The sequence below is a fragment of the Marmota monax genome, unplaced genomic scaffold, assembly GCF_021218885.2.
Source record: "Marmota monax isolate L192 unplaced genomic scaffold, Marmota_monax_Labrador192_F-V1.1 WCK01_AAM20220418_F8-fsc00181, whole genome shotgun sequence".
Classification (NCBI taxonomy): domain Eukaryota; kingdom Metazoa; phylum Chordata; class Mammalia; order Rodentia; family Sciuridae; genus Marmota; species Marmota monax.
In genome coordinates this window covers 1457052-1525366 of record NW_026694276.1, presented here as the reverse complement: position 1 = coordinate 1525366, position 68315 = coordinate 1457052, and the positions used below count along the sequence as shown (strand labels likewise).

The 68315-nt window shown below is 46.3% G+C and overlaps 6 protein-coding genes and 1 long non-coding RNA gene across 10 annotated transcripts in view; 4 read left to right on the top strand and 3 right to left on the bottom strand.

Annotated features, from left to right (window-relative positions):
- Nucleotides 1–4962, bottom strand: part of LOC124108722 (uncharacterized) — a 6566-nt gene extending 1604 nt beyond the window's left edge. The window contains exons 1-2 of the long non-coding RNA XR_006856753.2: nt 4335–4962; nt 2839–3021 (exon numbers count right to left, since the gene is read on the bottom strand). This is a non-coding gene — a long non-coding RNA (uncharacterized LOC124108722). The remainder of the gene's footprint in view (nt 1–2838; nt 3022–4334) is intronic.
- Nucleotides 4961–10244, top strand: LOC124108721 (glutathione S-transferase Mu 2). Its single transcript, XM_046467263.2, has 8 exons — nt 4961–5099; nt 5406–5481; nt 5938–6002; nt 6289–6370; nt 6470–6570; nt 7466–7561; nt 7641–7751; nt 9745–10244. Exons 1-8 carry the CDS (start codon nt 5064–5066, stop codon nt 9832–9834), a joined length of 657 nt encoding a protein of 218 aa, XP_046323219.1. The 5' UTR covers nt 4961–5063; the 3' UTR covers nt 9835–10244.
- A 6765-nt stretch (nt 10245–17009) lies between these two features.
- LOC124108704 (glutathione S-transferase Mu 2) lies at nt 17010–22727 on the top strand. The gene is made up of 8 exons (XM_046467209.2): nt 17010–17236; nt 17524–17599; nt 18046–18110; nt 18446–18527; nt 18626–18726; nt 19639–19734; nt 19814–19924; nt 22247–22727. Exons 1-8 carry the CDS (start codon nt 17201–17203, stop codon nt 22334–22336), a joined length of 657 nt encoding a protein of 218 aa, XP_046323165.1. The 5' UTR covers nt 17010–17200; the 3' UTR covers nt 22337–22727.
- A 12048-nt stretch (nt 22728–34775) lies between these two features.
- Nucleotides 34776–39334, top strand: LOC124108706 (glutathione S-transferase Mu 2). The gene is made up of 8 exons (XM_046467210.2): nt 34776–34916; nt 35197–35272; nt 35701–35765; nt 36040–36121; nt 36221–36321; nt 36670–36765; nt 36852–36962; nt 38858–39334. The coding sequence occupies exons 1-8, from the start codon at nt 34881–34883 to the stop codon at nt 38945–38947; spliced, it is 657 nt and encodes a 218-aa protein (XP_046323166.1). The 5' UTR covers nt 34776–34880; the 3' UTR covers nt 38948–39334.
- Nucleotides 39335–43422: 4088 nt separating this feature from the next.
- Nucleotides 43423–49363, top strand: LOC124108703 (glutathione S-transferase Mu 1). Of its 2 annotated transcripts, none has more exons than XM_046467206.2 (9): nt 43423–43560; nt 43834–43909; nt 44021–44119; nt 44340–44404; nt 44696–44777; nt 44877–44977; nt 45908–46003; nt 46082–46192; nt 48143–49363. In XM_046467206.2, the coding sequence occupies exons 1-9, from the start codon at nt 43525–43527 to the stop codon at nt 48230–48232; spliced, it is 756 nt and encodes a 251-aa protein (XP_046323162.1). In that variant the 5' UTR covers nt 43423–43524; the 3' UTR covers nt 48233–49363. The 2 variants fall into 2 exon arrangements, with proteins under 2 accessions (XP_046323162.1, XP_046323164.1); XM_046467208.2 differs by having other exon boundaries at nt 43484–43571.
- A 2085-nt stretch (nt 49364–51448) lies between these two features.
- Gstm3 (glutathione S-transferase mu 3) lies at nt 51449–63179 on the bottom strand. Of its 3 annotated transcripts, XR_009228851.1 has the most exons (9): nt 63070–63179; nt 62650–62725; nt 62228–62292; nt 61496–61577; nt 61310–61410; nt 60901–60996; nt 60699–60809; nt 57358–59583; nt 51449–52169 (listed from the first exon to the last, which is right to left on the bottom strand). XR_009228851.1 is itself a non-coding variant. In XM_046467203.2 (8 exons), exons 1-8 carry the CDS (start codon nt 63115–63117, stop codon nt 59425–59427), a joined length of 738 nt encoding a protein of 245 aa, XP_046323159.1. In that variant the 5' UTR covers nt 63118–63179; the 3' UTR covers nt 51449–59424. The 3 variants fall into 3 exon arrangements, 2 of the variants coding, with proteins under 2 accessions (XP_046323159.1, XP_046323161.1); XM_046467203.2 differs by having other exon boundaries at nt 51449–59583; XM_046467205.2 differs by lacking the exons at nt 51449–52169; nt 57358–59583 and adding an exon at nt 59851–60413.
- A 4674-nt stretch (nt 63180–67853) lies between these two features.
- The window catches only part of Eps8l3 (EPS8 like 3), an 8649-nt gene continuing 8187 nt past the window's right edge, over nt 67854–68315 (bottom strand). Inside the window, exon 16 of the mRNA XM_046467201.2 lies at nt 67854–68142. Within this exon, the coding sequence (XP_046323157.1) occupies nt 68131–68142 (12 nt within the window). The 3' untranslated portion in view covers nt 67854–68130. The remainder of the gene's footprint in view (nt 68143–68315) is intronic.

Genomic DNA, 68315 nt, shown 5'->3' with positions numbered 1-68315 from the left:
CACTTTGCCTGGCCTCCCAGACCTTCCTTTGAAATCTTGGTGGAAGCCTCTATGAACCCCTAACTCCAGCATCCTGCAGTCTGCAGAACCAGTCCATGTGGTTGAAGCCAAGGTCTGCCACCATCTTGAGCAGGATAGATATAGTACAATGCTAATTTCTAATACTTATATTGATGCTAATTAAACAAAAGGGGTAACTGTAAAATTACAGACATTAAGGTTAAGACCCATTACTCCCACTTAAAGACTGACGAGACTGGCCTCCTGGATGTTTTAAAACCAAAATTTGAAACCCAAATGCAAGAAAGTTTAAAAGACTCAGGAAAAAATGGCCAATATTTTGGTCCTTGCCTCTTAGGTTAGCCAAAACACATGGAAAAATGGGTCCCCACTAAGGGCTTTGCCATGCCAGTGAGTCACCTGATCTCCTGATTGGGGGATTGATAGGATACTAGAGGACAGGAAGCCAACCAGTGCACATTGTGAAAAGGGAAGGGTCCTTGAAGAGGGAAATGTCCCTGATGCTTCCAAAGAAACCACAGGTGGTCAGGTCAGCAAGACTCTCACCTATCCTGGCAGATGGTATGACTGATAAAGGAAGGGAGACAAGAGGCTGCTCACAAGGTCCCAAGAGTGACCCTTGACAAATGTCAGCTGATTATTAACAGTAGATAGGAACAGGTCATTTTTTTTTTTTTTTTACCAACTTGGTGCTGAACACCTGGCAGGAGAGTACAACCAAAACACAGTCATATGTGGACATATATAAGAAGAGACAATGATATATATATATAAAATTTGAGATGCACACTTGTGTCCATTCTCTCAAAAGTAAATAAAGGGAGAGTTCTTATACAGGAGTGCCTGATAACTATCCCAAAAGGCTCCGCCAGAGTCCACAGTTTGTTCCAAGTCAATTTGAGACCTATACATCTTCCTAACCTCCTATAAATATATAGCTAAGCTTGATCATTTTTCACTGGTACGATTATTTAGCCCCAATATTTATACTTCTAAAAGATATGTGACACATGTAAGCCCTAAATAACTTTTATGTGAGAGTTCTGCATGATATAGCTAAAGGGGATCCTTCTGCCAAATGGAGGTAACACTAATGAAAAAGCTGAGAACTCAGATGGCATTAGCTACCTTAACTACAGCTCAAGAAGATGCCTAAGCCATTATAAAAACTTAAAGTCCTGTATATGTTTCTAACAATTCTGAATGGTCTGCCACTCACAAATCAGTGGCATGTTAGACCCCACTCTCAAGTTTAATGAGTCTCTGTCTTTGCAGTTTTCAGGGAATGGCTGATAGTACTGATTGCTTTTCTGCTGATTGTTTACAAAAAAATCATGCTTTGCTGTCTTGTATATTATTTGTCTTATCATGATCCCTGCCCTATGTAGGCCTTATCCAACTGCCACCAGAGACCTCTGGACTGCCCTGATGTGTGAGGTGCCCAAGCTATAAATGACCTTATAGATAAAATCCAAAAACAAGCTCCCCTTCTACTGAGCATTCATATATAGGCCTCTGTAGCAGGACCTGACTGCTGTTCTACTTTGAACATCCCTTTTCAGTCTAAAGTACCAGAATGGTCATTGCCCTTTTTTCCTAAGGGCAGCTAGGGCGGGGAATGCATAAGATAGGATAATGTGTCCTGATTGAAGGATTTTTTTTTTTAATGTAAAGTCTACTCTATGAGGTTAACCTGTAGAAACACTCTAAACATTCCAGCCAACTCATTTGTCCCAGGATGATGGAAATAGGGAGGCAGGACAGGACAGACCTGAGTAAAAGCAACAGACTCAAGGGCAACCAAGAGAATTCATATTTTCCCAATACCAGTGCACCATGATTTTTTTTTTTATAATTGCTCCTACCAATTTAAAAAACAAGCCAATCTGTCTTTTCTGTCAACCCAAAGAAGCTCTGTTCTAAATCCCCTCGCTTCCTGAAGGCCATCTTCTTACAATAACTGTCTATAAAACATCTTCACTCCCCTCCCTGTGCACATGCCCAGAGGCACTCGCCCCAGGGGAAATTTCCCATCACAAGGGAACAAAGGGAGGTGGGGACAACTAAAAGGCATTTCTTTAAATAACCCAATAGGAAATAGTACAGTGGGCCCTACCAATGAGTAATGATTAAGTACCCTCTTTCCTCAATAGCTATTCATGCCAAAGATTGTGAGGTCAGCTCCAGCAGTGGGCAACAACCCAGTGCCTGTGTCAGTGATAAATGCTGAACAGATTGCCTGCTCAGTGTGACTGCTTTTGGCTTTGGTGGCTGTGCACCCCTTCTGCCCATGGAAGTAAAATTCTTACCCTATCCACAGAGCTGATTAGTCTCTGAGTGTTTATTCTGACCCCCCAAATTGCCATATAAACCCCTGGGCTAATATATCTAAGTGGAAAAACTGTTGTCAGGCCCCCTGTCACCTTGCCAGAGATCTGTCTCTTCTATTTAAATGAATCCTATTTCTTTCACTCTTGCCCTCTGTTGTTGCCCACGGATTCATTCTTTGAAGTTGGAAGATAAGAACACAGAAAGAAATTGGTGGTGAGCTTCCTGGGTCTGCCATTAAGAGCTGGAGCATCCCCCTCCATAGTAGTGGAGAATCTGGCTTTGCCTGCTGAGACCCTTGGAGCTAAGGCCAGCAGGCATACCTTGCTGTGATTAGCTGCTAAGGCTAAAATGGGGTTTCTTGGCTGGGGTAGCTTGCAACTTACGCAGACCCCACCCATCAGCAAAAGCAGAGAATTAAGTTTTGTCTCAAACTCTATATTTACCATGTTATCCCTTGGTATGCTCCTCCTAGCCCCTGGGACCCACCTTGCAGAGCCTGCTGGACTCTTTCTTCTTCTCCTTCTGCAGAGAGGTCCTACTCCGAAGGGTTCCTGTGCTCTGGCTCCGTCTTCCCGGCTCAGAGTCTTTGTCCTGGGCAGCAAGGCCTCCTTGTATGTTCAACCTCTCTTCCTCTCCACTCAGTGTTTTTTTTTTCATTATACAAAATACCTGTATGAAGATGTGAATTTGGTGTCAACATACCTTATATACAAACAGAGATATGATAAATTGTGGAATAAAGGTGTATTAAGAATTGTAATGCAAAAAAAAAAAAAAGAGAGCTCATGTATAATGGCATAATTTGGCATGAACATACTTTATATACAGAGTTACGAAAAATTGTGCTGTGAGTGGATAATTATGAATGTAAAGCATTCCACTATTGTCATGTATGTAAGAAATAAATAAAAAATAAAAACACTACATAAGTCTCATATTTCCAAAATCTCTCCCTTGTAGCTCCCACCTGACTTCCAGTTCTTAATAGTCAAACTGTAGTCAAGTTTATAGACAGTCTTAGTCATGGGGTATCTGTGTTAGCATATGCACAAGTGTATTTTCAAAAAGGAAGGGATCATAGGGCTGGGGCTGTGGCTCAGTGGTTGAGCACTTGCCTCACGTGCGTGAGGCACTGGGTTCGATCCTCGGCACCACATACAAAAAATAAATAAATAAAACAAAGATACTGTATTCATCTACAACTAAAAAAAAAAATAATAATAATAAAAAAGGAAGGGACCAGATAGATGAACACCAACATACAATATCCATCCTATGCCTTTCAGAATTATGATTCTATTTAATGTTAGCATATAAAAATGATTTTTTCCTGTAATTTCTGTAGAATTTTATCTGAAGATAAAATTTTAGCTCAAGATGTAAAAAACTGAGAATGACAAATCTTTAAAGTGACATGAGAACAATAGCAGATCCCAGGGGAGGTATTTTGCACGCACGTGTTTGTTTGTGTGCACGTGTGCCTGGTGAGACGGTCTTGCTCTGGACAAACCTGTAGGGCAATTCACATGGAGGCCTAAGGCTGTAACCTAAGTCTGAACAAGGTCCAGGAATCTGAGCTGTGTGCATGAACCCTATCTGAACCCTATCTGAACTTGGAGGCAGCATTTGCAACAGGGAATGCATTCTGCAAGCCCAAGTGGTGTGGCCTCAGAGCTCCCCATATTCATAGTGACTTGCAGAATATGTGACTTCTCTGACTTGATAGGGATGAGGTGACCTCTGCCTGTGCTGCTCCACCCCCACCCATATCTTGTCCCAGTGGTGGGAAACCTTTATGGACATGCTGGGTTCACACCCTGCAGTCCCAACAAAGTCTTAGCTAATTTCCAAACTTTACTTCCTGCAGAGCAACAATCTTGCCCTTTAACATGTAAACCCATTTCATTTTATTTTCATATTTCCATCATGTCTTTTAAGATCCTTTATACAGGTACAATCAACAACGATACAATTTATCTCACCTCTCTTTGTTTTGAAATGGTCCCCTGCTTCTCAGGAAAAAAGTTGGCAATATATTTGGGTAGGATGTTATCCTGATGAGGGATGCAGGATGCAGATCCCAGAGTGGCCTCAAAAGCCATTTGAGTCACCCTCTGATACCAAGAGTACACATGGGTCAGGAGTCAGGGTCAGGCTAAAATACAGGGACCTGGACAGTTGAGGATTGGCCCTGGCCCAGCTCGGTCCTTTTTGATGTCCTCTAGGGTCCTCCCTGAACCTCCTCCTGTCTCCCTTCTAACAGGGGAGGTGCCAATGGCAGCATGAGCCGTCTGAACCCCAGGGAACTGGGCTGAGCGATGGGAGGATGTTGGGAAGAGAGAAAACCCTTGCTCCTGTCACCATATGTCTGGTCTCCAAGTGCACTGCCAGCTCCTGGTGGACCCCGTGGGGGTTTATTGGGGGGTGGAAAGCTGCTGGAAGACAGAGCCTTGCCTTCGGCTTCAGGGCCCACAGATTTTCTCCTTGCCCTATGGGGCTGAGGCTGGATAGGATCTTAATCCTGTCTCCCCTTAGGGACGCATGGTCCTAGGCTTCAGGTTTCCGGGAAGTCTCTCAGGGGAGGGCGGTGCATAAGAGGGGCAGGGCGGGACTGACCACCCGGTCCCGCCCCTGCTTTCTCTGTTCGCTGTGATAAAGCCCCGGCGCAGTCCCACCGAGGAGAGTCGGCTCTGTTCGCGAGCGCCAGCACCATGCCTATGATACTGGGTTACTGGAACATCCGCGGGGTGAGCGAGGGTTTTTCCTGGCGGCTGGAAGGGGAGGCGAGGCGGGGACCAGTGGAGCAGATGGGGTGCAGTTGCACGGGGTGGATCCAGTTCTGGATTTGCTGGATTAGCCGGCAGGGAGTCTCAGCGCTCAGCTCTCAAACTTCTGAGAACGTGTACGTGTTTACGCATTAGCTTGCTTGCACGTGAGTGTGCGTGCTTGGGAATTGGTGGTCACAGGGGCGGGGGGTGGTCACCCGGAGGAGATGAAGTCATACAGCAGGGGTCTCTAAATCTCTGACCTGCACCTTGGGCTCTCTCTCCCAGCTGGCTCACCCCATCCGCCTGCTCCTGGAATACACAGACTCAAGCTATGAGGAGAAGAAATACACCATGGGGGACGGTAATGGCACCCCTCGGGTTCAGGTCCCTTCCGGGCTTCTGTTGATTGGTGCCCAGCAACTCGAGCTCGGCTATTCTGACTACACAGAACTGGTGTTGAGTTCTCCGGAACTCCTCCTGCTGGACTCTTTCCCAAAACGACTGGGGAGGGTGCAACGTGATCTTGTAACACAGGATTTGGGGAGTGGAGTTTCTGGTTATCCCTCTGTTTATGTTTGGTTTGGGTTCCCTATTAAGGCTTGCCAAAACCATGTGAAAGCCTTAGTCATGTAGGTCCAGGACCCCTACTTCAGATTTCTCCTCCACCCTCCTCCTCCCAAACCTTGGGATCTAAGATAGTGGCTCAGATTCCAGATCCACCATCTCCAGGGTCTTGTCCCTGACCCGTTGGGAGCATCCTGGGAAAGGGAGGTTGGACTCAGGAGAGGTTTGTTTTCACATCATCTTTTCTTCACAGCTCCCGACTATGACAGAAGCCAGTGGCTGAATGAGAAATTCAAGCTGGGCCTGGACTTTCCCAATGTAGGTGTGGGGGACGGGATGGTTGGGGCAAGTGATTGAATCCCTTCCTTATCTACATGCCCTGCTTAGAGTTTCTGGGCTCAGTGCATCTGCTACTCTCATTCCTGGCTCCATACTGTGTTTCTGGGATGATCTGTGTCCCAGGTCATTCATTCATTGAACAGTGTATTTACATAGGGATTCCTAAGGACAGTTACAGTGAGTGCCAAATATCTTATATCCCTAAATTAGGGAGAGGGGACTGAGACCTGGTGTCTCTCTTGATTTTCCTTGATTGTCCATCCAGCTGCCCTACTTGATCGATGGGCCTCACAAGATCACCCAGAGCAACGCCATCCTGCGCTACCTTGCCCGCAAGCACAACCTGTGTGAGTGGGGCTGGCTGCAGGGTGTGGGGGATGGTTGCTGTGTCCCTGACTTGGCTGGGGTGGGAGGCTGAGGGTGCACCTCTGTTGCATGGACTACAGGTGGGGAGACAGAAGAGGAGAAGATTCGTGTGGACATTTTGGAGAACCAGATTATGGACGTCCGCATGCATTTCATCATGCTCTGCTACAACCCTGACTTTGTGAGTCTCCCACTGTGTGGACCAGACATGGTTAGAGAGTTGAAGTTTTCCATTTGCATCTTCAGTGGACCGATATGCTATTTGCATTAAGTAGTAGTAGGGATTCTCCATGCTTTCCTGTTCTACCAACAGAGTGACATTCATAAAACAGCATCTTGACAAACAGACTTGAAACAATCCCCACCATTCTTAAGATAGGGTTCAGACTCCCCAGCTTAAACAGTCTCTTCATAGACATTCATGTGTACTTTAAAACCCCTTGCATTCCTGTCCCTGACCTCTTCCATGGCCCTTCACATCATTTGCCTCCTGCTGGAGCACAGAGACTCAACCCATGACAAAGGGAAGTACAGGTTAGGGGAGTGGAATGTGGCCTGGTCTTCAGATGTCTGCACAGTGGCGTCCCTGACTCCAGCATGAATGAGGACTTTTCCTAAGGGGCAGCTCAGAGTCCTCCAGAAAAGCTCTGTCCTTTCCCTTCCTCCTTTCAATATCAAACACATCTCAGCTTTATGCACACTATTCAAATGTCTATTCGGAACTTCTGCCACCCCACTAGGTAGAACGTTGTCTATTTTCCTGGGTACCTGCCAGATACTGAGACACTCCTGAGTCTGACTCCCAGGAGGTGGTTTGGACCCATGAATGATGAGAGACAGTTTCAGGGATCATGTTGTGTTCCTGTCTGACTTCGCAACACTTTGAGAGATGGGAGATGCTACCAGATAGGAGTCTAAGCAGTGGTGTTGCAGGGAATGAAAACCTCACCCTGACACAGGCTGAGGGAAGTTGGCGGCCGAGCCCTGGCAGGTGGGCCATGCACACCACTGCTGATGCCAGCCCCTCAGGCAGGGAGCTCCTGTCAGAGGGTGGTGACAGCTGATTTCTGCCTCAGGAGAAAAAGAAGCCTGAGTACTTGGAGGCCATGCCTGAGATGATAAAGCTGTTCTCACAGTTCCTGGGGAAGCGGCCCTGGTTTGCAGGGGACAAGGTAAAAGGGGAGGAGTCTGGAGGTGTCACTCTTTCCAGGGTAGAGATTTTCATGCCCACTCATCCTCAGCTTTCTGCAGATCACCTACGTGGATTTCATCACTTATGATGTCCTGGACCAGCACCGTGTATTTGAACCCAAGTGCCTGGAGGCATTCCCAAACCTGAAGGACTTCATGTCCCGCTTTGAGGTGATGCTCCTGCTCTTTTTCACTCTTCAATGCCCTTTTTCCTTTCTGCTTTCCAGGAAGTATTTTTGAATCCCATCGGTTACAAAAAGAACAAGGAGTACATTTTGAATTCTGGATTTCTGTTAGGACCCGTGGCCACATGTTATCTCCACTGTGACAAATTTATTGACACAGCAACCTGCAAGGCTTTAGAGAGAATTACCAGGCACGTTGGACAGAGATGGAAACTGGGTCTGTAGAGAGGAAGTCATTTGTTCAAGGTCCCAGGGCCAGTGGACGCTGTGTTGGGCTCTCTGTCAGCCTTGGCTTCTAAGGCCCTGGTGGGTGTCTGTCCTGCCTTCTGTCAGAAGGAGCAACCTCAGGCCCTCATGCAGCCTGGGTTTCACAGCCCAGGATACTGTGCAGGAGGAGAACGAGGCAGGGTGTGTGCAGCTGGAGGTGGGAGGCTGAGGTGAGGCTGGGGGACTGGCAGAGCAAGGCCCAGACAGGCCTTGGCTTGGCTTGCAGCAGGCTTGGCTCCATCAGATGCCACCCAGGGAAGCACTAGGACCCCAGGGTGGTGACTGGTGCTTATGAGTACACATGTGGGGACCCTTGGGGACTTTATTATGGCTCTTTGGATGGTTGAGATCTTGTTTTCAGCCGTCATCCTCTCTCCTCATGAATATCTCAAGTGTTCTGTGTGTGAGCTGGGGTCGTACACTGATTTTCACTCCTATTCAGTGTCTCCTCCACACGAGCTTTGGTGTCAGGCCCAGTGGACATGTATGGAGGCCCCATCCTGGGACTGAGTGCAGCAGGGAACAGCAGGCACCTGTTGAGTTGCCAGTGGTGCCACATCGTTGCTGAGGAGGACAACCTGCATATCACCTCAGAAAAAAAAAAAAAAAGATTTCCCCAGGTCCACTTTTTGTCACCAACAAAACCTACTTTGGTGCTGATCTGAAGAGGGCCAGCGAGCTCCCTTCTCTTCCCAATCCTCATGTCACGATGCGCTTCCTCAGCTACTTCTCATCAGCTCTGGCCCTGGTGCCTGCTGAGTGGCCTTTGGGTTTATCCAAGAGCTGGCAGGACTGTGGGAAGGAAGCACTGGAGGGGGCGGGGACTGGAGAGCTTCTGCCTGAGACCTCCTGAGCCTGACTTGTTGGCTAGAGGCAGCCCTGCATCTCCTTGAACGTGATCTCCACAGTCACTCTCCTGATAGGAAGGCACGATATAACTAAGAGCGAGATGGCCTGGGTAGTGGAAGAGTTGGAAATGAGCTAGTTTGGGCTTAGTAGCTTGGGATCCGGTACCAGGTGGAGACATTTGGACTTTCTATTCTCAGGAAACAGATTAGATTGCTGCCCAGCAGTTCTTTGTGGCTCTTCCCTGTGTCTCTGATCATCCAAAAAATTCTCGTGAAATTATGTTGTGAGTCACTCGGTGAGGTCTTTACTCTCTTCCAACAGGCAACGGATTGTTCTCTGCTCCTTTGTCCTGGTAGATCCCGTCTCTGTGTGAAATACAGGCATGAATAATTCTTAATGCCTAAAGGACAATGTTTGTGCAAAGGGGAGTGACAGGGCCTCCTGTCAGGGCACAGGAAGGGAGTGGAGCAGAGAGTACAGAATTGGAAAGGCAAGAGCCAGGCTCTCTCCAGCCCCTCCCACTTTCTAGCTGTGTGAGCATGAGGAAGTTCCCTAAACCCTCTCCCTGCACCTCAGGTTCCCTCCTGATAGATGGTGAGACATGATCAACCTTGCTGGGGTTGTTGAGTGGGTTTTCTAAGCTGCTTGCAATTTCTAGTGCATATAATGCATTTTGCATACTCTCTTCAGTCACTGCAAACTGAAGAATGTCCCTGAAGGGTGTCCTTCCAGACCCCAGAAACTGGGGTGACTGTGCGCTGCTCAGCACTGGAGCTCTCCTGGCAGGGCTGCTCCTGCACTGGGGCTGCTCCAGCCCAGTGGGACAGCAGCCCTGAGCTCCTGCTTCCTCTTGCCACTCACAGGGCCTGAAGAAGATCTCTGCCTACATGAAGTCCAGCCGCTTCCTCCCAACACCTATGTATTCCAAGATGGCCACATGGGGCAACAAGTAAGAGGCTGTTAACACCCAGACTGAGAGGAAGAAGCCATCCTTGCCCCTGCTGGCCCCGGGTTCCTCACACAGCTGGCTCTCTGCACCCAGGCACCAGTCTTCTCAGTCCTTGCTCCTCTTTCCACTCCCTCCTCCTCTGCAAGGCCTCCTTGGCTCCCTTTCTTCCATTCAATCCCTCCTCCTTTGGAACTTCTGCCTGCTTCATTTCTCAGTTTTCTTCAGCACTGTCCCTTCCCTCTTGCTTCTCTGTGCCCTAAATTCAACCATGAATCCTTGGCTCTGATTTGCAGAGCTGACTTCACCCCTGCTCCTGAGAACTGTCTGAAAATCCAGTATTCCCTTGTGTGCAGCTCAGACCCCAGAGCGGCAGCTGCCCAGGCCTGGTTTGAACTCAATAAAGCCTGAAACACACCTGCTGGCATTTTGTTTCATTCCAAGTTTTCCTCTCTGGATTTGCCAAGTGTCACTGCCATTCCCATGGGATTTGATACTAGAAATGGCTGGAGGGTTCACAAGGATTCTGGCAGGATGGAGGGGGTTTGATAGTCCTGGTTTCTGTTTCTAATACCCTCAAAGCTGGTGGCCCCGGGAGGCTCTTTAGAGGATTTGAGGTGTGACTGTCCTCCTTGGATCTCAGTTCATTGTTCTATGTCCCTATAAAAGACCCCTCTTGCCTGGTGCTCACCTCTGTTTCCCTTTGAGCTCCCTGCCAAACAGCCTTGCCTGGTCCTCAGTGAAGACTCGACCCCACTTGCTCAGCATTTGTTTAATCGCCTTTGGCTCCCTGTACTCGCCACCTTTCCCTGCTACTCCTGAGGGACTGACTCATGTCCCTGGTATAGGATAGGTTACCAGGATGCTTGTGGGGTCTGAAGGGGTCTGAGACTTCCTGGTCCCATTTCTGACACCCTCAGAGCAGGCAGCCTAGGAGGGCGTCTAGACAATAAAGGACCCCTTTATGCATGCAATCTTGCTTCCTCCTGTGGTCATGGAATCCTTCCACAGGACAATAGGGCTGTGGCTCACAGTGAGCAGGGACCAGGGTAGCGGGTCCCCAGCAGGGAGACCAGGACCCTTCTTGCCGCTATGAAATGGTTGGTGCCCATCTCTTAAGTGTCCAGCATCCTGGCTCTACTCAATTTTCTAGATGCCTTCAAGGTGTCCTTCTGGGCTTCCTCCACACCTGGCACGGGGACCATCTTTCTTGGTTAGTCCCTCTTAGCCTACAAGCTTGGTATATTGATCTCTGTGCTCACTCTTTGTTACTTGTTACTGTCTGTGTTTCCTCCATGGGAAGAATCACTGTGGATGACTCTCCCTGTCAGTGAATCTCCCTGTGTTAAGCTCAGTTGACCATCTCAGCCTGTGACTCAGGCAATTCCTGGGAAACAGGTCAAGGCTGAGCTTGTGGCAGACCCAGCCTTTGTTTGCCTCAGGATAATGTAACGAGCTGTGATTGTGCTCTACTTCCATCACCTCACGTGGTGCTGGTTTCTTGATGTCCAAGGAACTGTACTGAGGGCTGCCCTGAGAGCTAGTAAAACGTTTTGTTTGGGGTGTCTGCCGCCATGTTTCCAGAAGAAATGGGCATCTTGAATCAATAGGTTGAGTAGAGAAGACACTTCTCACTATTGGAGGAGGCCATCACCAAACAGGGAAGACCCTGGATGGAAGAAATAGTGAGAGGACATGTGAATATGCCATCGTCATGCCTGTGACATCCCTCATCTGCTCTGGGCCATCTGTGCTCCTTGTTCTTTGGATTTTAGACTTGACCTGGGATGTACCCCAGCACCTGCCTCCAATCAGCCCTGCACTGAGGTCTGTAGCCTGGGACCGAATACACCACAGGCTTCCTGTCTTCTTCCACTGGTAGAGGGGAGATCATGGGATCCATACACCTCCATGACTGCATGAGCCAATTCCCATAATAAATAAGGCATGCATGCATACCACATAAAACAATATGTCTATACCTTTTATTGATTCTGTTTCTCAAATAACTGTGAGTCGTACACACAACAAACAAATACACACATTGGTCACAAACATCAGTGACCAGTTTGGTATAGTCACACATTGTCCCAAATACTAGAGCATGCTCATTTATTTGGGGGCTTTTCCTATTTGTCATGAACTCGCAGAGGTGTCTGAAAGCTCAGCACTCAGGGGGCTTGGAGGGAAGATATCTCCTTTTGGAGGTAAGGTACTTATCTTTCTCCTGGTAATGCTACAGACAGCTGGGTTCTTGTCTCAAACACCAACCCGAAAGTGAGGACAAGGTTTTGAGAGAAAGGAAAAATTGATTTCCTTGCTTTGCTGGCCCAGGAGAAACTCCAGGGACCCTTGTTCCAGGTGCATCAGGGGAACAGAGGACTTTAAAGGTGATCCAAAGGCTACCTTCCAGGGGTGCCCCATCAGGGGCCGTGATTCAGCTGAAAGATGGCTGTTTCTTAGTTCTTGTGGTGCCACTCCTCTATGATGGACATACTTCATCCTTGTGGTGTGTGTGTGTTACAGACAAGTAACTTGGCCTAGGTGTGGAAGAAGGGTAATATGGCTTCTCAAGGTTAGGAAGGGGGAGAAGGAGATAAGAAAGGAAAAAAACCCAGAAAGTCCACATCAGGGTCACGTTCATAGCACAAAGTGGCCCGTTACAATAAATGTTCCCATTCATCACCGGAATTTCAAGGGCATTAAGAGGAAAATCATCTGTCTCTGGTCAGATGATTGCGTTGGGGACAAGAACCCAGGTCATTGTCGGTTCTTAAGGGAGGGTGAACATGGGAAAGGACCTGCTGGCTAGGTGACTGCAAACCTGGATTTCTATGGCTGTGAATGTCATGAGAAGCTTATATATTCAAGATTTAGTGTCCCCTGCTCTGATATTAATTTCAGGGAGGGTCTCAATTATGCCATTGTAAGTTGGAAGTGACTGGCAGGAGCTTTCTGCACACTCTTCTCAGACATGGTGGACATGTCTTGAAAAGAGCTGAGTTCTTCCTGTCTGGCCCTGGGCCAGCAGCTCTGGAGGAATGACCACTGTGGAGCTGGGTTCAGGCTGCCTGGCTCTGGGACAGGGTGCTGGGTGATCACCAGACACCCCCTCTCTACCCTGAACCCTGGAAGTGCAGCTGCCCAGTCTCTCCAGCTGCTCTTGCCTGATGTGCAGCCTGAGGCCACAGGGCTGCCCCTGGGTCAGATTGTTCCTACTTCCTCCCTGCAGGCAGCACCCTGTAGCTGGTGTCCAAGGAGGGCCACTCAGGCCTCCTTCCTGCTCGCCAGCATTTCTAGGGCCCTGTTCCAGTTGTGGCTTTTGATCCAGGGTTTCTCGAGCTGGGCACAACTGCCAGTGTGGACCACATAATTCTTTGTCGTGGGCTCTGTGCTGTGCTGTGCATTGCAGGGTGTTAACTACACATCTGACCTTGAGAGGCTATTAGGGCTTCTTAGTTGGGACAATTGAAGAAATCTTTGAGCCTCCATGAATTCCGTGGGGGGATAGTCACCTCTTGTTACAGAGCAGTGATGTGGTGGATGGAGAATGCACTTTTAATAAAGAATTAAATAGAATTTTTTTAAAAAATTCAGTATTCTACTTTTGCAGGCAAGAGGAGCCTTTTCTCTTTTTTTAAATTGTACTGTGAATTGAGGCCAGAGGTGCTTCTGTACTGAGCCAAATCTTTCACTCTTTTTTTTTTTTTTCTTTTTTTGGGATACAGGCTCTAGGCTCTTGCTAAGTTGCTAAGGCCTTGCAAAGTTGCTGAGGCTGGCTTGAACTTTGGTCCTTCTGCAGGAGTCTCCTGAGTCACTGGGATTAAAGGCATGTGCCACCATTTCTGGCTAACATGAGCCTTTTTTGACATAACTTTTATTTCAATTAGTATGTGTGTCATGGATCCCCTGGTGAATTTTTTTTTTTTAAAGGCTTTACAAATTGGTTTTTTTTTTTTTAATTTTTTAATATTTATTTTTTAGTTATCGGCGGACACAACATCTTTGTTTGTATGTGGTGCTGAGGATCGAACCCGGGCCGCACGCATGCCAGGTGAGCGCGCTACCGCTTGAGCCACATTCCCAGCCCCCCCTGGTGAATTTTTTAAAACTTTAATTTTGATATAGTCTCAGACTTGAGAAAATTTGCAAAAGAACACAAAGAACTCTGTACCCCAGCTGTTCAATGTGTCCTCTCTCCCTCCTCCCCACCTTCTTCTTTCTGTGTGACCCTCCCCAGCATGCTGGGAGGGGCACAGGGCGCTCTTGACCACAACACCATGTTCTTTCTCTAAGATGCCAGTGCCTGATAGTGGACCCAGACCACTGAGGGACAGGGCTTTGCAACCACCCCAGGGCAGGTCTCTCATGCCATACAAGGGTAGAGTTTGTGACAATTCATGGATCACGTTTCCTTTTAGGAAGATTGCGCATTCATATTGGAGTTCCTGGATATTATGTGATTTTGCCTGCTTATTTTTCTTCCTTATGCACCATCATTTCATTGAGATCTTTTTGCTTTTAGCCCATACTTGGTTATGTTTGTGTTGGTTTTACTTATTTGTAATATTCATGAGTAGAAGAGAAAGCATGCTTCGCCAATTTTAGAAGTCATTTGTATTAATCTTTAAATATTTTCTTAGCCCTGATATTTACTAACTAGAAATTTTCTTTTTGTTTTTGTTAGAAGAATGCTCTATCAATGATTCTAATCGTTTTGAATGTCAAACTATTGATTTTCTAAGTATATTGACGAAGTTCAGTATTTTTCTCTTTGGTATTGTTTCTTGTTTTTATGTTAAATCATGTTTTAATTCCTTCTTAATATCTGAGTGTGTTTAAACTAATTATTGTTATCTTAGAAATGGAAATTCTCCTCAATTCTAATTTGGCAGCATCTTGAGAATGGTGATATTTATTTATATTTCTGAGATAAGAAAATATGATGTATTTTCTGTATTATGTAAGTTTACGTAGACATTAGAAAAAAGTCTTAAAAATTTTTTCATTAATAATGTCATAATTAATTTGTTTATAAGTTTATATTTTTAATACCAAGGATTGAGCCCTAAAGCCCTCAACCACTGAGACATATCCCTAGCCCTTTTTATTTTTTTAAATTTGAGAAGGGGTTTTGCTAAGTTGCTAGGGATTTGGTAAGTTGCTAGGGATTCGCCAAGTTGCTGAGGCTAGTGTTAAACTTGTGATACTTCTGCCTCAGCCTCCTAAGCTACTTGGACTAGAGGCATGCACAAACATGCCCAGCCTCATCCCATGTACTTTGATTATCCCACAGTGTTCCTCTAATCAATTAGAACTGTTCTACACTGTATAGTCAGAGCACGTGGACATATAGGGGACCAGGCAACATTGGGGTGAATTTCTGTAAGGTCATATCCACTAACAATCCTTGCTTCCGATGACTTTCTAGGGTCCCTAATCCCCACTGCTCCCTAGTGCCATTCAGAGACCCATGCCACCTCTTGGGGTGATCTTCCTGGCCCCTGGGGCCCGCCTTGGGGAGCCTGCTGATCTCCTTCTTCTCCTTCTGCAGAGCTGACCTGCTCTGAAGGGCCTCGGTGCTCTGACTCCACCTTCTCAGCTCCTCAGAATCCTTGTCCTCCGCAGCCTGGCCTCCTTCTCCTGCACTTGACCGCTCTCCCTCTCTACTATGCTCAGTGTTTAAAAATGCTAGAATGTGTCTTATATTTCCAAAATCTGCCCCCTGCAGTTCCCTCCTGCTTTTCAGTCCTTAAGAGCCAAACTGCAGTCGACTTTACAGATGGCCTTAGTGCTGCGGCGTCTCTGTGTTGGCATCTCCACGAGTGCATTTTCAAAAAGGAGGGACCAAATGGATGAACACTAATGTACAGTGTCTATCCCACGTCTTTCAGAATTATGGTTCTAATCAATGTTAGCATTTAAAAGTTATTTTCTCAGGGATTTTTGTAGAATTTTATCTCAAGATAAGTGTTAGGTCAAGATGTAGATAGAACACTGAGAAAGTAAAAACCTTTAAAGCGTCATGAGATACAGCAGATCCCAACGCCAGTCACTGTGTGTGTGTGTGTGTGTGTGTGCGTGCGCCTACATGCATGCACATACAGGCACAGGCACATGCACGTGTCCACTTGCACTTGGTGGGATGGTCCTACTCTGGGCCTGCCTAAGGGCAATTCATTTTGGGGCCCGCCACTGCATCCTGAGCCTGAACACAGTCTGATGATTGAGAGGGGAGAACTAAACCTGCCTGAATGTGAAGGCAGCACTTGCAACAGGCTTTGCTCTCTGCCATCCCAGTAAGGTAGCCTCAGAGCTCCCCTCTTCACAGAGACCTGCGAAGCATGTGACATCCAGACGACCTCTGTCTGAGCTTCTCCACCCCTACTGAATACCTTGTCTTGGTCAGGGAAGCCTTTCCTGACATGCTGGGGTTACTCCCTGCCATCCCAGCAAAGTGTTAGCTAATTTACAAATTTTATTTCCGGCAGAGCGACAATCTTGCCCTTGAACATGCAAACCCATTTCATTTGTAGCTGCACTTTCCTGTTTTCATCCTCTTGTTGTGTCTTATGCAATCCTTTACACAGGGCAAAACTGACCACAGAGCAATTTGTCCCACCTTTCTTCATTTAGAAACAGTCTTTTGCCTTCAAGGAAGAAAAGTTGGGAGGAAGAACAGTGTTCTTGTATAGGACCTTGTCCTGGTGAGAGTTGCTCCACAGGTCCCAGATCCCAGAGTTACATCAAAGGCCATTTGAGACACCTCTTATACCAAGAGCACACATGAGTCAGGAGCCAGGGCCAGGGCCAGAATATAGGGACCTGGACAGCTGAGGTCTGGCCCTGGCCTACCTGTGTCTTGTGTGGAGTCCTCCAGGGTCTCCTATGGACCCCTCCTGTTTCCATTAGGAAGCAGGAGAGATGTCTGCTCCTTGGAGAACGTGACCTTCCACCCGGCTCTCACCACAGCACTTGTGACCACTGCACTTGTGACTATTGTGAGTGCACCGTGAATCCACTGACTGGTCTGTCTCCAAACACACTGCCACTCCCTGTGCACCCAGCAGAGGGGGTAGGAGGGAGCCGCTGGTGGGGGTGGGCAGCAGGCCAGCAGAACACTGCTTTTGATTTCTGCACGTCCAGACCGGTCCCCAGACCTTCATAGCTGGGGCAGTGTTAGATCCTACTTGTCCCTCCGCTGGGCCACAGTTTACTCTCAGGGGTCTGTGATTGGAGGATTCAGGAGGTGGGGTATGGCCGGACCAACAGATAAACACTGATCACAACAAGTCCCCACTTTTCTGCTCGCCAGAGGCTCTCAGAACTGAAGGCCATCCTGACAGAGGCCTGTCTGCTAAGTACACAGCACCATGCCTATGATACTGGGTTATTGGGACGTCCGTGGGGTAAGCAAAGGTCCTTTGGCAGGTGGGATGGGGATGAGGGACTAGGCTGTGCAGATCAGCTTGGGGTAGTGGGTTCTAGAACATTGATCCTCTTTAGGATTTTCTGGAGTCCCCGGCCTGTCCCTGACAGGAGGCCTGTGCCAGACTCTGTGTGTGTGTGTGTTTGTGTGTGTATGTGTCCCCACTGGCATGAGTGCTGGTGATAGGTGTAGGGTGGTAGGGAGAGGGCTCACCTGCAATTAATGAGTTCTTCTGTCTCTAACCTCTGCCATGACCATCTCTCCCAGCTTACTAACCCCATCCGCCTGCTCCTGGAATACACAGACTCAAACTATGAGGAGAAGAGATACACCATGGGGGACGGTAATGGCACCCTCCTGTTCAGACCCCTGCCCAGCTCCTCCTGCTGATTGGTGCAATGAGACCATGCCTGGCCACTCTGTGCTCAGGCCTACAACCCTCCTCCTGCTGGACCTAGGGCCTGATGCTTCCTGAATTTGAGGATACATCTTGGTCTGAAAAGGCATGATGTTGGCAGCAGAGTCCCAGATCCCTCTCCGAGAGCAACTGGGTTGGATTCCCCTTAAGGCTTGCCTGAACCTTTCGTAAGCCTTAGTAGTTTAGGATCCAACAGTAATTATGAGCATTGTCCTCTCTATACCCACCCAAATCTAGGAATGTGAGGCTGAGTGACTCAGATTTCACATTCACCTTCTTAGGGGTCTTATCCCTGATCCCTTGGGAGGATGCTGGGGAAGGGGGGTTGGACTCAGGGGAGGTTTGCTTTCACATCATCTTCTCCCCCACAGCTCCCAATTACGACAGAAGCCAGTGGCTGGATGAGAAATTCAAGCTGGGCCTGGACTTTCCCAATGTAGGTGGGGAGGATGGGGTGGTTGGGGAAAGTGAAGCCATCTTTGTCTCATCTCCTTGGTCCAGGGTAGAGTTTCTAGGGCCAGAGCTTCTCCTCAACTGACCTCATTGCTGTGTGTGTTACTCTTTGCCCCAACATCACCTCTGATGGATGGGTGTCTACACTGTCTTTGAGTGATGGTCTGTGTCCCAGATCATACACTTATTCCACAGTGTGTGTGTGTAGTGATTACCATGGGCCAGACACACTAATGCCAGGTCTCACATGTGCCCTAAATCAGGGAAGGGGGACTGGGATTAGGTGGCTCACCTGACCATCCCTGGTTGTCCATCCAGCTGCCCTACTTGATTGACGGGCCTCACAGGATCACCCAGAGCAACGCCATCCTGCGCTACCTTGCCCGCAAGCACAACCTGTGTGAGTGGGGCTGGCTGCAGGGTGTGGGGGATGGTGGTCGTGTCCCTGGCTTGGCTGGGTGGGAGGCTGAAGGTGTGTCCCTCTTGTGTGGGCCATAGGTGGGGAGACAGAAGAGGAGATGATTCGTGTGGACATTTTGGAGAACCAGGCTATGGACACTCGTGTACAACTTGCCGTGATCTGCTACAGCCCTGACTTTGTGAGTCACAGTTCTGGAGCAGACAGGATTTAGGGGATTTAAACCCGTGCTTTCACATCTCTATTGGTCCAGTTCAACATTTGGATTCCTTAGTGGTACTCCTTCTCCAAGCTTTCTTATCTTGCCAACAGACTGACTCTCATAACCTATGAAATCTTGTCATAGAAACACTGGTGGATCAGTTCTTACCACTCTTGGGGTACAGTCCAGACTCCAATATGACATCCAGTTTCTATACAGTAGAGTCAGGCATTCAGATTCTCTCCACCTTGACCTGTGCCATGGCCACTGTCTTCCACAGCTTCATACTACCTCCCTGCTCCTGGAATACAGAGATTGAAAACTCAAGAAGTAATAGACGAGGGAATGTAATGCACTCTTCTCTTGAGACATGTTTCCCCCATGTTTTGTCCTTGACACCAGCAGGTGTCAGAACCTTTCCCAATAAGCAGCTCAGAGTCATCCATCGAACTTTCCTTCTTTCTTGCAACATCAAACACTCCTTAACGTTATGCATGTTACTCAGATATGCATTTCATCCTTTAACCTCCTATTGGGTAGAACTTTGTTATATCTTCAGAGCTCTTTTAGTACTTTGCTTCTTCAAGTCCATAGCCTGCCATATACTCCTGAGTCTGACTCACGGGATATGTACTAGACCCACGAGTGGTGACAGTTTCAGGGACCATGTTGTGTTCCTGTCTGACTTTATATCACTCTGAGAGATCGGAATGCTACCAGATAGGAGTCTAAGCAGTGGTGTTGCAGGAATGAAAACCTCACCCTGACACAGGCTCAGGTGCATGGCAGGTGCTCAGCCCTGGCAGGTGGGCCATGCACACCACTGCTGATGCCAGCCCCTCAGGCAGGGAGCTCCTGTCTGAGGGTGGTGACAGCTGATTTCTGCCTCAGGAGAAGAAGAAGCCTGAGTTCTTGGAGACCCTGCCTGAGAAGATGAAGCTCTACTCACAGTTCCTGGGGAAGCGGCCCTGGTTTGCAGGGGACAAGGTAAAAGGGGAGGAGTCTGGAGGTGTCACTCTTTCCAGGGTAGAGATTTTCATGCCCACTCATCCTCAGCTTTCTGCAGATCACCTACGTGGATTTCATCACTTATGATGTCCTGGACCAGCACCTTCTATTTGAACCCAAGTGCCTGGAGGCATTCCCAAACCTGAAGGACTTCATGTCCCGCTTTGAGGTGATGCCCCTGCTCCTCCTCACCCTTCAATGCCTCTTTTCCTTCCTGTTTTCCACGAGACTTTCCATATCTCAGAGGTTACAAAAGGAACAACTAGCACGTTTTGAGGCCTGGATTTTTTCCAGGACCTGTGCTCAAAAGTTACGTCTACCTTGACTAATTTATTGACACAGCAACCTGCAAGGCTTTAGATAGAATTACCAGGCACATTGGACAGAGATGGAAACTGGGACTGTAGAGGGGAAGTCTTTTGCTCAAGGTCCCAGTTCCAGGGGAGGCTGTGCTGGGCTCTCTGTCAGCCTTGGCTCCTAAGGCCCTGGTGGGTGTCTGTCCTGCCTTCTGTCAGAAGGAGCAACCTCAGGCCCTCATGCAGCCTGGGTTTCACAGCCCAGGATACTGTGCAGGAGGAGAGCGAGGCAGGGTGTGTGCAGCTGGAGGTGGGAGGCTGAGGTGAGGCTGGGGGACTGGCAGAGCAAGGCCCAGACAGTGTTGAGAGCTGCTCTGCAATAGGCTTGGCTCCATCAGATGCCACCCGGGGAAGCACCAGTGCTGGGTGAGTACATGTGGGGGACTTTGGGGGTTTTTTCCTCAGTTGTTCCATGTGGGTATTCTATGCCCTCCTTTTCATCATTTCTTCCTCTTCATTATCTAGCATGTTCTATTTTAAATGGTGCCATACTCTCACTTTAACTCTTATTCTCTGGGCATTCTCCTTTGTATCTAATGCTATATCTGGAGAGTAGGACTATAAAGATGGCCCCATGCTGGGACCAAGTCATGCAGGGAATGTCAAGCACCAGACTAGGAGATGCCCCTGGTGCTAGCTGGGTGCTAGGGAATGTGGTCTGGGCCTCACTCCACAGCTAATTAGGGTCACCCTGAGTCCACTTGTTTGTCATCAACAAAGCCTATTTTTTTTTTAGAGAGATTTTAAAGATTTGAGAATTTGAGGCATTAGTTCAACTGGTTTTTCATCCTGGGATCTGAGTTCCTCTCTCCTCCCACTTCAGCTGAGAATGTACTTTGCTTCCCAGCTGGTTCTAATTAGCTCTGGCTCTCTTCCTGGGAGTGGCCTTGGAGCTTGTGTAAGAGCTGGCACAACTGTGGGGTCAAAGAGTGGGGGGGGAGCAGAGGGCTACAGCCTGAGGCTGGCTGGGCCTGGCTTGTGTGCAGGCAGCCCTGACACTATGAATCCTTCAGATGTGATCTGGGTATTTTTCCTGGTAAGGTTGGTGCACAGCACACCTGAGTATCATTCAACCTGTTTTGCTGTGCAGGAGATGGGGTAGTTTGGGGCACAGTGAAAACAGGCTCAGGTATCAGCTGGAGAAGTTTGAGCTTTTCTGATCCAGGTGGTGAATGGTTACAGCTGGCCAGTCCTTCTTCGTGGGTGTAAGCTAAAATAACCAAAAAAGTCTCGGCACCGTGATGAAAGCACAAATAACCCGGACAGGACCAGACTTCATGGTTCAGCTATGCCTTTCCTTTAGCAGCGGAGTTAGGCACTGGATGGCTCACTATCTGGGTAGAAAATGGCTCTGAAGACAGGGGAGGTATGGTTTATATAGGTTACATTGGGGGATGTCTTAGTCCTTGCAGACTTTAACCGCAGGTGGGCAAAATGTTGCAAACATCTGGAACTTGCTCCTTTTGGGCACAGTTTTTAATTAAACAGTGTTTTTAGAGGGCAGGATGGAAGGTTCCAGGCTCAAAGTCCAGTGCTCACCTGACCTCCAGGGGTCATTGTATTGCCACCGGAAAGATCAATGTGAAGTTTCACTGACATGTCACTGAGAAACGATTTATTTATCAGAAGGATCCAACTTGGTTCAGCTTCCCTCTCCCACTCTCCTCCGGAGTCACACACTGCCTTGGGGGGCGGTTATCAATGGATCCTCTAGCGTTCTTCATCCTGGATTTGCTGAGTCACTGGGTGACATCTGGGCTCTGCCAAGCTGCATAGGCTTGTTCTCAGCCCCTTTGTTCTGCTAGATCCTTCCTCCTTATCATTACCCAAATGCCAGGAGGCCTCAAGGTGAAAAAAGGAGAATGTTTGTGTGCATAGGGAGTGCCGGGGCCTCAGTGCGGGGGTTGTGGGGGAGGGAGGAGTGCAGCGAGAGCCCAGAGCCAAGCTGGGTTCAGCCCAACCCCACTCAGTAGCCCTGGGAGAATGAGGAAGTTGCTTTCCCTGTTTGCACCTCAGATCCTTGGTGGATTTTCCGTATCCACATTACAAACTCAAGTGCCTGTTCCTGGACTGGGGCTGCTGGAACCCAAAGAGGCAGCAGATCTCAAATCCTGCCTTTTCTTTCCCACTCCCAGGGACTGAAGAAGATATCTACCTACATGAAGTCCAGCCAATTCCTTCGCAGTCCTCTGTATTTAAAACTGGCCCAGTGGAGCAATAAATAGGACCCTGTCATTTGAAGAGGTGGGATCCATCAATGCATCTGCTGGCCCTGATGTTCCTGGCACCCCTAGCTTCAATCTTCTTCCTTTTCCCTTCCGGCTCCCCTTTCCTCTGCAAGCCCTTTTCAGAACCCTTTCTTCTGCCCAACTTCTCCCCCAGTAAATCCATTGTAAGCTACAGCTCCCCCTTTTCTTTAGGAAAGCCCCTCTTCCCCTTCCTCATTCCTGCCCTGAATCCAACCAGACAGTCCTCAGCTCTGCTTGGAGGAGCATGACTGACCCTGTGCTCCCCTGCACTGCCCCAAACTCCAGTACTACCTGGTGAGCTGGCTCTGGTCCCCAGCATGGCAGCTGCCCAGCCCTGTCTGACCCCAATAAAGCCTGGACCACACTTGCTCTGTGTCTGTGTCATTGCCTCTCACCCTCAGGGCTCACTGTGTGGCTGTGGTCTGTTGTCCACAGCAGGAACTGGGTGCATGGGGGTGTGGGGTGGGTGCTCTGTGTGGTCAGAAAGGGTATGAGGTCACTTAAGGTTGTCGCTGTCCCCTGTCCATGTCCCTGTGGTCCTCACCATGGGATTCCTATAGAAGGGTGCTCCTTCCATGCCAGGGTTCCTCATCCATGTGGCAGGGTGCAAGGCTCCATAGGCCATGTGCAGCCAGGTGTCATGGTTCAGAGAGGTGCTGGGCTGATGGGAAGGGGCCGAGGAGCCCACAGGTGACCACATTCTGATCCTTCTCCTGGAAGCATTCCTGGTCTGGACAGCCCTCCTGTCCCAGGACGTTCTCCATGAACACACCCCACTGAGGAGAGGGCGCAGGGCTTGTTGGACTTTTTAATCTCTGATATGTCTGGTAGTGTCTGGTATATGGTCAATGCTCAGGAAATTTGGAAATTGGAAAAAATTATCTCTGAGGAAGCCTTGGCCTGCCTGCGTAGCCAGTACTGGGATTTACAGCTCTGCAGGTATTATAGTATGAGCCAGTAGCTCTCTCCCACTTCAGCACTGAAGACGTTCTAGCTGTCCTTGGAACAATGTGACCTGAGATGCGCAGGCCTAGTTTCCTGGGTCATGAAGCAGCAAGCATGTGGTCAGACCATACATAATTACTAGGTAGAGCAGCATCCCACGGAACTTTAATAACTCAGGTGACTGCAGCAGATAGAAAACCAAGAGCCAATTCAAACATGGGCAAAGGACTCAAATAGGTGTTTCTCCAGAGAAGACACACAAATGCCAATAAATACGTGAAATATTGTTCAACTTTGCGAATCATTGGAGAAATGTAAGTCAAAACTACAATGATCCTCTCCCTTACACACATTAGGATGACGACGACAGCCATAAGTTTGGTAATTTTGCAGAGTGATTGGAAAACTTTTTCCCTTTTGGAGGGAAAGTAAAATGGTATAGCTACTGTAGAAATCAATACGATGGTACCTCAAAAAAAAAATAAATAAAAAATAGAAGCACTCTGTAATGTACCAATTCCGTTTCTGGGTACATACTCCAAAGAAGTCAAAGCAACTTTTCAAATACATATTTCCAAATATGTATTAGTATACCCATATCTATAGTGGCATTATTTATAACAGTAAAATATGGATGCAAACCATGAGTCTACCTACCAATGAATGGATAAACAAAATATGATCTTTAAATACAAAGGGATATTATTCAGTATTGAAAGAAAATTTGACACATGATAAAATATGGATAAACCTTGAGTGCATTATGCTAATTGAAATGAAGCAGTCACAAACATTCCAAACCTTCATGATTCCACTTCTTTGAGGGAGGCAGGATAGTCACAGTCTGGGATATGGAAAGTAAAATGGTGGTTTCCAGGGGCTAGGGAGAGAAGGGAATGGGGAGCTATTGTTTAGTGGGTAAAACTTCCATTTTCACAAGTCGAAAAGAGTTTGGGATATGGGTGGTGGTGATGGGTGCACAATGTTAGGAATGTACATAATAATTACTGAACCATTCAAATGGGTAAAATGCTAAATTTACACTATGACTTATAAATACAATGAATGAATAATGAGACAAAGCAGACAACAACACGTGGCTGTTCTTTCCTGATCCCTGATCTAGAAGCTCAAATTAAAAGAACAAGATAAGCCAGGTGTGGTGGTGCTCATCTATAATCCCAAGTACTCAGAAGGCTGAGGCAGGAGGATTGAAAGTTTAAGGCCAGCTTTAATAACTTAGTGAGACCCCCCTCTTAAAATAATTTTTTAGAAAGGTTTGGGGGTGTAGATCAGTGGTAGAGTATCCCTGGGTTCAATCTCCAGTATCAGGAAAAACAAACAAAAACAAAAACTATATTAATCTGCTTATTAGATTTGAAATTTTATTTTACATTTTAAGTCACTTGCTCAAGGTCCCAGTGCCAGTGGAGGCTGTGCTGGGCTCCCTGTTAGCCCCTGGCTTCTAAGGGCCCCTCCCTGATTTCTGTTTAAAGGAAAAGCCATACCTGATCTGGATCAGGCTTCGCTCAATCAGGTGCTCCACGGGGACACACCGAGACCCTGGGCCGTGAATGGGGCTGAAAGTGAATTATGTGGGCCCCTGAGGGAGGATTTTTTTTATACAGGGGTGTTCCACAGTGGGACAACCTTCACTCTTCCTCTTTTCCTCCTTCCCCTCAATACCTTCAGCTTTATATCTGTGACATGGGGTCATACACGTATTTTCACGCACATTCACTGATCTTCTCTGTATAAGGTTAGCTAGTCAGGCTCAGTGGGACATGTAAAGATGCCCCTATCCTAGGACTGAGTGCAGCAGGAAATAGCAGACACCTAACTACAAGGTGCCTGTGGTACACCTGGGTGCTGGGGATCACAGCCTGCAAGCTCACCTCACTGTCAATCACAAGTCACCCCAAGCCTACTTGTTTTGCTTTTAATATGTATATATATATATATATATATATATATATATATATATATATATATATATTAGTTGTCAATGAACCTTTATTTTATTTATTTATATGTGGTGCTGAGAATCCAACCCAGTGCCTCACACATGCTAGGCAAGCCCTCTACCACTGAGCTACATAACCCCAGCCCAAAGTCCACTTTTTTGTCACCAACAAACTTTTAGTAGATATATGAGGATCTGAGGGGACAGTAATTCAGCCTGGGATCTGTTTTCCTTTCCCACTCCCTATCTGAGGATCTGCTTTCTCAGCTAGTTCTCCTCAGCTCTGGATCTGTTCCAGGCTGAGTGGCCTTGGGGATTGTGTAAGGGCTGGCAGGACCCTGGGGGTGAGGCAGGGAGGGGTGGGGTAGAAGAGAGGGGAGGGCTGCAGCCTGAGGCCTCTGACCCCTCTGAAATGATCTGGCACTCACTTTCCTGGGGGGTGGGTAGAAGACACAGGATACCACAGAAGGTCATACGGCCTGGTCTGTAGCAGGGCTGGAGATGAGGTTAGGTTGGGGTACAGTGACACTGGTTTCACTCAGTCTGAATTTTCTGTTCTGCTTCAGGGGAATAATTAAAGGTGGCTTGGCCTTTCAAGTTTGTTCACCGCCCCTGTCTAATTTCACCCAGGATTTGCTGAGTCACTGGGTGAGACCTGGGCTCTCTTGTAAGTTGCACAGCTATATTCTGAGCCCCTTCATCCTGCTAGAGCCATCTTCTTGTTTTAAACCAGACATACCAGAAGCATCCCCATGAAAAAGGAGAAGGTTTGTGCAGACGGAGAGGGACAGGGTTCCCTACAGAGAGGACCAGGGGAAAGTGCGGCAGAGAACTCAGAACTGGAGAGACAGAGCCAGGTTCCATCCAGCTCGTCCAACTCACTGTGAGCTGTGTGGGAAGGGAAAGTGAGGACCGAGGGACAGGTAAGCGAGAAATGAAAGACGGGGACCAGGCAGAGATACACACGAGAGACAAATGAAGGCCATCTCTCTGTAGGAGAGAGAGGCAACACAGGCCTGAGTTCTGGGACTTTTATGGGGGAGGCTCAGGAACCAGAGCCCAGAGGGTCCTAATGTGCAGTGAAGGGTCGGGTTGGTATGAGGGAGTGGTGAGCCTTACTCAGAAACGCCCACGGGCCAGAAAGCAAAACTTTTTCTTTAAAATGGCGGCTGTCACTTAAGATGGCCGTCCAGATGCTAAGCAAGGACCTTAGAGTGTGAGCATGAGGAAGTTCCTTAACCTCTCTGCCCTTCGGCTTCCCTGTTGATAAATGCTGAATACAGAACTTAATCTTGCAGGATTGCTGAGTGGATTTTCTAAACCTACATTGTAATTTCTAGTGGGTATAAAACACCTTGCATAGGGTCCATTCACGGGAAATTGAAGGGTGTCCTTCCAGACCCTAGAAACTGGGGTGACTGTGCGCTGCTCAGCACTGGAGCTCTCCTGGCAGGGCTGCTCCTGCACTGGGGCTGCTCCAGCCCAGTGGGGCAGCAGCCCTGAGCTCCTGCTTCCTCTTGCCACTCACAGGGCCTGAAGAATACATGAAGTCCAGCCGCTTCCTCCCAACACCTGTGTTCACAGAGATGGCCACAGGTAGGGCCTAGGGGAGGGCAGGAGCAGGGTGTGAGGAGCCTGTCTCCTTCCTGCCACCCAGGTCCTGAGGAGCAGCCGGACCCCTGCACCTTCTCGTTCCTTCCCCTTCTTTTTATTCCCTTCTCACACCCGAGGCCTTATCAGCCCCCTTTTCTCCCACCAAACCCCAGTCCCATTCAGGACCTTTAAACCTCAGCTCCTCATTTTCCCCATCCTAACCTTTCAGTGTCCTGAATTAAACCAACCCAAAGTCCAGCGGCTGTGCCAGCTTTGACTGTTCCCTCCCTCTGGAGCTAGGCCCTGTGCTGCCCAGTGTTACCCACTACTGCCCGCTGCTCACCCTGGTCCCCAGTAAGGACCCTGCAGTAGCCCTGGCCTGCTGCCCATCAAGCCTGAACCCCACTTGTTCTTCACTTGTCCTGTTGCCTCTGGCTCCCTGCACTCACAGCCTTTCACTGCTACTTCCAAGGGACTGACTCTGACCTGGGCACTGGTTCATGGGGATTCTGGTGGGGGTCAGAAGGAATTTTGAGACTTCCTGGTCCCATTTTTGACAGTGGCCCAGGAGACTGACTGTCTAGAAAATGGAGGAGTCCTTTCTGTCAGGAATCTCCCTTCCTCCTGAGCATCCCAGAGCCTTCCCAAGGGGAAGCAGGCCTGTGTGTGTGAGTGACCATGGACCAGGGTAGTGGAGTCCCCAGCTGGGACAGCCAGGACGCTTCCTGCCTTCCTATTTTGTGGTACCCCATCTGTGTACAGATGGACAGTTGTATGCCAACAGCTATACAAAGAGGCATGGCCAAAGTTGTGAGCCACTATAAGTTCCCACCCCCCAACCTAACAAAAGGCCAGAGCTTAATCATTTTGGTGGATTTTGGTCCCTAGTTAATCTCTCAGGATCCTGGCTCTACTTAATTTTCTAGATGTCTTCAAGGTGTCCTCTCATGGCTTCCTACACAACTGGAAAGGAGACCTTCTTTTTTGGTCAATCCTTCACCTCCTTGGGCCCTGGTGAAAACTGTAAATGTCTTATCCTGGTACCGGTGTCGTTAATTTTCTCTGAATGAGTATAGACCAGTAGGGTGGACCTTGAGTCTTCGGATGAACTTACTGACTCCTTCTGTAATAAGCACATCTGATGAGAAGGGCAATGACTCACTGGAGTCTCTGTGTAGATGGTCTGCTTTGATCCTTCACTCCGTCTCCTTCATCCTGAGGTCTCTAAATCTCTAAGCGATGGCACATGTTTGTAATCCCAGAACTAGGGAGGCTGAGGCAGGATGATTGCAAGGTCAAAGCCAGCTTTTTTCAGCAATTTAGTGGGGTCCTGGGTAACTTAGCAAGACCCTGTTTCAAAATCAAAATTTAAAAAAAAATGGCTCAGTGTTTAATGCCCCTGGGTTTAACCCCCAGTATCATGGGGATCTACAGGCTGACATTATACTACTTTACCCTCTTTCCCAAACATTCCTAGAAGAGGCTTATTCTCTCAGATTCCTTAATCACCATTCCTTTATCTGCATCCCATCCTCCTGAAATAATGTTAATTTCACTATAGAGGGAACTTACGAGGAAACTTCAAAAGGAGTTTCTAGTCACTCAGCAATTTCCATCCATGGTACCAGAATGAGTTGTTATACTTTGTATGTAGGTGTGTTTGTCAGCTTTCCATTACTATAGCAAAATACCTGAGATAATGAACTTATGAAGACAAAAGGTTCATTTTGGCTCATGGTTTTAGAGCCACAGCAAGTTCCTACCCACTACCTTAAAAAAGGCTGAAGCTTAATTATTTTGGTGGATTTTGGTTCATAGCCAATCTGCCTGCCTCAATCTCTAGGGTATATCTCATTTTTTCTTGTGTTTTCCTCACCTTGAAATAAAAAAAGCTCCCCTAATTGCTGCCTTTGCCTCATTATATACTTATATATCTGCACCAGGGTAATTATTTAATCTTACAGATAAACACAAGGATCAAGAAACAAAATATGGCCCTACAATTGACCCTCAATCTCCAATAACAAAAATTTCTAATAATTATCAGGGTTTAAAACAGATTATCCAGAAAGACATGCTGGTATTGTAGGTCAAATATTCAGGCAAAGCCAAGCTAGAAGAAAACATTGCAAATCAACAAGATTGCTTATCCAAAAACTATATATTCAGAAATACATACATTAAACATGGGTCGCTGGGTGCAGTGGTGCATGCCTGTAATCCCAGTGGCTCGGAGGCTGAGGAAGGAGGATCTCAGGTTCAAAGCCAGCCTCAGCAATGGCGAGGTGCTAAGCAACTCAGTGATACCCTGTCTTTAAATAAACTACAAAATAGGGCTGGGGATATGATTCAGTGGTTGAGTGCCCCTGAGTTCAATCCCTGGTACCCATCCCCCAATAAAAATAAAAAAATATGGGTCAAGCCCTGTACATGCATGGCCCATAATTGTACATCTAAATGGCCAATAAGCACATGAAAACATGATAAAGAGCATTAGACAGCAGAGTGGTTATAAATTCCATAAGATCCTAGTATATGTCTACTATAATAGTTGATACTACTAGAACCAACAGTAGTTGGTGAATTTATGGAGTAAGTGGAACTCTCACTCATTGGTCTCATACATTGGGCAACCACTTTGGAATGCTAGCAATATCAAGCAGAGCTAAACATGCAAGAGCCTGTAGTCCCGAATCCCCACCCAACCAGAATGAGTACTTACGTCTTCCTAGAGTCACGTGCAATGAGGTTGAACAGTTTTATTTTAAACAGCCAATAACTTACAGCCACACAAATTCCACCAACAGAAGGACAAAAAATGTGTTTTGTTAACATAATTCCATAATTCATATAACATAATACTATAATGCAACAAAAATCATGTGCTAATGCTACCTACGACAATATGAATAAGCCTGGCAGATATGAAGTTACATGAAGTAAAAGAACAAAGACGTAAGTGCATACTGTATCATTCCATGTTCATGAAAATAACTCCATGGTGATAGTAAGTGCATGATAGAGGGTGGAAAATTCCTACTGAAGGGACCTGTAGGGTGCAGGTAATGTATACTTTACGTGATTACCCAAAATTCACAAATGCCAAAATCCATGTCTTTTTTTTAAAAAAAAATATTTTTTAGACATTGATGGGCCTTTATTTTGTTCATTTATTTATATGTGGTGCTGAGAATCAAACCCACTGCCGCACACATGCTAGGCAAGTGCTCTACCACTGAGCTACAGCCCCAGCTCCAAAACCCATGTCTTTATTATCTACTTTCCCCACTTAGGATGCCAATAGCAGGGGGTACATGTTTTGGTTTCTGTTTGTTCCCTGGGGTTATAGGTATCTATATCAAATCTACAAGAGCCCCCGATACTATTAGTGTGTGCTCAATGAATAATTATTAAGCAAAATATTTTCTATCTTTTGTGATAGACCTCCAAATTCTCTTGATTTTTCTTGATGCCTATGTTTTAAGTGGGTGAGATTGTCATGTATAATACATTCTCAGGCTCTGCTCCTCTTCTCGTTCACATTTCACTTAAAAATCTGCACTTATTGGCAGTCCACATGTGTGCATACACCTCATAATGAATGGATCTCTGGCATTTTTCTGTAGGTATAGTTTGCATAGTTGTCTCATGCTATTGGACAAGTGGATTTTTCTGATTTTGGCCTATGTTGTATATAATACTCTGTCTTTAAACCAATTTCTTCTTCTAATTTTGGTTTTTTTTACCAGGCATGATCCCCAAAGCAGACACTATGAGGAAAGGATAACATGGTTGATATTATTATAACAGATGATTTGAATGCTCTCCAGGGAGCATAGACTTATTTAAGGTGCCATGAAGAACGCTATGGATCTGATTCTGCATCACCTGAGACACTTAGGGGTCTAATATTTTTTCCTACAGTACTTTTATTGGTTTAAAATAATACCATGAAGTGTGTTACCTTGACCCTTTGTTAATTATTGTTATTATTTTGGGGGGGATACTGGGGATTGAACCCAGGGGCACTCGACTGCTGAGCCACATCCCCAGCCCTATTTTGTAGTTTATTTATAGACAGGGTCTCACTGAGTTGCTTAGTGCCTCGCTTTTGCTGATGCTGGCTTTGAACTTGCAATCCTCCTGCCTCAGTCTCCTGAGCCGCTGGGATTACAGGTGTGTGCCACTGCACCTGGCTTGGATGTTCTCTTCACTAAGAAATGATGAATACTTGAGGTGATGGATATGCTAAATACCCTGATTTGATTATTACATAACATTTTTATGTATCAAAACATCACATTATGCTCCATAATATGCACAATTATTATGTGTCAATTGCAAATAAAACTTTAAGAAAATAACATGTAAACTTTAAAATGTGAAAAAATAGAATAAAGCAATTTCAGGATGCAATTCTTTGTAGTTAAAGCAAGTCTTGTGTGATGAAGCTTTTATTTCAACTAATAATATATTTATGTGTATCGTGGATCATGTGATGCATGTATTTTTTAACTTTCTATTTTGATACAGTATCAGACTTTGAGAAAATTTGCAAAAAAGAGCACAAAGAACTCTATGTACCCCAGCTGTTCACTGTGTCCCCTCTCCCTCCTCCACACCCTCCTCTCTCTGTCTGACCCTCCCCAGCATACTGGTCAGGAGCACAGGGCGCTCTTGACCACAACACCATGTTCTTTCTCTAAGATACCAGCACCTGATAGTGGACCCAGACCCATAACCCCTTACGCCCCACCGCCCTTTCTTCCCAGGGCAGGTCTCTCATGCCATAGAGGGGTGGAGTTTATGACAATTCATGTCACACCTTCTTCTTTGGAAAGCTTTGAAAATTCACGCCACAAATTCCTGAAGAACAAGTATAATTTTGTGGTATCATTTTTCTTTATGGTGCATTATGACTCTATTCAGATCTTCATTTCTTTTAACAAATTTTAACATGCTTGAGTTTGTTCTACTTAGCTGTAAGATGAATATGTTGCTGAGAAAAAAAAGCTTCCCTAACTTGAGAAATTATTTCTGTTGATTTTTTTCTTCATTCTATTATTAACTTATTATTTCCCTTCTAATTTTTGTCATTGGACAAATGCTTTACGAATTTAAAGGTTTTAGAGAACCAACTATTGGTTTCTTAAGGGTTATGGATGAAAGTTTCAATATTTTTCTCCTTGGCATTCTTTATTATTTTCCATAATTTTCTAACCTTAAACATTGTTGCTAACTTTCTAAAATCCCTAAATTGCCTTATTCTTGGTATCTCAGACATGTAGGGAATTTTTTTCCCCTTAATTCCAATTTGGCAATATCTTATAAACGGTGATTTTTATTTTCTTCTTTTCAGATTTAAGAGCATGTTCTTTCTATTCTGGATGTTCTAAGTTTACCTAGATGATATTTAACAGATTTAATTTCTTAAAAAATTTGTCTGTTGATCTCTTATTTTTTTTATTGGTTGTTCAAAACATTACAAAGCTCATGACGTATCATCTTTCATACATTTGACTCAAGTGGGTTATAAACTCCCATTTTTACCCCAAATACAAATTGCAGAATCACATCGGTTACACATTCACATTTTTCCATAATGGCATATTAGTGACTGTTGTATTCTGCTACCTTTCCTATCCCCTACTATCCCCCCTCCCCTCCCCTCCCATCTTCCCTCTCTACCTCATCTGCTGTTGTTCAATTCTCTCCCTTGTTCCCCCCCTTTCCCCTCACAACCTCTTATATGTAATTTTGTGTAACATTGAGGGTCTCCTACCATTTCCATATGATTTCCCTTCTCTCTCCCTTTCTCTCCCACCACTCGTCTCTGTTTAATGTTAATCTTTTCCTCATGCTCTTCCTCCCTGTTCTGTTCTTAGTTGCTCTGTTGATCTCTTCTTTCCTTCCTTTCCCCACTTCCTTCCTTCGTTTCTTCTTTCTTTTTTTTCTTTCTCTCTTCCTTCCTCCCTCTCTCTCTCTTTCTTTCCTCTTCCTTTTTCCCCCCCTAGGATTGGGAGATTGAATCCAGGGTGCTTTTCCACTGAGTTGCATCCCCAGAGTCTCACAAAGTTGCTGAGGTTAGCCTGAATTTGTGATCTTCTGCCTCAGACTCCGGAATCACTGGGATTACAGGCATGTGCCACTAGATCCAGTTGTTGATATTTATTTCTACTAAAAAATTATTTTGTACTTAATTTTATGTTGAATATCTGTGAATTTTCCATGAGGGTGATTGCATGTCACCCACAGACCTGGAAGGAGTTTTGAAATCTAGTCCAGAAGTCACTTTGTAGGGGTTTGGCTAAATTTCATCCCACATATTTTGATTATCCCAGTGTGTTCCTCTAAACATTTAGAATTGGTCCACACAATACCATCAGAGCACGTAGATGTTCAGTGGAAAAAGCAACATTGGGGTGGGACTTTCTGAGAGGTCAGGTAGGCACAATCCCTTGTTTCAGACCACTTTCAAGTATCCTAATCCCCACAGCTCCCTGGTGCCTTTCAGAGACCCAAGTCACCCTTTTGGATGATCCTCCTCCTGGGCCCTGGGGCTCACCTTGGAGAACTGCTGGTCTCCTTCTTCCACTCCTTCTATAGAGCTTCCTCCTCTGAAGGGGCCCCTGCGTTCTGGCCCCACCTTCCCAGCTGCTCAGAGTCCTTGTCCTGGGCAGCATGGCCTCCTCCTGCACTTGACCTCTCTCCCTCTCCACTATGCTCAGTGTTTAAAAACACTAAGTATGTGCCATATTTCCAAAATCCTCCCAGGTAATATCCACTGAATTTTGGTCCTTAATAGCTAAACTGCATTCACATGGACTGTCTTCTACCACAAACGTTTTTCTGGTGGATAGAGACCAGATAGTTGAACATCAGTGTATAACATCTGTCCTGTGTCTTTCAAAATCATGATTCTAATTCATGTTAATCATTTAGTTTACTCATTTATCATTCTGGTTAATGGTTTTTCAAAAAATCATTTCCACAGTGGGATTTAGAAATATTTTCTTTTGAAACGGAAGATGTGTAAAACCCAAAGCGAGAAACAGGTAAGGTACTAGAACTGTAACAATCAGGGGCCCAGGCACTGTGCCAGTACACGGTCCTGTAGCCTTTAGGGTAATTCACTTTGAGGCCAGAGGTTGCTTCTTGAGCCTGGATGGTCTTGGGATCTGAGCTGGGAGGTTTGGTCCTGTTTGAATGGGAGATCTCTAACAGAGACTGCACTCTGCTAACCCCAGAGACATGATCTTTGAATAGAGACCTTGGTCGAGACGTGATTTTTAGTGGACGAAGAGGAGCATTAATCTCTCAGGTTGAATGATTCCATTTTGACGTGACCTGGCAGGCTGAGTCTTTTTTCTTTTTTTTTTTTTTTAAGGAAATGGTCAGTGGATGTGGTCTTTTTTAAGCAGCTTTTTTTTTTTAAAGAGAGAGAGAGAGAGAGAGAGAGAGAATTTTATAAGTATTTATTTTTTACATTTCGGCGGACACAACATCTTTGTTTGTATGTGGTGCTGAGGATGGAACCCGGGCCGCACGCATGCCAGGCGAGCGGGCTACCAGTTGAGCCACACCCCCAGCCCCAAAGGCTGAGTCTTCAGAGCCAGAAGGGGTTTCGCCCAGGAGCCAAGACTGAGTAATGTGAGGAGGGGAAGGAGGAACCACGACCTTGCTCTGTCACCAATGGACCTGTCTTTAAGTGTGCAGCCACTCCTGCACACCCAGCAGAGTGGGGCGGGAAGCCGCTGACCAGGACGGGGACTGGAGAAAGTGAGCCTTGCTCCTCCCTCCCAGGGTCCAGGCTCGCCCTCGGGCTGGAGGGAATCCGGGGCGGGGCTGGAGGGAATCCGGGGCGGGGCTGGAGGGAATCCGGGGCGGGGCTGGAGGGAATCCGGGGCGGGGCTGGGCGGGCCAAAGACCCAACCCAAACCAGGCTCCACCCCTCTGTGCCGCCTCAGACTGAAGTCGGAGGCCAGCCTGGCAGAGGTTTGACAGTCAGCTTAGCCCACCATGCCTATGACACTAGGATACTGGGACATCCGCGGGGTGAGCTAGGGGACAGCATGGCAGGTGGGATGGGGATGTGGGATTGGGACCTGAGGAGTAGCTGGGGGCTTGGTTCTAGAAGATGGGTCCTCTTCAGTGCTTACCGCAGCTCTCTGATTGTTCAAGAGAGTTTTGTGTGTGTGTGTGTGTGTGTGTGTGTGTGTGTGTGTGTGTGTGTGTAGGATAAGTGTAGAGGGTGAGTGATGTCCCCTTGGAGGAATTGAAGTCGCACAGTCAGGGTCCCTCCATCTCTGACCTCTGCCACCGCCGTCTCTCCCAGCTGAGTCACACCATCCGCCTGCTCCTGGAATACACAGACTCAAGCTATGAGGAGAAGAGATACACCATGGGGGACGGTAATGTCACCCTCCTGTTCAAACACCAGCCTGCCTCTTGTTGGTTGTTGCCTAGCACTCATGCCCAGACCATCTGTTGCTCGGGTCTGCAGGCCTGCTGCACCTAAAGCCTGGCCCTCCCAGAAACCTCTTTGACAGTATATTTTGGCCTTTCAATGCAAGATCTGAGAGGGGATTGCTGTGGCCTTCTGTATCTGTAATTAGAATGGGTTCCCCGTAGCCCCTGCCTAAACCCTTTTTAAGCCTCACTCATGTAGGGTCCATAGCCCTTATAAACATTCTTTACTCCTGTATCCTTGGAATATGAGGCTGAGAGACTCAGATTCCAGATCCACTCTTTCAGGGTTCTTACCTCTGATTCTTTGGGAGGGTGCTGGGGAATAAGGGCTGGACTCAGTGGGGTTTGTTTCACATCATCTTCTCCACAGCTCCGGACTATGACAGAAGCCAGTGGCTGAGTGAGAAATTCAAGCTGAGCCTGGACTTTCCCAATGTAGGTGTGGAGGATGGGGTGGTTGGGGAAGTGATTGAATCCCTACCTCATCTCGTTGCCCTGCTTAGTTGTGAGGATCAGTGCTTCTGCTCAGCTACTCTCAATTCTAGGTGTCTACACTGTCTTTCTATGGCAGCTGTGTCCCAGCTCATTCATTCATTCTATGGTATGCTGATGTAGTGATTACCATGGGCCAGACACAACAAGTGCCAGGTCTCAGGTGGGGGACTGGGAAATGGTCATTCCACCTGACCTTCCCTGGTTGTCCATTCAGCTGCCCTACTTGATTGACGGGCCTCACAGGATCACCCAGAGCAACGCCATCCTGCGCTACCTTGCCCGCAAGCACAACCTGTGTGAGTGGGGCTGGCTGCAGGGTGTGGGGGATGGTGGCCATGTCTCTTGCTTGGCTGGGGTGGGAGGCTGAGGGTATATCTCTGTTGCGTGGACTGCAGGTGGGGAGACAGAAGAGGAGAAGATTCGTGTGGACATTTTGGAGAACCAGGCTATGGACTCTCGCATGCAGCTTGGCAGGCTTTGCTACAACCCTGACTTTGTAGGTCTCCCTATGGTGCTGGGTGAGGCAGGGCCCAAATTCTTGCATTCCCATCAACACTACTCCTACATGTCTTACCCACAAAAGGTGGTTTGTACATCACGGGTGACAGTCGTAGGGCCAGTGTTCCACTGCTCTTTGACTTCCCATCCCCTCTAACAGATGGGGTCTGGTACCAGCGGAGTTTAACAAATGGTGGTGCAGTGAATGGAAGCTGGACCATGACCCAGACTTGGGGAAGATGGAGACTCAGCCCTGGTGGCTGGGGCTATGCACACCACTGGTGATGCTGGCCTCTCTGCCAAGGAGCTTGTGTCTGAGGGTGGTGACCACTGATTTCTGTCTCAGGAAAAACTGAAACCTGAGTTCTTAGAAGGCCTCCCTGAGAAGATGAAGCTTTACTCACAGTTCCTGGGGAAGCACCCATGGTTTGCAGGGGAGAAGGTAAAGAGGGAGGGAGATGGGGAGGAAAAGTGTCCTTCTTCCCAGGTTGTGGAGCTTCCAGTCCACTCATTCTCGGCTTTCTGCAGATCACCTTTGTGGATTTCATCGCTTATGATATCCTTGACCAGCACCGTCTGTTTGAACCCAAGTGCCTTGATGCATTCCCAAACCTGAAGGACTTCATGTCCCGCTTTGAGGTGATGCCCCTGCTCCTCCTCATTCTTGAATGTCCTTTTTCCCTTCTCCCTTTATGATGCTTTCCTAGTCCTGAAGGTGAAGGAAGAGTAACCAGCATTTATTGAGCACTGTCTTTATATGCCAGGACCTGCACTCACATCTTGTATTTATGGCGTCAAAGTTATCTTTACAATATTCCTACAAGGCTGATGGAATTATGAGTCCCACTGGGTAGACATGGAAACTGAGACTGTAGAGGATAAGCCATTTGCTCAGGGTCCCAGTGCCACTGAAGGCCCTGGTGGGTGGCTGTCCCTGCCTTCTGTCAGAAGGAGCAGCCTGGGTTTCACAGTCCAGGATGCTGTGCAGGAGGAGAGCAAGACAGGGTGTGTGCAGCTGGAGGTGGGAGGCTGAGGTGAGGCTGGGGGACTGGCAGAGCAAGGCCCAGACAGTGTTGAGAGCTGCTCTGCAGCAGGCTTGGCTCCATCAGATGCCACCCGGGGAAGCACTAGGACCCCAGGGTGGTGACTGGTGCTTATGAGTACACATGTGGGGACCCTTGGGGGATTTATTATGGCTCTTTGGATGGTTGGGATCTTGCTTTCAGCCAGCATCCTCTCTCCTCTTGAGTATCTCAAGTGTTCTGTGTGTGAGCTGGGGTCACTGATTTTCACTCCTATTCAGTGTCTCCTCCACACGAGCTTTGGTGTCAGGCCCAGTGGACATGTAAGGAGGCCCCATCCTGGGACCAAGTACAGCAGAGATTGGCAGGCACCTGACTAAGAGTTTCCAGTGGTGTCACTTGGGTGCTGAGGATCACAGCCTGCCCTCCCCTCACAGCCAATCATGGGTCACCCCAGGTCCACTTGTTTGTCACTAACAACCTGCTTTAGTAGAGATTTGGGAATCTGAGGTGCTATTGCCACAGTTATTTCAGCCTGAGATTTTTTTTTCTTTCCTATTCCCCATCTAATGATGTGTTTTTGTATCTAGTTCTTTTAGCTCTGCATCTATCGGAGTGAGTAGCTTCAGGGATTGTGCAAGGACTGACAGGACTGTTGGGGTGGGGTAGGGTGGTCTGGGGTAGAGGACAGGAAAGGGCTGAAACCTGAGGACTGCTAGCTCTTTCCTGTGGAGATAGCCCAGGATCTTGAATCCATTCACATTTTGTGGGCACTGTATCCTAAAAAGATAGTGCACAGCACACCTAAGTGTCATTCAACCCAGTCTTCTCTGGCAGGGACAAAGATGAGGTAGGTAGGCACATGGTGAATCGGGGCTCAGTCAGGTACCAGGTTTCAGAGTTTGGGGATTTTGCTCTGGTTGAATGATAAAAGCTGATCAGCACTTCTCTTGGTGGTTCACCTCTCCTTGTTTACGTATACCCAGGATTTGCTGAGTCACTGGGTCACTTTTCTGTCTATTAAACTGTACAGGCATGTTGCCAACCCCTTTGTTCTACTAGATTTTGGGCAAATAGAGGCAAGAAGGAGCCTGGCTGTGCAAGATTTGTGCAGACAGAGTGTCAGGGCCTCCTGTGAAAAGGGGAAAAGAGATTGTATCAGAGAGGCCACAGAATTAGAGAGATAGGGCCAGGCTCCATCCAGCCCTTTCCCATGTACCAGCTCTGTGAGCATGAGGAAGTCCCTTAACTTCTCTGTACCTTGGATTCCTTCCAGATAAATTCTGCACAACTAATCTTGTGGGATCATTGAGTGTAATTGAGTATAACTTCCAATGAAATAAAACCCTCATCACCGCATTCAGTGTCCCCTAAGTCCCAGGAAATTGGTTTCCTTCCAGAGCTCAAACCTGGGCCAACTGTTCTGTGCTCAGCCCTTGAACCCTCCTGGCAAGCCTGCTCCTGGAATGGGGCAGCAGCCCTGAGCTCTCGCTTTCTCTCTCCCATTCACAGGGCCTAAGGAAGATCTCTGACTACATGAAGTCCAGCCGCTTCCTCCCCAGGCCTATTTTTGCAAAGATGGCCCATTGGAATAAAAAATAGTAAACTGTCATGCCAAGGTTAAATGGGGATCCAAGGTTGCCCCTGCTGTTCTGGGTCCTGGGGCACAACTAACTCTCAGCACCCTGGCATCTGTCTTCTCATTCCCTTCTTCTTCTTTCCACAACCTTCTCCTCTGCAAGGCCTCATTGCCTTGCTTTTCTCCTAATCAACCCCTTGTCTAGTAAATCCACTGTAAGTTACAGCTCCCCTTCCTTATCCCTATCCTAAATCCAACCAGACAGTCCTCAGCTCTGCTTTTAGGAGCATGACTGAGTCCATGCTCCCCTGCACTGCCCCAACTCCAGTACTACCTGGTGAGCTGGCTCTGGTCCCCAGCATGGCAGCTGTCCAGCCCTGTCTGACCCCAATAAAGTCTGGACCACACTTGCTCTGTGTCTGTGTCATTGCCTCTTACCCTCGGGGCTCACTGTGTGGCTGTGGTCTGTTGTCCACAGCAGGAACTGGGTGCATGGGGGTGTGGGGTGGGTGCTCTGTGTAGTCAGACAGGGTATGAGGTCACTTAAGGTTGTCGCTGTCCCCTGTCCATGTCCCTGTGGTCCTTACCATGGGATTCCTATAGAAGGGTGCTCCTTCCATGCCAGGGTTCCTCATCCATGTGGCAGGGTGCAAGGCTCCATAGGCCATGTGCAGCTAGGTGTCATGGTTCAGAGAGGTGCTGGGCTGATGGGAAGGGGCCGAGGAGCCCACAGGTGACCATCTTCTGACCCTTCTCCTGGAAGCATTCCTGGTCTGGACAGCCCTCCTCTATGTTCCCAGGACGTTCTCCATGAACACACCCCACTGTGTTGTAGTTGGTGTTGTGGCTGTTGTCACCCCACTCAGTCACAAGCTCATTGAGGAGAGGGCGCAGGGCTTGTTGGACTTTTTATCTCTGATATGTCTGGCAGTGTCTGGTATATAGTCAATGGTCAGGAAATTTGGGAACTTCAAAATTCATTACAGCAATTCCTGAGTAACAAGTGTGTTTTGGCTTATGATTTTTCTTTATTATGCATTTTTAGTTCATTCAAACTTAATTTCTTAAAAAATGTTGATATATTTGTATTTATCCAATTGGTTGTCTCCTCAATTTTGAAATAATTTGTACTAATTTTTAAGTCTTTTTTTCTTAGTCCTGAGGTTTGTTAACTTGAAATTTTCTTTGGGGTTTTTGTTGTTGGACTAATGCTCTATAATTTAGCTAAAGGGGCTGGGGATATAGCTCAACTGGTAGAGTGCTTGCCTCGCTTGCACAAGGCCCTGGGTTCAATCTCCAGCACCCCACAAAATAAGTAAATAAATAAATAAATTTAGCTAATGTTTAGGAAGAATTGATTACTGGTTTCCTAAGCATATTAATAAAAGTTCAATAATTTTCTTCTTTGTTTTATCTCGTTTTACACAATTTTTGAAAAAAACATTGAACTGTGTTGTTATTGGTCAAACTAAAATCCCTAGTATGTTTAACCTAATTGTTCTTTTTCTTCTTCTTTTTTTTTTTTGTGGTGACGGGGATCAAACCCATGGCCTGACCCATACTGAGCTGTACCCCAGCCCTTAACCATTTCTTAATATGGTCAGGACGTAGGATGCTCTTTTTCTCATTCCATCTGGTGGAAATCTAGGAAATAGTGATATTCATCTGATTTTTTCAGAGATAAGAAAATATACTGTATTTTCTGAATTTACCAAAACAATATTTAAGAGAATTTGAAAAAATTTCCATGAAGTAGAACTTATTGAATTAATTTGTTGGTATTATTTCTATGGTGATATCTTTAAAATTCTGAGGCCATTATAGGTAGGATTTCTGTGATTTTTACCTTGAGAGTGTCAGTATATCACTCGCAGACCTAGAAGGAGTCATGGAATCTTGTCCAGAGGTCACTCTATGGGCCCTTACTCAAATTTCATCCCATATAATTTGATTATCCCATAGTATTCCTCTAAAAAATTAGAACTGGTCCACACAGTACTGTTGGGACAGAGCACATAGATATCCAGGAGACCAGGCAATATTGGGGTGAATTTCTTTGAGGTCACATCCATCTAACTGTCTCTAATCCTACTGCTCCCTAGTCCCTTTCAGAGACCATGTCACTCATTTGGATGGTCCTTCTGGACCCTGGAATCCCCCTTGGCGAACCTGTTCATCTCCTTCTTCCCCTCCTTCTGCAGAGCTGTTCTCTTCCTCTGGAGGAGCCCCGGTACTCTGGCTCCACCCTCCCAGATGCTCAGAGTCCTTGTCCTAGGCAACATGGCCTCCTTTTCCTGCACTTGACTTCTCTCCCTCTCCGCTATGCTCAGTGTAGAAAAACACAAAGATGTGTCTCCTATTTCCAAAAGTTCTTCCCTGTAGTTCCCACCTGTCTTCAGTCCTTAAGAGCCAAACTGCAGGCAATTTGAAGGATGATCTCAGTCATGGGAGTGTCTCTGTGTTGGCACATCCACAAGTGTATTTTCAAAAAGGAGGGAACAACAGGATGCACACCAATGTAAAATATCCGTCCTCTGTCTTTCAAAAATTTTCATCTCATTAATTTTGGTTTTAAAAATCACTTCCTTAATTGGATCTAGAAATTTTATGTGTCTGTGCTAGGGATTTATCAAACTGATTATGACAAACCTTGATGTATAATGAGAACTTAATAATTCAGAGGCCAGTGTATGTAGGTGTGCTGCTCTTACCTCACTTTAGGCAAAACAACATAGGGGTTTACTCTGGGGCCTGAGGCTGCAGCCAGAGCTTAGACACAGGTGATTTGAGTTGGGAGAATTGAACCTGACTGAAGGCAGCATTTGTAACAGGGACTGCACTCCAAGTGACATGGTCTCAGTCAGCTCCTCCATTTTACAGAGACATGCAGGGTGCGTCATTTCTTTGAATTAATAGGGATAAGATGACCTTTATCTGTGCTCCTTCATGCCCACTCCACACCTTGTTCCTGTCGGGGAAAACCTTTGCTGATATGCTGGGTTTATACCCTGCAGTCTCAACAAAGTCTTAGCTAATTTCCAAACTTTACTTCCTACAGAGCAACAATCTTGCCCTTTAACATAGAAACCCATTTCATTTTTAGTTCCACTCACCTGTTTTCAAATTTTTGTTATGTCTTGTCAAATCCTTTACATAGTTCAAAATCAATCAGAGCAATTTGTCCTACCTCTCTTCATTTTGAAACAGTCTCCTAACACCTTTCCTTTGGGGACCTCTCTCCTGACCTCTAGACCCACATGAGAAAGTCCAGCACAGCAAGGCAGCTGTCCTCAAGAAGGCCGGGTGGCCTTGTGGTCAGTGTTGACAGGTGCTGATGCTACAGTTCTGAGGCACTCCTGCTGGACAGCCACGTGGCCGTGGGACCCTGTGTCTGCCACTCCCAGCAGAGCCATGCTGCGGCTGGAGGCTGCCGACAGTAGACGGCACCTGAGAGCCAGGTCTCTGAGGCTCTTCAAGAACATGCTGCTGATGCCTCTCTGCTTTTCCAGCTGACTGAATTTTACAAAACATATTTTCTTTACCTGTAGCATACTTGGATAGGACCTTGTCCTGGTGAGGGTTGCACCCCAGGTCCTGGATTCCAGAGTGACATCAAAGACCATCTGAGACTCCTTCTCATACCAAGAACACGCATGGGTCAGGAGCCAGGGCCAGGGCCGGAATACAGGGACCTGGAGAGCTGAGGTCTGGTCCTGGCCTACCTGTGTCCTGTGCAGAGTCTTCCAGGGTCCCTCTGAGCCCCTTCCTGTTTCTCCGTGGTAGCAGGAGAGGTGTCTGCTCTTTGGAGAATAGAATCTTCACCCAAGCACATACCCCAGTTGTGGCCACTGCTGCTGCTCAGTGTGAGAGATTCTCAGCAATTGGGCAGTACCTCAGTGTCCCCCTCTCTGTCTGGTTCTTGAATTTACTTACACAAACAGGGTCAAAATAGCAATTGGCTAATTTGTATACTCCTTAGCCTGGTGACTGAAGGGCCACATCCCCCAAATTCCCTATGGAAAAATAGGGAGACCACATATTTCTGGGGGGCTTTCCTATTTCATTGACACCGTTCCTTTATTCACGAGGCTGCTATCGCTTATAAAGCATTGAGGAACTTTGAGATTGTTCAGTGATGGATGCTGAATGAAACTCCCAGTTTGGGAGCACCTGGCCCTGGCTGCTTGAACCTCCCTGAGCACGCAGGAACTCGGCTGAGCAATGCAAGGTTGGAAAGAACAGTCTTGCTCTTTCACTGTCTGGCCTGTCTTCAAGAGCACTGCCAGCTGCCTGTGGACTCAGCAAGTGAGTGGGGTGGGGGGAGGGGAACAGGGAGCTTCTGGCCGGACTAAGGAGAAGGCTAGCAGAGCCTGGCTTTTGGCTTCTGGGCACCCAGCCCAGGTTCTGGGACCATCCCTGCACTGGATCTTACTCCTCCCTCCCCTGGGCTCTGGCAGGCACTCAGGACTCCGGGTTGGTGGGAATTGGGGGCGGGGTGGGGAGGGCCTAAAACCAGACCAGAACTAGGCTCCACCTTCTGCACCCCAGGCTCTCTCAGAAGTTGAAAGCTAACCTAGCATAGAGGCCTGTGCACAGCACCATGCCTATGACACTGGGATACTGGGACATCCGCGGGGTGAGCTAAGGGTCCGTCTAGCTGGTGAGAGGGGGACAGGGCAGGCACTTTGCTGAGCAGTAGGGAGTCTCCTTCTAGGAGACAGATCCCTGTCAGCACCTGCTGGAGCTCTCTGCCTGTCCATGTCAGAAGGCCTTTGCCACCCTTTATGTATGTGTGTGTGTGTGTGTGTGTGTGTAGTGGGTAAAGGTGGGTGGGGTTTGTTTGGAAGAGAGGAAATCATACAGGCAGGGTCCCTCCATCTCTGACCTCTGCCATGGCCATCTCTCCCAGCTGGCTCACCCCATCCGCCTGCTCCTGGAATACACAGACTCAAGCTATGAGGAGAAGAGATACACCATGGGGGACGGTAATGGCACCCTCCTGTTCAGACCCTACCCGGCTTCTGCTGATTGGTGCCTAGCAATCTATGCCAGGCCACTGTTTTTCACCTTAACAGCCCTCCCTTCTCTGCATGCAGGGGCTGCTCATTCTTCAGACTTCTGTGAGGGTGCATTTTGGTCTTCCAAGACAAGACTCTGGGAGTGGAGAGCTGGCTCCTCTTTTCTTTGTGATTTCGGTGGGTTCCCCTTAGCCCTTGCCTGAACATTTTGTAAACCTCAGTCATGTTGGGTTCACGGCCCTTAGAAACTTTTTTTACCTTTTAACCTTGGAAGGTGAGGCTGAGTGACTTAGATTCCAGAACCACTTCTTAGGGGTCTTGCCCCTGCCTCCTTGTGAGGGTCGTGGGAAGGAGGGTTGGACTCAGTGGGGTTTGTTTCACATCATCTTCTCCACAGCTCCGGACTATGACAGAAGCCAGTGGCTGAGTGAGAAATTCAAGCTGAGCCTGGACTTTCCCAATGTAGGTGTGGAGGATGGGGTGGTTGGGGAAGTGATTGAATCCCTACCTCATCTCGTTGCCCTGCTTAGTTGTGAGGATCAGTGCTTCTGCTCAGCTACTCTCAATTCTAGGTGTCTACACTGTCTTTCTATGGCAGCTGTGTCCCAGCTCATTCATTCATTCTATGGTATGCTGATGTAGTGATTACCATGGGCCAGACACAACAAGTGCCAGGTCTCACAGGACCTAACTCAGGGAAGAGAGACTGTGGGACCAGGTGTTCCACCTGACCTTCCCTGGTTGTCCATCCAGCTGCCCTACTTAATCGATGGAGTTCAGAAGATCACCCAAAGCAACGCCATCCTGCGCTACATTGCCCGCAAGCATAACCTGTGTGAGTGGGGCTGGCTGCAGGGTGTGGGGGATGGTGGCCATGTCCCCGGCTTGGCTGGGGTGGGATGCTGAGGGTGCACCTCTGTTGCATGGAGTACAGGTGGGGAGACAGAAGAGGAGAAGACTCGTGTGGACATTTTGGAGAACCAGGCTTTGGACACTCGCATGCAGCTTGCCATGGTCTGCTACAGCCCTGACTTTGTGAGTCACCCATTGCCTGGATCATTACATTGGAATAGGAGTTAATCTCTTTGGTTCACATCTACACTGGTCCACAAGACTGATTCTCCAAGGAATTATTTGTCTTAACAAATTGACCCCTAGAATTCCCAAATCTTATCAAATAAACACTGTGAGTCAGTTGCCACCAAACTTAGGGTATTGCAGGTTGGAAATTCAGTTCCTCGACGTAGAGTTGGTATTTAGGATCCTTTTAATCTCTGACCTTTAATCCCTGCTATAGGCTTTCTCTCCTAGCTGTTCATACTATCTGCCTGCTACTAGAACACTATGAAAACCATGAGAAAAAGAATCACAAGGTGGGGGATTGTAATGCATCCTTGTCTTTGGGCATCTGCCATATGTTGCCCCCATGCTGTGTCCTCTAGACCAGCATGAATCAGGACCTTGTCTTAATACACAGCTCAGGGTCAGCCAGGGCTGACCCTTTTCCTTCCTTCTGTCCCTTTTCCTCCTTCAAATACTTCCCAACCTTGTGCCCTACTCAAATGTTCATTTTATACCTTTTTACCCCACTAGGTAGAACTTTGTTTTTTTCTTCTGAGATCTTTTAGTACTTTGCTTCTTTGAATCTATTCAACATCTGACTCCAGAGCCTGCCAGGTACTCCCATTCTCCTGGGTCTGATGCATGGGAAGTGGTTTGAAGATGAGTGGTGCAGTTTCAGGGCCTGCAAGTTCCTGTCTGACTTGTATCACTCTGAGAGATGGGGATGCTACCAAGTAGGAGTCTAAGAAATAGTGATGCAGGGAATAGATGTTGGCTCAGGCCTAGGCTGCAGGAAGTTGCCGCTCAGCCTTGGCAGCTGGGGCCATGGACACCACTGGCAAAACTAGCCTCTCTGTCAGGGAGCCCTTGTCTGAGGGTGGTGACAGCTGATTTCTGTTTCAGGAGAAAAGGAAGCCTGAGTACTTGGAGACCCTGCCTGAGAAGATGAAGCTCTACTCACAGTTCCTGGGGAAGCACCCATGGTTTGCAGGGGACAAGGTAAAAGGAAGAAATCTTTAGGTGTCACTCTTTCCAGGATACAGAATTTTGTGTCCACTCATTCTTGTCTTTCTGCAGATCACCTTTGTGGATTTCATTGCTTATGATGTCCTTGACCTACACCGTCTGTTTGAACCCAAGTGCCTTGATGCATTCCCAAACCTGAAGGACTTCATGTCCCGCTTTGAGGTGATGCCCCTGCTCCTCCTCATTCTTGAATGTCCTTTTTCCCTTCTCCCTTTATGATGCTTTCCTAGTCCTGAAGGTGAAGGAAGAGTAACCAGCATTTATTGAGCACTGTCTTTATATGCCAGGACCTGCACTCACATCTTGTATTTATGGCGTCAAAGTTATCTTTACAATATTCCTACAAGGCTGATGGAATTATGAGTCCCACTGGGTAGACATGGAAACCGAGACTGTAGAGGATAAGTGATTTGCTCAGGGTCGTAGTGCCTGAAGGCCCTGGTGGGTGGCTGTCCCTGCCTTCTGTCAGAAGGAGCAGCCTGGGTTTCACAGTCCAGGATGCTGTGCAGGAGGAGAGCAAGGCAGGGTGTGTGCAGCTGGAGGTGGGAGGCTGAGGTGAGGCTGGGGGACTGGCAGAGCAAGGCCCAGACAGTGTTGAGAGCTGCTCTGCAATAGGCTTGGCTCCATCAGGGTACCACCTGGGTAAGCACTGGGACCCCAGGGTGGTGGCTGGTGCTTATGAGTACACATGTGGGGACCCTTGGGGGATTTTTGTCTGCATTGTTCTATGGTGGAAGATGTTCTTTCCCTTCCTCTCTCCCTGTTTTTTTCCTAATACCCCAGCTTTTCATCGGGGTAGTGGAGTCTTATACTTATTTTCATTTGGTTTCACGGATAGTCTCCTCCATATGAGGTTTGCTCTCAGCACAGTGGTGCATGTAGAGATGTCCTCATCCTGGAACTGAGTATAGCAGGGAACAGCAGGCACCAGACTAGGGTACCCATGGTGCCACCTGGGTGCTGAGGAGCACAGCTTGCACTTCATCTTAGAGTCAGTTATAGGTCACCCAGGTCCACTTGTCACCAACAAAACCTACTTTAGTAGAGCTTTGGGAATTTGAGATGTTAGTGCAAGAGGTTTTTCAACCTGAGATCTGTGTTCCCTTCCCACTTTCACTGAGCTCAGAAAGTGATCTGCTTCTCAGCTTGTTTTTATCAGTGCTGGTTCTGGTCCCAGGCTAAGTGGCCTTGAGGATTGTGCAAGAGCTGGCAGGACCATGGGGTGAGGGAGGGAGTGTTGCAGCCAGAGGCCAGAATGGCCTGGATTGTTGGGAACAGGCAGCCTGTTCTTTGAGTCCTTTAGGAATTATCTAGGAACTCAACTCTTGGTAAGAAGGCACACAATACATCTGAAATGTCATTTCTTATGGTTCCCTATATCAGGGCTGCAGGTGAGGTTGGTTGGTACACAGGGAGATTGAACTTCAGTACCACAGGGAGAAATTTGGACTTTTTGATGACCAAGTTTTAATTAGATCCCTGCCCAGCCTTTTCTTGTGGGCCTCCCTCTGTTTTTATACTGGCATCTGGGATTTGCTGAGTCACTGCATGATATCTCTTTTATCTCTGCAGAGCTGCTCTGGCATGTTCTCCTCACCTTTGTGTTGCTAGATCCTTCCAGTGTGCAAACTCAGGCAACAAGGAGTGGAAGAAAAAGGAGACTATTTCTGCAGATAGAGTGATGGGGCCTCTGTGGGTAGGGGAGGAGGGGAGTGCAACAAACAGAATACAAGATTAGAGATATGGAGCCAGGCCTTATCCAGCTTGTCCCACTTACTAGCTGTGTAAGCATGAGGAAGTCGCCTAACCATTCTGCACCTCAGGTACCCTCCTAATAGACGGTGATGGTAGGACCAACCTTTCAGGGCTGTTGTGTGTATTTTTTGAACCTACATTGTACTCTAAAGGTTCATCTACCCCAAATGGTAGTCCTTATTAAAGTAGTGCACTTGTTAAAGGAAATCAATGAGTGACTTTAGCTGAGCTGTGGACCTAAACTGACTGCTGTCTGTGCTCAGCATGTAAGCCCACTTAAAAGGCTGCTCCTGGAGTGGGCTGCTCTAACTCCAGAGGGGCAGCAGCCCTGAGCTCCTGCCTCTCTCCCATTCACAGGGCCTGAAGAAGATCTCTGCCTACATGAAGTCTAGCCACTTCCTCCCAACACCTATGTATTCCAAGATGGCTGCATGGGGCAACAAGTAGGACTCTGCCTGCCAGGACCAGGGGAGGGGATCCATCGCTGCCCTGATGGCCCTGGACCTGGGGCACAGCTAGTGCACTGCCTCAAGGCACCAGTTGTCTCCTTCTTTCCACTCCCTTCTCCTCTGCAAGACCTCATTGGCTCCCTTTCTTCTACCCAAGCCCTTCTCCAATCAGACCTCTGCAAGCTTCAGTTCTCTATCCTTTTTCAGCAAAGTCCCCTGCTCCTCTTTCTCCTCTCTTCCCTGAATCCAGATAGGCCTCTCAGTGTCACAGGAAAGCAGGGAGCTGAAACTCCAAACCTCAGTTCTTGTATTTGGACAAAAGAAAATTTAAAGTCAGACACCAAAAGCCATGCAAGAGAACTGTATTATAAGTGACAATGGAGTGGAAAAGAGATGAAAATGAAGTAAAAGCAAAGTAAGGCACCAGCTGAGAACCCGAAGGGGGTGGCATCTCTGAGCACAGGATGACCAAGGACACAATGTCGTCTCCAAATTTATTACTATTTGCTGTTTACCAAGAGAACTGGGGACCAACTTCTACACTCTTTGCCAATCAGGTGTTCAATTCCTTCACCCAATTCCTGGGTGGTAGAATTTTTGAACTGTCATGGTAGTTATCCTATTTAGGGGGGCTTCATCTGCAAGTCATCTACATCCATGTTAATGTGGGCATTAGAGTCAGTAGCTGGTCAGAAGTTACCTCAGTGCACCTGCACTACTAAAGCAATCTTCCTTCCCAGACAAATAGAGACACCTTTAGCCATACTTCCTAGCTTCCCACCAACCTCAATGGAGTTAGTCCCATTGATTCTATTTTTTTAAACATATTTTTCCATTAGTTCCTTTGCTTCTGTTTTTCTACAAATGAACTACCACCCTTTCCTTTCTCAGCCACTTTGAAGGTAGTTCAAAAAGAACCTAAAATAACTTAATACTTTTGACCTTACCATTCATTTCATTGCTCATTACTGTCTACTACCTAACTCTCAGCTCTGCTTGGAGGAGCATGACTGAGTCCATGCTCCCCTGCACTGCCCCAAACTCCAGTACTACCTGGTGAGCTGGCTCTGGTCCCCAGCATGGCAGCTGCCCAGCCCTGTCTGACCCCAATAAAGCCTGGACCACACTTGCTCTGTATCTGTGTCATTGCCTCTAACCCTTGGGTCTCACTGTGTGGCTGTGGTCAGAGCCTCTTTGTTCTGTTGTCCACAGCAGGAACTGGATTCATGGGGGGTGTTGGGGATGGGTGCTCTGTGTGGTCAGACAGGGTATGAGGTCATTTAAGGTTGTTGCTGTCCCCTCTCCATGTCCCTACGGTCCTCACCATGGGATTCCTATAGAAGGGTGCTCCTTCCATGCCAGGGTTCCTCATCCATGTGGCAGGGAGTAAGGCTCCATAGGCCATGTGCAGCTAGGTGTCATGGTTCAGAGAGGTGCTGGGCTGATGGGAAGGGGCTAAGGAGCCCACAGGTGACCATCTTCTGACCCTTCTCCTGGAAGCGTTCCTGGTCTGGACAGCCCTCCTCTGTGTTCCCAGGACGTTCTCCATGAACACACCCCACTGTGTTGTAGTTGGTGTTGTGGCTGTTGTCACCCCACTCAGTCACAAGCTCATTGAGGAGAGGGCGCAGGGCTTGTTGGACTTTTTATCTCTGATATGTCTGGAAGTGTCTGGTATATAGTCAATGCTCAAGAAATTTGGAAATTGGAAAGGATTATCTCTGAGGAAGCCTTGGCCTGCCTGCATAGCCAGTACTGGGATTTATAGCTCTGGGAACAGCTATTTTAGCCCATGAAGGTGTAGAATAAGATGCAGAAGAGTTTATATATGCAGGTACTGGAGTTTGAGCCAGTAGCTCTCTTTTACCTCAGCACTGAAGAGGCTCTAGCTGTCCTTGGAACAATGTAACCTGAGATATACAGGCCTAGGTCCCTAGACCAACTGAAGCAATGTATGTAGTCAGAATTATTGTATTTTATATCAGGTCACTCTCAAAGAAGCAGGACTCACTGGAGAAGCACGTGATAAGCAGGTTCCCAAAATAGTAGCTAGAGAGAAGGAGTTGGGCCTTGGTAAGAAAGAACCAAGAATTACCTCATAATAGAGAGCAGATCTAAGAAGAGAGTCCTGTTGGCGTTGGTTCAGATGGTTGCTGTCTGCAGTTGTCTCTTGCATAAGAAACAAGGGAGCAATGGGCAAAATGTCAATAGTCACTGTGAATCAAATGATCAATTGAAAAGCTAAAACTGATAAGATGAAAGGGAAGCTAAAAGTTTGTGAAAATGGTAAGATAAAAATTAGTTAAGGGCTGGGGATGTGGCTCAAGAGGTAGCGCGCTCGCCTGGAATGCGCGGGGCGCTGGGTTCGATCCTCAGCACCACATTAAAAAAAAAAAAATGTGTCCACTGAAAACTACAATAAAAAATAAAAATATTATAAAAATTCTCTCTAAAAAAATTAGTTAGGCCAAAAGTTTATTGAATTTTGAAGATGGATCAGATGAAAATAAAAAAGGAACCAGGGTATGTAATCCCAGTGACTCAGGAGGCTGAGGCAGGAGGACCACAAGCTCAAGGCCAGCCGCAGCAACTTGATGAATCCCTCTCTCTAAATAAAAAATAAAAAGGGGGCTGGGGATATGGCTCAAGCCGTAACACGCTCGCCTGGCATGCATGGGGTGCTGGGTTCGATCCTCAGCACCACATAAAAATAAAATAAAAATGTTGTGTTCACTGAAAACAAAAAAGTAAATATTAAAAAATTCTCTCTCTCTCTTAAAAAAAATAAAATAAAAAATAAAAAGGGCTGGGGATGTAACTCAGTGGTAGAGCACCCATGGATTTAATCCTCAGTACTGCAAAAAAGATAAATAAACAAACAAATAAATAAAATACAGTATTGGAAGAATAACACTATGATCAAAGTTGAGAAATTAAAATAGAAAAAAAGATATAAATTTAAATCAGAGGCCATAACTGGTTAATATTTTGACTTAAAGACAATAGATATCTGTCATATTTCCTCAGCTCTGTCATGGTTGTGTAGAAGCAGACATATACCATAAACATAATGAATTAGTGGAGCTGTGTTCAACAGAACTTTACTTATACACACAGGTAACTGCAACCACTGTTTAAAAGGCAGAACCAATACTGGCCCAGGCAAAGAGACTTTACCAAATGGCTCACTACTCCAGAAATATTCAGAGTCAAATTAGTGGAAAAATATGTTTTATTCACAGCCAGATTTGAAGGAAAATGGAAGAAACTTACAATTTTAAAAGTTTTATCTTCGAAATCCCTGAAGTCAAGAAAAGCTTTAAAAGAGTCTGCAGAGAGAGAAAAGTCAGGAAATGTATATAGGTAGATTTAGTTAGCTTGTGCTAACTTGTGAGGGGGCAGTTTCCCTTCTCAGCTTCCTTGGTATCTGTCAGGCCATGGGGGACAGGGACACACAGCCACTCAGCTTCTGTTCTCAGCATGAGGAAGCTGCTCTCCAAATCATACGTGAGGGCAGATTCAGTATTTCATCATCATAGAAATCAAACAACCTCTTTTAAAAATGGGCAAAGGACCTGAATAGACATTTTCCAAAAAGTATATTCAAATGCCAGTAAACATCTAAAAAAATGTTCAATATCACTAATCGTTAGAGAAAGGTACATCAGAACTACCATGAGGTTTTACCTCACACACATTAGGATGACTACTATGAAAATGCAGAAAACAGTAAGTTGTGTGAAGCTGTGAGAAATTGGAACTTTTATTCCCAGTTGGTGGGAATGTACGATAGTACAGCCACTGTGGAAATCAGTATGGCAGTTACTCAAAAAATTAAAAATAGAGAAAGATGGAGCAAATTGGTAGATTGACAGATCCTCTATCAATTGTCTCCTCACAGACACACCAATTTGGACAGCTGCTCACACACCAAACTGTTCACAAGAGTTAAGGAATCTAGGGGAAAGACCATAGAGGTTTTAGCATTATAATAAGAAAAGGTGTATTAAAGAAAGCAACAAGGAAAGGGTTGCCCATGTCACTCCTTCCCCAACTCCAGCAGCATGGAGAAAGATGCCTCTGACTTAGGAGAGAGAGAAGGAATTAAGTCCAGGCCTCACACCTGAAACCCAATGCCAGGTCTGCCATTGTGAAACCTTGGATCTGCAGAGCCCCAATGGTAGTATCTGCAGACTGAGCTGCTAGAACTGTGTTCACCAGGGGGCCAAGGGGCTGCCTCCTTCAACCCTCCTCCAACTGTGGGCAGCAGAGGGTGAGCAAGATTCCACTCACTGGGGAGTAGGGTAGAAAAGCTGCAAAGGGCTTTGCCTGTGCAGTCCTGTTGTGATGAGACCTAGCAGCAGACTGTCGAGAGCCGCCATGAAAAGGAGCTGAGCATGACCCTTAGCCTTGGGCGATGGATGTGTGGAGAAGGCTTTCCTGCTCCAGAAGCAGATGGATCCCCACCTCTGCTCTGCAGGGGAATGAGGCCAATGGGACTGGGCTACACCCCCCTGAAACCCAATCCCTTGCCTCATTAGGGTGGAACTTTCTCAAGTGCCTTCCCCTCAATAATTAGGGCTTCTGGCGTTCTCTCTCTCTTCCCCCCCTCCCTCTCTTGCTTCCCTTGTGGGAGCTGATGAGGAGCCATCGCTGAACCCCAAGAAAAAGATATTTTCTCTGTCTGTGTGAGATTATTATTGTGCCACCCCAATTCATCTGGAGTGACCCTGTCTGATTTCGTCACGTGTTGTGATGGCAGACAAAACCCAAAGGCCCCTATACTCAGGACAGAGCCCACAGATAAAGCCTCTGATCTTTCCCAGTAGGTAGAGATCTATGGTTGGTGGGACAGACTCATGTTTTGGCCTTGATCACTGACAGTCTTGGAATGGGCCTGGAGAAATTCTTCCTTGAGACTAGTAACTCTCTGATGCTGTGAGATTCTGGTGTGATCCAGCTTAGTGTCAACTTCAGAGGTCAAGGGACTACCTTCATCAACACTGTCTCAGTCTCAGGCCACAGTATGAAATAAGACTCCAGTTGCTGGAGTAAGATAAATAGTAAGCACAGCACTTTGCCTGGAACCCAGTGCTGGTGAAATCTAACACTGGGCACGTCCTAAAAGCCACCACCCACAGGCAAGTGCCCATGGATGGGCCTCTGAACCAGCCTGTGTCAGGCAGAGTTGGACTTCTATCCTGATCAGCATCGCAGGTAGCTGGCTGTGGTGATCCTGAGCCATGAGTCCACCGCAGCATAGGCAGCCCATGGTATTGTAGGCCTTGGTCCTTCCCCTGTGTCGTGCAGTGGGCTTAGGTTATGACACAGCATTCTGTCATTGGTGGCCACAGGTGTTACATACAAGCATAAGGCTAGGCCCTCCATGATGATTCTGCCAGAACTAGGCAGAATTTTGCAGTGCTGGACCATAGGCCAGTAGTTGAGAATGAGTCATGTTGGCAGAGCCTGGCCCCACGGAAGGGTTGAGGGGATGAATTTCCCTTTGTTAGATACTCCCCTGCTTCATGCTGAATACACCACCTGTGTATTTGGGACAAATCTGAGCTCCAAACACCCTCTAGTGGTAAACAGCAACAAAACTCCAGCAGTAGACTCAGAGCAAACATAGACTCAGGCCACCATCCAGTGCTGAAATAGTGAAAGTGACTATGGGTGCAGAGAAAATAAGCAGTCTGCTTAGGGTTTCTGGAAAGACAGGCTCAAAGCCAGATTACAAAAAACTGAAATAAATACCTAAGCCTTTAATGTCCAGATGATTGATGCCATACACCAAGATGTATCAAAAACTTTCAGGGAAACATGACCTCACCTAACAGTTAAAGTAAGACACCAGAAACCAACTGTATCAGTAATCAGAATAGGTGAACTAGCTGGGCATGGTGGCGCACGCCTGTAATCCCAACAACTCCGGAGGTTATGGCAGGAGGATCACGAGTTCAAAATCAGCCTCAGCAAAAGCGAGGCACTATGCAACTTAGTGAGACCCTGTCTCTAAATAAAATACAAAACAGGGCTGGCGTCATGGCTCAGCATATGGTTTCCATTTTTTATGTCACCACGTAGTCCCAAATAGCTGCTATACTTCCAACCATTATATCTGCATTCCAAACAGCAGGAAGGAGAAAGAGGATTGGGGATTGTTCCCTCTCTTTTAAGGAAATTTCCTGGAAATGACATATGACACTTCTGCTATCATTGTAGAACTTAATCATATCAGAAATGACATCTTTTGCCTGGGAAGATGGAGATTCTATGACAAAAGAAAATGGGAAGAATGGATATTGAGAGTCAACTAGCAGTGTCCTACCTTGGGGCAGGGGCCTTCTAATATGAGAATTTTTTACTTAAGAAGGATGCATAAAAGTTGTATAAAAGTAAACAAACAGAAATAATCCCAAATGTTGATATTTTGAAAATGACAGACCAAAGCATAATGTTGATGACTTGTAATACACCCTTTATAAAATAGTAAGGGAATAGGAAGTGGAAGCACTAAATAGAAAAATTTAGTCCCTGCCCTCTGGTGATTTACAGTTTAGTGGCAGAAACAGAAAAGTCAGTGAGCCATCCAATGCAGTAGACAAATTGTGCTCATATTTGCAAATGAGCTGGTTTGTTTATTTACAATGCTTGCAGAATGGCCTTCTTTGATTACAAGATTCCAAAGAGATGTTGCTTATAAACCTTTTATACTAAATATTGATACGAGCAAATGAAAGTCACTCCTTGGATTGGCTCTTGTCTCCATCTCTCTGGTGACCCCCCTCTCAGGTTCAGTGTTATCCACTTTATTACTCTACATTTCCTTACTCATGTGGCATGTATGATAAGTGAAATCTCTATTGATGACAAATGGAAACTGGCAGCCATTATCACATTATAATTCAAGGCTTAGAATCAGAGAGCAACAGGGGCCTATCCTGGTGCATTTCAGAGCAACTCTGCCTGTTAATGCTAATTCACACTCCTTACAATCAGATCTGTCTTTTGGCAACCAAGTCTACATCGTGGGGTAGTCTCCAAATCCCTTACTGAAGCAAGTCCTACCTGTGAGAATTAACGGCCACCCTACATTTTCTACATTCCTGCAGTTCCCTTCTCATTTGAAATATAATTTTAGAAGAAAGCTGAGAGGGTTTCAATCACAGTTCAAAAAGAATATCTGCTGATAGAATTGGAAACACTGCACCATATCAGAGAAAATTCAGACCTAATAATTCTACTTTTCTTTCAAACTTCTAACATGACATGTATATTATCCTACTGTTCTATTCTTATTCTATTGAAAACCAGTGAGAACACACAGTAGTTAGCACCTACTAACTTCAAAGTCAAATATATACGTATCCATCTAATTTTTTCTTTTGGATTTAAATCCCACATATGAGTCACCTCTATTTCCATTGAAAATACCATAAGAACATGAAGATCCCATCCATGTTAGTTTTCAAAAGTATTTCAGACACCATATGCCTGTAATCCCAAGTACTTGGGAGACTGAGGTTGGAGGATCAGGAGCTCCAGTCTCCCAACTTAATGAGACTCAAAACCAAAACAAAACCAAACCCCAAAGTATTTCATTCCAATTTAGTCTAAGCAAAGAGTGAACCAGACCATGAAATCAAATAACCCACTTTCTGACCTCAGACTTCTTTGCTGGTCCTCAGAAACTTCCCTGAACCTGAACTTCTGTCCTGATTCCAAACACTTCAACCTGAAATCTGTTTTAAGAACAGGGCATTCCACTTTTCTGTTCTTCCTCCCAACCAGAACAGAAAGGAATTTTTAAAAGTTCCTTGAGGGCATTTAGCACTTACTCAAAGCGCACTCTTTTCTCATTTCAATCCTCATTAGAAGACAGGGATTCAACATATAGTTGTAAGCCTTGCTTTATGTCAGGCTCTATGCAAGCATAAATATAAAAATGTAGTCACTGCTCTCTGGTGACTTACTACTGGCAGAAACAGAGATCTAAAAAAGCAACTGGAGGGGAGGGGACGGGAAGAGGGGAATGGAAGGACAGCAGAATAAAACAGACATATTTTTGCTGTAGGTATATGCGTGACTGCATGACCAATGTAATTCTGCAACCTGTACACTCAGAAAAATGAGAAATTATATCCCATCTGATTCAAATGTATGATATGTCAAGATGCCTGTTAATGCTAATTCATACTCCTTACAATCAGATCTGTCTTTTCACAACTAAGTCGACATTGTGGGGTAGTCTCCAAATCCCTTACTGAAGCAAGTCCTACCTGTGAGAATTAATGGCCACCCTACATTTTCTACACTCCTGCAGTTCCCTTCTCATTTGAAATATAATGAGATTTATAATGTCATGTGTAACTAATTAAAAAAAATTTAAAAAGATTTAAAAAAAGCAACTGGAATTCAATTTTTTAAGTGCTGACACAAGAAAACAATTCTAGGGGAGCAAAGATTTAAAATAAGTGCATTTAAGTTAGCCTGGGAGAGGAGAAGGAATGTCAGTCAGAATAAGCAAAGCTCAGTAGCTTAATATGTGTGTATTCCTTAATTTTCATGCCCCACTGTGGTTATAGGGATCCCTATTCTTCCTAGTCAATTAGACACCAAGATTGATGATGTCTTCAACTTGACACAAGATGCTAGGGTAGTAGCCTCACATAATAAGAGGTGGACATGACAACTTTTGCATTGGTTCCTCAAGTTTTTGCTTGGAAAAAGAGCATAATTTCTATTCATGTTTAATTGGCCAAAGCAAGTCACAAGGCTACACTGAAGTTCAAGAGGATCTGAAGCTTTCCCACAGGAAAAGCAATCAGGAATCATTGGTGACTATCACTAACCACTTTCACAGTGGTTTGATTCTCAAACGTAATTTCTAGGCTTGGGTTAGAAGATGAGTAGGCATTAAGCAAGACCAGGGGTGGAGCATGGAGGGCAGGATTTAAGGGATAGTAAGTACAAAAGTGTGAAAATACAAAAGAGAACATGATGCTTCAGGATAATTTAGTTTTACAAACTTATGTAACATTGATCTGTCCTAAATGTTCTAGAAATATTGACTTAGTGCTCACAACTTATAGGGGAGGATTCACTTATCAGAAAAGATACTGTACACAGGAGGCCACTGATGAGTTGTGGCAGAGCCAGCAGTCCTGGCTCCTCAATCCATACTATGTAACTCTCTGAACCCAGCACTCCAGGGCCAGGGGAGAGGACACATGCCAAAAGATATAGCTGTAAAGGAAGCAGAGGTCAGATTATGAAGGTAAATTGGGGGAAACAGTTATTTTACTGAGGCCTCAGAAGCTATGAATGGTATTTAAGCAGGGGAATGAGAAAATCTTCACATTAGAAAAAGCACTGGTTAACTTTCAATCCTTCCCCTCCCCCTCACTATCTATCTGAACTCCCTAAGTCCCTCTTCGTCAGTTCATTTGAGACACCTGTCCTGCAGCTGAAGGGTAAGGAATGTATATTTCTATATACAGGCCAGGTGTTCTCATAAATCCCTCTAAAGATGACTTTAAAGCAGATTCGTGTCTATATGTATCAGCATCCCCACTCTGCTCATTGAGGCAGTGAAATAACTTCTGCAATTAATTTTTTTTAATCACATAAGTTATTTCCTTTTGGCTTGAAATGCTTTAACCCAGTTGCTTAACATTTGACAATGAATATAATCAAGTTTCCCTAATACTTTGGGGGAACTGCTCCACCAAATTTAATGCACCCATCAAGAGGTGTTTTTCTTAATGAGGCTTTTATAAATCAGTACACTAATTTCTCAATGTTTTCACCTGTGTGCCTGTGGGATAATAGGCTTTTCCCCACCTTGAAAACTGTTCCTTGCTCGAATGCATCCAGTGTGATTGCATTCTTTTCTTGGTCTGTGTTACAAATAGAGTTAAGGGGCTGACTGGGGATTGGGAAACAACCTCTCTTGTGGAAAGGATCTGTGCCTTTCAGTGGCCTTCCCAGCTTTCTGGGTCAATAAGCTTGTTATGGGTAAATGTTAAGTGGATAATCACTAACCTAACACCTAGAAAAAAATTAGAAGATGTACTTTGTCTATTATCTGCAATGCGCATGAAATACATTTTAACCACAGACCTATGCTTTTTAAACTTTTCACTTGAGACTGCTCAACTCTTACCATGCTGCTCTCTCCTGTCACTGTCTTTTCCAGAATTCTTTACACAGAGGATTGCAGGACTGACTTCCTGTTTCCTTGTCTCTTACCCTGTGGTGAAGATTGTAAGATGGTTCCCATAACTTGCCTCCTGGTACTCATGTCTGTGCAATCCCCTCCCCTTGATTGTGGACAGGACCTGTGACTTGCCTCTGATAGAAAAGGATAAAGCAATGTAATGTCAAAGAATCCTGTGTCCTTCTTTCCAGACTTCTTTACTGGCTTTGATGAAACAAGTGGACATGGTGAGCAGCCTTTTGCAAGGAAGGGAAGCTGGTCTCTAGCTGGCAGCCAGCAAGAAACTAAGGTTCTCTGTCCAGCAGTCAACAAAGAACTGAATTCTAACAGCAATCACATAAACTTGGAAGGAGGTCCTCCTCCAATTGATCCTTGAGCTAATGTCATATTCCTGACTGACATTTTGAGTGTAGCTTTGGGATGAAAACAGCTGAGCACCCAATAAAGCTGAGCCAGACTCCTGACCCATAAAAACTGAGATGAAAAATGTCAGCTGCTAAATTTGTGGTAATATCATTATACAACAATAAATAAAATATCCCCTTTTCATTTTTGGTTGTCATCTATTTAGTCCCCAAGGCATGCTCAATTCTTTTAAGTCCAAAAGGTTTCCCTACAGCACACCACTCCCTCATATGCTGCAAATTTATGTGTTATTAGACTGAAGAGAAACTTCTTGTCTTTACACCTCTTATAGCAAAATGTTCCCCATACCTAAAAAGTTGGGCTGGACAAACTATTGCTGGCAGGGGTGGCAGTTGAACATGTCTGTGTTACCCATCTTGAGGCCACCTCCTTACATCATTGGGTCTTATAGTCATCAAGCCCTTTCCCCCTCACTACAGAGAGATCCTTGGCTTCTGGTCCACAGGGGATAGCAATCTGGCCCACAGGTAACTCCTAAGGCTGTAAGAGTTTCTTTGTAAGGACTTCTGACTTTGCTACGTAATGGAATAGTTGATGACAATTCAATTTCCATAGGAATCAGTTACCCTAAGTTTTGTTTCCTTAAAACTAGTTTTGAGGAGCTGGGGATGTGGCTCAAGTGGTAGCGCGTTCGCCTGGCATGTGTGCAGCCCTGGTTCGATCCTCAGAACCACATACAAAGATGTTGTGTCCACCGAAAACTAAAAAATAAAAATATAAAAAAAAAAAAAAGGAAAAAACTAGTTTTGATTATGTAAGTAGGTCATGAATACATCCTCCTAGTTTAAAAAAAAAAAAGGAAAACTTGGCTGCATCTTAGAATTCCCCTTTAGGTTCTACCCCGAAGACTGGGCCTTCCATCCCTTTGTCTGAAGTAAGCCTTGTTATCAGTTTCATTGTTTCCCTCCAGTGCCCAATCACTTACATTGTGTATATATGGAAATACCTCACGTTCTCACTTTCAAAAATGATAAAAGATGTCATGCTGTATATATTAATTTGCAAACTAATTTTGAAATTCAACAATGTGTCTTGAAAATCCTTCCATGTGAGTTCACACACTTCAGTATCATTCTTTAACTGCCACATGGTATTTCACAGGATTAATGGGTATTTACATGATGTCCATGTAATGGACCCATTTAAAATAACTTCTTTCTCCAACTGTTCAGTACATTTCTAATACTTGCTCTCAAGCTTTGATGATTAATTTCTAGACCTTGAACTCAGTTGGGGAGTAAGGGAATATTAATGTTGCAGTGACTAAATTTATATCTTGGTGGTTGTTCACAGATCCTTATTCTCCTTTGGCCTTTACACCCAAGAGAAATTCAGCTGGACACGGGTAACCCAAGAGCTACTTATTGGAAAGAGCAGAGAAGAGTGTAGGCCCCTAGGTATAGGATGGAACAAAACAAGCTGTTTCTCTTGCTCAGCATATACACTTGTTGCCCCACTTGGCCATCTTGTTATTGATGGGCATCTTGAAGAAACGGTCAGACTGCAAGTAGGCAGCTATTTTCTCCAAGGCCTGAAGGGAAAGCACACCAAACTTTATAAAGACCCTTACCTAGCCCAACAGACTCAAACCAAAACAACAATATCCACATGCTGCCTGCCTCCAATTTTTCTCCATTTCTTGTAGACTATGACTTTGGGGTGTAGAAACCCTGCCCAAGACTTGAAAGCACAGAGGTATACAGCCATCAACCTCTTCAGGTAAAAGATGGTATTGGACAAGCATCTACTATAGTGGGACCCTGAGGGCCTAAGGAGCCTGTGAATGTTTCTGTAAGAAAGTTATAGACAGCATTACCTCAAAGCGGCACATGAAAGCCTTCAGATTTGGGAACTCATCCAGGCACTTAGGCTCGAACATACGGTTCTGGTCTAAGACATCATAGGTGAGAAAATCCACAAAGGTAAGCTAGAAGGAGAAAATAAGATGGTTAGGTGTGGGGAGTTCACGAACACCTGCAGAAACAGAAAGCTATCCTCTCCTTTCCTCTACTTCCTACCTTTTCCCCTGCAAACCATGAGTATTTCCCCAGGAACAAGGAGAATAGTTTCAGTTGTCCAGGTAGCTGTTCCAAGTACTGAGGCTTCATTTTTTCCTGGAAGAGAGGGAAAGACAGTGAGAATAGCCACCACCAGCATCTATATAGATAAATTAGAGCACAGGCTAAGAATGGACACTTTGTAGCCCCTTCTCCAGGGATTTCCTTCTCACTGTCTTCACTTCAAGATGGCAGAATGGAAAGAAAAGGTTTGGAAAAGTAGAGGAACCCATATCAGAATTACATGACAAAAACATGCACACCCCCCCCCCAAAAAAAAAAGTTCTATTTCCTATTCTTACAGATTGGGTTGGTGGGAACAACAGTAGAAAGGAAATTTGCTCAGCTGATGCCTGCTGAGAAAACTCACATGATCAGAGTTGTAGCAGAGGCGAATCAGTTGCATGCGGAAATCCATTATTTGGTTCTCCATGATGTCTACTCGAATCTTTTCTTCTTCGGTATCACCACCTGTAGGCCAAATAATAACCACCCTTGAAATCATATACCCCACTGTAAGCAAACAGATTTCTTTCACCAGCCCCACCCAACTCACACATGTTGTGCTTGCGAGCGATGTAGCGCAAGATGGCATTACTCTGGGTGATCTTGTTGTTCCCATCCATGAGATAGGGAAGCTGGAAGGAAAAGGAGAAGCCAAATGGACAATCTCTTTCTTCCGGGGAAGAGGAGACTGACAAGGTGGTAAACAAGAGAGAGAAGATGCTGTGTGAAGAGAAATTAAAAAATTAGGTAGAAGGTAGTAATGGGTTCCACCTGATTCTAGCAAGGGTTCTTAAGTCTATGTATATTGGGTGCATATGTGTATGCCATGAAACCTTTTTCAGAATAAGGTTTTAAAATGCAAATTGCATGTATTTAGGTAATTATAAAACATTTTACAGCAAAATTGTGTTAAAGTAATATGTGCTTATTAATGTAATAGCAAAGGGATGTAATAACCACCGTAATTTTAGTGATGAATATAACATTTGAGATATCCGAAATACATTTATTAGAGCATGAAAATACCTGATTTTTACTAGTGATAAAGTCACAGATGTAGCTAATAACTCACATTGCTTATTACCCTTTTTCACAATGGAGGAATACTTTCGTTAGTAGAAATGAAATGTAATTTTTTTTCTCTAGTTCAAGGATCCTTTTATCTCTTCTATCCGTGTTAAGAACCCCTATTCAGGACCCTCCCAGATCAGAATAGGAAACAGTAAAATGGATATACTTGAAGGCCTTCCCTTCTGCCCACTCCTCTCCCTAGGACACCTACATTAGGAAAGTCCAGGTCTAGCTTGAACTTCACATCCAGCCATTGGCTTCGATCATAGTCAGGAGCTGTGAGAAAGAGAAATGGGACTCAACATCTTTAACAGCCCACCTGATGAGAGAGTGGAAAGATCTAGAAATGACTTAGTTCTAATACTTCTAATACCCAGCTCCCCAAACTTCACCTTTTAGTCTCTGTGAACCATTCGATTAAGTATTAAGAAGGGGTTGGGGCCATGGAGGTAAGGAGAATCCCCAGGTCGATGTAAAGTACGCACTTCTCACACAGCAATGCAAGGAGTTCCCTGGTGATAGGGGCAGATGTCCCACCAGAGTGGAGTGATGCCACTCTGGGCACAGGAAGACAAGGACAGTGGAGGCAGCTTGGCTTAGGGGAATGGTGTATGAGTTCCAAAGTGATATTACCTTCCCCGCAAATGTACCGTTTCTCCTCATAGGATGTATCCGTGAACTCCAGAAGCAGGCGGATCGCATGCGCCAGCTGCAGGAGACAGCCCCCGATCAGCGCTTGCGCGGGTCAGACCCGCGCCCAACCCCCGCCCGCCAACGTTCCCCGGCACAGGGTTGCCAAAGACCCTGTAACCGGCTGGGGGCGGTTGTTAAGCGACCCCCACAGACTGGCGGCCGTTGGGCTCTCCCCGCCGGGCCTAGTGATCCCAGAGGCCGGGCGGGGGTCGTCAGCGTCTGAGGCTGGGCAGCTCAGGTGATGGTATTCGCTGCGAAAGGGCTCCCACCTACAGCTTCTTCTCACAGAGCCGCTGCCCCAGAGCCCTGGCCACTTCCCCGTCTCTGACGGAGCTGCTGGGCAACTGCGAAGGCACTCACCCCGCGAATATCCCAATAACCCAGAACCATAGACGACGTGGACGACATAGCGAAGCAACGTGCGGGGTTTAGAAGACTGGCGGTAAACCGCGACGAGGTTTTATATTCGACGTATCTGGGCGGGGCCAACGTGAGCCGCCCGACTCCGCCCCCGCCCTCGTTCCCGCCCTCCGCATGGCCACAATATCACGCGCATGCGCGACTTCTGCGGGCAGTAGGCCCTCGCGCGCTCTCGCAGGAGACCCGCAGGTGTGCGAAACCTTCGCTTAATGCAGTTGTGCTTCCCCACGCGCGGGAGCCTCACTTCAGTAGTTAATATTGCCAGGGCGGGAAGTGCAACCAGGCAGTAGTTACCCAGGGAGAGTCAGATTCATGGGTGCGGTAGAGGACTAGAACAGTTCGTGATAATTGGACCGGATTCTGACCACCCAGCTGAGTCGCCATCTTTGGCTCCACTGTTAAGCAGCGGGGAAGGACTGGGGAATGAGAGCTTGATGTTAAACCCATTAATTACTTAAATCCATAAAACCGCCAAGTAGGAAGTGATTCAGGGCACAAGACATCACCTAAGATAGTTTGGAGGGAGAGATCTCTTCAGGCCAGGACAGAGGGTGGTTCTAGAAAGGCTTCACGGAGGAGATGGGCATTTGAGCAAGGTTACTGAGGAAGGATAGGCCGTGGGCATTGCCACAAAGGGCACTCCAGGCAGCAGTAGGGCAGAATAAATACGGGAAGGTGGGAAATACATGTGTGTTAGAAGAAACAGCAAGTACTGTCGAGGTAGGCTGGTTTATGAGTGTTGAGGCACAGAGAGAGGGAGGATGGGAAAAGCATGTGGGGGTCAGGTTGTAAAGGGCCTTGACTATGAGAAAGGGAAATTTGAAGTTTTTTTCCTCTGGTCTATGGGGAGTATCTAGATCATACTGTCCAATAGAAATGTAGTGGAAGCCTCACATAGGATTTAAAATATTTGTTTCTGGTAAAAACAGGTGAGTGGATAAATACATTTTATTTAGCCCCAATGTATTAAAGTACTGTAATTTCAGCATATAATTAGTATAATATTATCGAAATGTTTTTATTCTTTGTATTGTCTTCAATACACAGTGTGTATCTTACACTTAAAACTAGTCTCAATTTGAGCCAGCTACCGTTCACCTGCTCAGTAGCCACATGTGGCTCATGACTGCTCTATTGAACAGTGCAGATTTGGAAGCTATGCTGAGGTGAGTGATATTGCCAATGTCCATTAGAGAAATTAATGTAGCTTCTTTGTGTAGTGTGGATTGGAGAAGGAAAGATACTATAATTTTTGCCTTCACTCATTCATGTACCCAGCAATGTTTTTAACATGCCTATCATGGGCAGCACCGTTATAGATGCTAGGGATACAGAACTCAAAAAAATTAGCAAGAATTCCTTCCTCTGAAAGCTTGCATTCTAATGGAGAGAGGCAGAAATAACCAAATACTTAGTGAATATATAATAAGTCAGATAGTGGTGCATGTCCTATGGAGAGAAAACAAAGAGGAATACTGCTGGGAGCCATTAGCCAAGTAGGTATGACAATTTCCTTGCCAGCGTACCCCATGTTGCTGACATGTTGCAGTGACATTGAATGTAAGTGACCTTGCTCAAGGACCAAGGCAGATTAGGGTGTTCCCGGTTTTAAGATAATCGTGTTTAGGGCGTTCCCAGTTTAGGTTTCAGGTTTAAGGTTTAAGATTATTCCTGCTGGGAATAGGGCGTATCCTGCTGCCTGAGTTCCCCTTGAGTTCTCACGGGATTCAGACAGTATATTTTGGAGATAGAAGCCCAGTGGAGGGGGATTTGGGCAGAGAACGTGGATTTGGGCAGAGAACGTGGATTTCCCCAGAACGTGATTGTAGACGGCTGGTGTGAGTTCGGGAATAAAGAGTTGCTGTTTGAATCTACAAGCTGTGTGGTGGCTCGTGATTGTGTGCCCAGCCAGACTGCGGCAGAATACAGCTGGGGAGATAGCTCCGTGGGAGAGTTTTTCGAGCATTCAGTGGGTGCTGAGTTTGATTCCCAATGGTTAGGGCAGGCAGTGGGGGATATTTTAAAGCTGGTTGTGGTGGCACATCCCTGTAATTCTGGAGACTTGGGAGGCTGAGCAGGAGGATCCAAAGTTTGAGGCCAGCCTGGGCAACTTAGCGAGACCCTGTCTCAAAATAAAATTAAAATAAGAGCTGGGGATGTGGTTCAGTGGTAAGTGCACCCCAAGGGTTAACTCCCAGTACTGAAAAGAGAGAGAAGGCAGAGGAGAATAAGAAGGAATAGTGGTGGGGAAAGGTAGGAGAACCCCAGCAGGAAGGGGATTTGTGTTTTTGAAGAACGAATTTTGGTAGGTCTCACTGAGATGTTAACCTTTAAGCACAGACCTGAACAGGTGTGAGATCAAGCTGCTGTGCTGTGGGGGCTGTGGGTGCAGCAGGCTGGGGAGATCTCCAGGCAGAAGGAAGTGGTAAGTACAGGGAATCATTGTACACATAGCATTTCAACAGTGAGACCAAAGAGATTGCCATGGAAGTGAGAGCAGTGGAGAAGAGACGAGATCTGCAGGTTTCGGGGTGCTGTGGCACAACATTTAGAAGCTGGAGAATGATAGAAAGAAGTCTGAAAAGGAGTCTGGCCAGGGAGGCAGGAGGAACACCAAGTGAAGACCCTTGAAGGAGGAAATGAACAACTATGTCTAATGGGATTGCTCGGTCAAGGAAAATGAAGACTGAGAAGTAACAGTTGGATTTAGCAATGTGGGTGTCATGGGGATCTTGATACAGCAAGAGATCTGTGGGAGGTTCCTGCAGTCTTGAGAAGAACTATCCTCTGTGTTTATGCAGTGCTCATGAGAATGTAAAAGGGGTAGAGATTTGTAATAGTGTCAGTGTTGAGCAGGAGAGAGGATTCGTGGGAACTCTATGGAGGAGTGGAAGAGGGGGAGTCTACAGCTACTCTCAGGGTTCCTGTCCGGCCTGCACAGCATGGCCACCTAGAGGTCCAAGCCACTATTCCTCTAGTCTGGGTATGGGAGATCACATTATCTCAACCCTTTAGTTCAGCTAAAGCAAACTTAGGACTTTTTAAAAAGACATTTTGCTAAAAAGGGGGAAAAGTGCAAACATAGGGACGCATGAATTTATAATGCCTGTGTTTCTTTTTTTAATGTTTTTTTATAGTTATAGATGGACAGCATGCCTTTATTTATTTTTAAATGTGGTGCTGAGGATCAAACCCAGTGCCTCACAAATGCTAGGCAAGTGCTCTGCCACTGAGCTACAGCCCTAGCCCAAAGCCTGTATTTCTTTTCCCAAAAGAACAAGGGGGCTAGTCCCAAATTAACTTGAGGTATAAGACTAGCTTTTTTTTTTTTTTTTTGGAATAGCTATGATATGCCAGGCAATAGCACAGGTGTTTCATATATGTTAGGTAATTTATTCCAATCTAAGCATCACAACAACTTTGTAAAGTAAGTGTTATTTTCATTTTATAGGAGGTAAACTGAGGCCTGGAGAGGTTAGGTGAGTCACTTAAGATCCCAAGGATGATCTGGGGTTCAGACTCATGTCTAATACTAACTTGTGGTAGTGCCACTGTATTTGGGCAGCCCATCATTTCACCTCAGTCTTTTCTCTGAAACTTGGGGAACAATGTGTTAAGATACTATTCCTTTTTCAGGGCCTGTAGGGTTTCCCTGTGGCCAGTGCTCCTTCAACTCTATGAGGCCTCAGGGGCAATGGGCCTTGACTCATTCTAAGAAATTAACTTTTTTGGCTATGTTTGTCCTTAACAAGTCAGACCCTAAGGATTTTGCCCTTTTTCTCTTGTGAGGGAATTTTTGCTTTCCTATTCTGTGTTACCACCTACAAGGAATGATTTTCTGAGGCTGGAAAGTTGAGGGAATGACCTAGGCAGTCTAAAAATAGGGCAACTTGGGCCCCAGACAATGTTAAGGTCATAGACAAATTCAGCTGAGAGACTAAGGAACACTTTAAAAACCCTCAAGGTAGACTTGAATTCATAATTGTAGATTAAATCAATTAAAGTAAAACTCTGATTATGTGGAGATAAGTGTTCATACCATGACAGTTTGGAGATTAAAGTAGGTTACTTACATTAAAATATATTGGAAGCTACAGCCAATCCACACTCTTCACCTAATCTTAGAACAGGAACCCAGAAGTGGGATGACTTGGTGGAGTTCACACTGCTGACTGTGGGACTTTCACCTATCAGTTCCTTATGCTCTGTCACTAAAGAGACACTGGGGAGGGAACTTAAGGTTGGCTCATTTAACAGCAGGGGCAAAGTTGCATCGAAAGAGGAAGTTAACAACTTCCTGGAACACCTGCCTTGTTTTAGTTAGTGCTTCTCTGGACCATCAACCAGTGATGGTTAAAACCTGCAGCTGTCACCCTGGTGCTCTTTACTACTTCTGTGCCCTCAGCCGTGCTGGATGCCTTGGTCTCTATTAGGAGACATATACACAGAAGGGTGGGGATGGTGACCATAGCTTCATTTTGGTGTTTGCTTAGAAAGAAGAACTTGGACCATAGCTCTCAAATTCTGATTCCCAGTTCCAGGTTGTAGTGTGAATTCTTTCTCCCATTCAGATCATCTGACCTGGTGACGAATGTAAGGTTGCTGCTGTTTCATACCTCAGATCTTCCTACCTCACAGTCTTTGGCTCCCATAAGGCCCAGAAGAAGCAGCAAGGGAGACATATGACAGACTTGAAGATGCTTTTATTGGGAAGATGAGGGAGTAAACCAACTCCTGACAGGCCTAGTCATAAGTGAGCCAGACTTAGGAAAGAGGTAAAATAAATAGGTAGTAATTGGGGATGATCCCAGCACAGCAAGAAAGGGTACCATTTGCCACAACATCTGGGCCTGTTAATCCTCTTTTCTGTGTGAGCTCTCCAGCTGTGTGGTTTGCTGCAAACTGAGGAGCTGGAAGAGGAATTCTCAGGGTTCTAAAATATCAAATACTCCATCTTGCATAGGAGAGACATCCTTGGTCTTGAAGTGTTTGAGCTGGTGCCTAAGGACTCATCTGAGGGAAGAAAAGAATTCAGATGAGGCTCTGCCAGGTGAGAGAGCCCCAGAGGTCCTGCCACCAATAAGCTTGGAGCCTCGAGGCATGCCTGAATGCATGAAGCCACACCCTTGGAGGACTATCTCATGCTCAGTACCTTCCACACTCAGTTCCACCCAGGGCTGGGCCTG

Excerpts from the sequence above, each read along its gene's own strand:
- LOC124108721 (XM_046467263.2), top strand. The coding sequence starts at position 5,064 with ATGCCTATGATACTGGGTTACTGGAACATCCGCGGG. Across the intron at positions 5,100-5,405 it reads GTTACTGGAACATCCGCGGG|CTGGCTCACCCCATCCGCCT; the intron begins GTGAGCGAGGGT and ends TCTCTCTCCCAG. Across the intron at positions 6,003-6,288 it reads TGGGCCTGGACTTTCCCAAT|CTGCCCTACTTGATCGATGG; the intron begins GTAGGTGTGGGG and ends TTGTCCATCCAG.
- Gstm3 (XM_046467203.2), bottom strand. The coding sequence starts at position 63,117 with ATGTCGTCCACGTCGTCTATGGTTCTGGGTTATTGGGATATTCGCGGG. Across the intron at positions 61,578-62,227 it reads TAGACCTGGACTTTCCTAAT|CTTCCCTATCTCATGGATGG; the intron begins GTAGGTGTCCTA and ends TTTTCCTTCCAG. Across the intron at positions 61,411-61,495 it reads CGCTCGCAAGCACAACATGT|GTGGTGATACCGAAGAAGAA; the intron begins GTGAGTTGGGTG and ends TTTGGCCTACAG.
- LOC124108706 (XM_046467210.2), top strand. The coding sequence starts at position 34,881 with ATGCCTATGACACTAGGATACTGGGACATCCGCGGG. Across the intron at positions 35,273-35,700 it reads GAGATACACCATGGGGGACG|CTCCGGACTATGACAGAAGC; the intron begins GTAATGTCACCC and ends TCTTCTCCACAG. Across the intron at positions 36,122-36,220 it reads TGCCCGCAAGCACAACCTGT|GTGGGGAGACAGAAGAGGAG; the intron begins GTGAGTGGGGCT and ends CGTGGACTGCAG.
- LOC124108703 (XM_046467206.2), top strand. The coding sequence starts at position 43,525 with ATGCCTATGACACTGGGATACTGGGACATCCGCGGG. Across the intron at positions 44,405-44,695 it reads TGAGCCTGGACTTTCCCAAT|CTGCCCTACTTAATCGATGG; the intron begins GTAGGTGTGGAG and ends TTGTCCATCCAG. Across the intron at positions 46,004-46,081 it reads CATGGTTTGCAGGGGACAAG|ATCACCTTTGTGGATTTCAT; the intron begins GTAAAAGGAAGA and ends GTCTTTCTGCAG.
- LOC124108704 (XM_046467209.2), top strand. The coding sequence starts at position 17,201 with ATGCCTATGATACTGGGTTATTGGGACGTCCGTGGG. Across the intron at positions 18,111-18,445 it reads TGGGCCTGGACTTTCCCAAT|CTGCCCTACTTGATTGACGG; the intron begins GTAGGTGGGGAG and ends TTGTCCATCCAG. Across the intron at positions 19,925-22,246 it reads ACTTCATGTCCCGCTTTGAG|GGACTGAAGAAGATATCTAC; the intron begins GTGATGCCCCTG and ends TCCCACTCCCAG.